The following is a 55,731-nucleotide window of genomic DNA, read 5'->3' as shown; positions in this document are numbered from 1 at the left end:
TTGTGAGAAGTGAGGAAAATTGAAACAAACGAGGTATGTTAAAGAAAAAAAGAAAAAAAATATTGCCTAATTGTAAGAGCAGTTTGATGAGTATTCCTAATTAATAGGGGTGTGCCAAACTGTGGCAAGCACATACATACGCGATATTTATAGCTAACATGTCTACTGTCAAACCAATGTGCCTATATATACTATATGAAATGTGATATTTGTAGCTAACATAGGTGTGATGGGTCGTTTTAAATAACCATGGTGCGAATGTCCTTAACCGAAGAAATAATGTCAATCGAATATATCACAACAGGATTGACAATGATAACATGAGATATAACGTAGTAGCAAAACTGATCAAGAGAGTAAATGTGTGAAAGGAACTGTCAAATAATAAAACAGTAAGAGGTGTAAGTACAAAATATGAATTATTGTATACATATAATACTACTAAATATCTTAGGTTTACTAAGTTAAGCAATTTGTTTTGTTATAGAATTAGCTAGTATGTACATACAGGCTTTGTATGTACTTATGGTGAGATCGCGTTTTTACTGTTAAAGTCAAGAAGTTAAACTGATTATTACGTTATGTGTGTCTTGTTCACAATACATAACTAATTTATTCGCGTCTTTTGTTGTGTTTTACGCTTTCTTAATGATAATTTAATAGTCTAAACTAACTTGTTAAAGGAGCTTGAAAATATGATTGTATGATAAACAAGGAGTAAGTTGAGAAAGATTGTAATTGATATTGAAGATTGGGATTTGAATAAAGAACAAGAGAAGAACCGTAAGAGTTCGTGGACACAAATTGTGTTCGGGAACACAGTCCACGAACTTGAAGAGAAAACAGTTGAGAGTTTGTGGACACAAACTTGAAGAAGAGAAAAAGTTTCTAAAAAATGAGTAGCTTCTTTTACCCATAATTTTTTTTGTATGCTCGAACTCCTCCACGACACCAACAACTGCAGCACAAGTTCAAGGTCACGCAGTACCTAGAAGCCCAGATTATGAAGCACAAGTTCATGGACATGAACTATGCTCGTGGCCACAAAATGCGCAATGGGAGCATTTTTGTTCGGAAATTTGACGTATTGTAAATAAAAGGTTAGGTTTTTCTCATTTATTCTTGCTTTATTCAGATGTGGAAGGCTCTTTTTGCTATGTTGAGAAAAGACAAGTGGAAGATAATAGAGTTCACAATTTATTTTCATTATTTAAAATAATTATGTTTGTTTCCTCTTTAATTTTTCGTTCTTTTTCTCTGATTACGAATAGCTAAACTTAGATTCTAGGGTTGCAAACCAACCCTAGTGTGTGATACCTAATCGGTAATTAAATTAAATACTTGATTATGATTGGGATGATAGTTATTTGGCCAGCTACCTACTTAATTTGTAAATTTGTGGTTGTAAAAATGGATTCAGAGAGTGGAACTAAGGTTGAGTTGATTAGCTAACAAGAAATTAGGCAAGTATAAGAGATCGATATTATTTAATTAACGGGTTTGAGCTAGAGATCAATTACCCAACTTAGGTCAATTATCAATTGCCCTAATTTCAACTATTTCATCTAATGTGATTTTGAGTTAGACCACTCAATATTGAGAAACATTGAGTGCGTTTTAGATATTGATGGCCATAACTAGACAATCCCCTGTCAAACCCAATTTAATTTACACAATCAGAATTACACCTAGGTGAGGAAGCACTCCTAGACCTCAACATAAATTAGTCATCGTAGTCAATTACCTGCTTTTCGAATTGCGTAGTTTGATTGTTGCCGTCAATTTTTCATCAAAAATACAAAATATCTTTCAATTCGGGTAATAGTTAAGTTAGGCGACCAATTAAACATATTTGCAAAAAACACCCAAAATTTTCAGTGGAATTCAACCCAAATTTTGTTAGGTTCTATATGTGACCACGACCGTTTGCACTACTGTTAAGATGTGATTTGAGCGTTATCACGTAATAATGGTAAATGATAAACCCATCTCTTAATTTCATCAACGACTTAATTTAGAGGTGACATAAATTAGATTGGCATGAATAGGAGAGTACTGAATTCATACGTAAGTATTTACATCAACAAATGAGTTAAAATAGCAAATAGTATTTCAAACATTATAATCCACAAAACAAAATTTAAAGTAGGAAGCTACAATCTAAATCATACACTTAATAAGGGTAAAAATTTATCGGCACCGGGTGTTTACATCATACATTTCATATGCACGAATATATGATAACATTGCTTAATTTAGTAAATGTATATATTTACTACATTAAAAAACTTAACTACAGTAAATTACACTAGTTTAATGTAAATACTGAATATATTTACCATCAATAAGGGATAAAACTGCATTTCTTTTTCTAATATGTATTTATTTTTAAACTAACATTTTTAATATGTATTTATTGTATCATTCAGCATATTATGCAAGATTCAAACACCTAAAAATATTATTTAGTAAGTTGTTTATTATATTCATAATTGTTATAGAAGGTAACAGAATAAAAGACACTTAATTTGATTCTCTGAACACGATTATAAAAACATGATGAAAAGCAATAGAAGAAGGATAATTGTGATATTCTTTACATAAATAAATCTGTCACAAAAATTATCTATACAATCAAATATATATTGTAAGGTTTGCATACACCCCATCATCTCCGAACCCCGTTTGTGGAACCACATTGTTGTTGTTATATGACAAATTGTAATACATAATTAGTTTTGTTCGACTATGTTTATGTTAAATACCCCGACCAAATAATACTATATATTTTATAAAGTTCAATTAATGTCAAAACTAAATCGACAAAAGTTCACATCGTTTTACTGCGGAAAGACCGATTGATTCGATCTAATGGTAAAAGCCACACATGAAATATCACCCTTTTTTTTGTGATTTTTCTACCTAAACTATCAAATGTTGATGTTTTTTACGTGAACTATCACCAATAATTTATCAAAACACACCTTGACTAATCTTTAATGATGCGTGGTGTACACTCTCTTTTTTGTTTTAAAATGGTGCCAAGAGACACTCCAGGTGGATAATTATATAATTAATTGAAAAACAAGATAATGATACAAAACAAACCTCAAGTACCACTTTTTTGCGAATTTTTTACCTGAAGTATCAGATTTTTGCATTTTCGATCTAAACTATCGTCAACTATTTATCAAAAACATACTTTGAAATTAATTAGTCAGTTGCCATGTGGACGAAATTTTATGGGCAAATTAAACTGTCATGCGCCCTTTGGCAATTATATTTAAGAGTACCATACTTCATTTGAATTTTGAATTGAATAGAAAATTGAAATTATATTTTCATAGAGCACAACCTGTGTTACCCCTAATAGAACATAGAACGACAATAAAACAATAAAAGAAAAGAAAGAAGAATATTATAGACACTTGCTCTAGTTAGCTTCGAAGTGTATTTTGATAAATAATTAGTGATAGTTCAATTCTGAAAGGCAAACGCCTCATAATTTAGATATAAAACTCAATAAAAAATAATAATATATCAGGTGTGTGTTTGATAATAGTCATCTCTTTACTTATTTTTCTTCGTCGACACCTCATTATCTTTTTCCCTTCTTTTTTTGTTGGTATAATAAAATGCAAAAAGAGCACAAGTAAGATATAAATGCAGGCGAATAAATTCATAACATGTGTATACAAGTACGGGTCCGGAACCAAAATGCCCCAAAAAAAAACATTTTGAACCAAAATACCCCAATAAAAAAAAATGTTACAAAAGTACCTGCGCTATAGCACTTCACGGAGACGGAGCCGTTAAGTACTATAGCGCAGTATTTTACTGCGCTATACAACTGTTTGCGCTATAGGACTCCGCCATTTTCCAAAACATTACATTTTCACTCCTTTTTACGTAGTTTATTTTTTTTACGTAGTTTAGCCGTATATTAATCATGCTTTGAGATTCCGGAACTTCAATATTTTATATAGAACTCTAGTTATATTTGTACAATTAATAAAATAGGCTCAACACATCAAGAATACGCAATACTTTGGATTGTCGTTTTAGTGGTTGAAAAGTGCTCGAAGTCCTTTTTTGTTTGAAGACTTGCAGTCATTAGCTTTAAGTTATTTATCTTTTAGGGTTTCATCTTATTTTTAAATTAATGCTTAACTTTATTTCGAATGTGTCACGTTTTTTTTTATTATCAATTTAGGATGTGAAACTATAAACAATAATAAAGACTAAGATAATATTTATAAATATGCAAAAAATAGATAATATTTACGATAAATTGTACAACACTAATGTATATACACTATCAAGGATGGGTCCCACATGTAGTATGCCGGAGACTATCCCTAGGCCTAAGGCTCATACCATCCCCACCGCCCTCGCCATCGTCTCCATCGCCCATTTTCCTCTTAATAACCGGGCGCTCCAAGTCATGATCATCTCCTCTTCCCCTAGCCCTTGCGCCCTTAACTAGAACGTGCTTCTTCTTGAGATCTAGTCCCGCTGGCACGCTCAGAACCTCAGGCTGAGCTGGGTCTGGAAACTCGACCTCTTCCTCGTCGGGAGTCGCCACCGCACGCGCCGAAGGATGAACCTGAAAAGTATATAAATATTAGTACCATTTCTTATTTATATTGAATACATTAACGTTATTTATTTAATCAAACCTGTGTGTCAACGGGCGCCTGAGTAGGCTCCTGAGATGGGTCTGTAGGCTCCTGAGATGGGTGTGGTGGTGAATATGAGGTAGTCTCCTGGACGAGATGTTGTTCGAAGTCCAAGTAAAGGTTATAAAAATTAAATAAATATTTACCTTATATTGAGTAAAATTAGTTTTAAGTAAAAAACTTACATGCGCCTCGGTAATCTCATAAGAAGACACCTCTGCCTCGATAGGCTGATGAGAATGCTCCTGAATGGGCAGCTCATGTGGACCCACTGGCGCCGAATCCTAAAATATGAAAAAAATGAAATAATAAGTAACATACATATTTAAAATAAGTGCTTTAAATGATCAAATATGTATATTAAATATTGACCTTATAATGAATAAAACTAATTTTAATTAAAAGCTTACATGTGGCTCGACAGTCACATGGGAAGACATCGCTGGCTCGACAGGCCCATGAGAAAATGCCTGAGCGGGTGGCTCTGGTGGACCCGCTGGCGCCGAATCCTAAAATATAAAATATTACTAAATAATGAGTAACATATATATAGTTACAATAAATAATTTTAAAAGAACAAATAAGTATTTTAAATACTAACCGAGATCAAAAACTTGTCGAAGTCAAGAATCCTAGCTCCCTTTAAATTCCTCACAGGCCGCTCATCAGCTAATGAAGCGCGTAACGCCGCCTAATCAACGTTATCACGCTCCTCCATGTATGCATTTTGGCTCGGCTGTGATGAAGACCCGGGTATCTCAGCAAGTAAAAGCGCAGGCATAAACGTAGGTGAGTCCCCAGGTGAGCTGCCACCGGCCTGGAACGACTGCGGATGGACTAGACCGTGAATGCCCTCTGGAATGGGATCGGCCTCATCTACCAGATGGTGTCCTCCGCCACCAGGTCCTCTAGCAGCAGCGCCGCGTCCTCTGGCAGCACGACCTCCTCATCTGGGAGCACCCGGTGCTGCCTGATACTCAGCCTCCGGAACAGGCTCCGCCATGCGCCTAATCTCGCCCGCCTGCCGGATACCATCCTCGGATATCTGTACCATCTTCGCGACAAGCCCCGCAAGCCCAGGGTAAGGCATATGATCTAACCCCAAGATGCGTAAACGCTGTACGGCCACCAGCTGCATTTGTGTTTAACAGGAAAAAAAAGTTTATTTTTAAAATGTAACAATTAATGCAATTAAATAAATCTAAATATGATAAACTTACCAATGCCTCGTACTGCCTCGTGAGTGCTGAGTATCCTACATCCTAGGGGGACGCAAAGCCGGGTTGCCGATCAATCGACGTGTGATCTGATGATACCAGCGCATGTAATCCTCAATGGGAGTCAAATGGCCGACCACCTCTAAAGTGCCCAACATGTTCTCCCAACGGTGGAGTTGGACATCCATGAAAGCCAGAAAATCATCATCAACGGTAGTCTGATCGTCCCGCTGGTAGTGTCGGAGCTCATGACGGACATCAGGGGGTATACTCTATGTATGCCCAAACTGTCGTAAGACACACTCGGGCATATGATCCTCTACGATGTCCAGGTGTATCAATGGACACCGCGACCTCCAAACCCCCTGACCTGCCCTATAGAAGGGCGGCAAACCATCTAATATAGCAGCGTACGACGTCCATATAAATAGTTGCATAACATATAAATACAAATCAGTGATCACCAAATAGAAAAGACGTTTAATTAAATTATTAATGTAAATTTAAATAGTTTTACCGCATCGTCCGTCATATGATCAAGCTGGTCCCGGAATGGAAGAATACTGTGATGCGTATCCACATCTCGGTCAAAACCCGCTGTCCACCTCCCCGCGTGAGACATGTCAATCTCGAGGTGATTCCTAGGTACGGGCTGAAAAGGTAGCATCCTCTCCCACGCCCATAACTGTAAGTGATAGTAGAAAATACGATTTTTTAGTCGTCCTTTCAAGAGGTTTATTGACATTAAAGGAACGCACACTTAAAATATTACCTGGAGAAGAGCAAAAAATCCACACACATCTCTGATAGCACCAATAGACGCTCGGTACAGGCATCTGTAAAGATAAAACAGCACCGCCCCAGCTGTAGTCTCCCAAGCGGTCCAGATGCTCCAAGAAAACCAAATAACGTAAACTGACAAAGGCACCCGATGAGTTCGGGACTAAGATGCCCCCGAATATAATAAGCAGGTACAAACGGGCATGACGATCAACATCGTCCTGCGGGGTGCCGTCCACAACCGGATCCAGACCCTCCAAATAAGTGCAGAGTGCACTAAGCTGAACCCGACTCTGTCCCGATATCTGGGCCGCGGCATCAGGCACGAAGTGGGTGAGCCTATTCAACTCTGTCACCCACGTCTGACCAGGAGGAGGCTCGTACCGAGTGTATAGTGGCTCTCCATCTACCCGTAATCCAAAGAGGACCTCCACATCCTGAAGTGTAATCGTGGCCTCACCAGTGCGAGGATGGAAGGTATGTGTCTCTGGCCTCCACCGCTCAATCATGGCCGTGATGAGCGCCCAATCATGCTGTACCCGACCAACGGACACACAACGGTAGATGCCGCCCCGAAACAATATCTTCAACACGCAAGGGTGTGAAGGGTGCTCGCGTAAAAGAGCCCATGCTCTCTGCAGCCTACGGGGACGGAGCCTAGTAGATATCCCTATAGTACCGGCCCATAATAACTCTGACTTATGATTGTCTTGCAAAGACAATACTGATCTATCAGCGGGCCCCGGGCGATCATCAGGCCCCGGGTGACATCGGGCGCCGGAGGAATATCAGGCCCAGGGGGAACATTCGGATCCATGAAAGAGTCCGGTCTGTACAAACTAAGTTAGTCATTATTCTTGAAATGAAAGATAAATTATATTAACTAATTAATAATTTGTAGGGAATATGTGAATTATGTAGTATTATATCTTGTGAATAATTAACATGGGATATGCAGTAAATTTAATATGTGATAGTAAGGACACATATGTGATGACAAAGATTTTTAAGTTAATTACTTTTGAATTATATGATGACAAAGACTTGTTAAGTTAATTAGTTTGGGAATCGAAATTCAGCAGTAATATTTGTTTGGAATTCTATTTTGAATATGTGATATATTTTTAGTTGACCAAATAGCCAACACAACTACGATAAAATTAAACTAAAAGAGTATATTCGTCGACCACATATTTTTCTACAAACTTTACATTTTTTTCGTTAGCTTATGTATTTTTGAAAAGAAGAACTTTAACTATTCTTTTTAAGATAATCTTTTTTTATTTAACATATATATTCACGCTTTTAAAATTATATAGATTAACATTTCATAATCATTTACAACTTGTTTGGATGATTGTTACCTATTGTATTATATTATGTTGTTAGTTTAAATAAAATGCTTGCTTTGATTGCTACTTTAATTTTATTGTTATGTAACGACGAAAGGTCCTATTTTATGTAACCACTGATTTGGTCCTATACGATACAACACAATACGATAAATGTCAAAACAATACATAACAATCATCCAAACAAAGTGTTAACAACATAATAATTCATCACCAATCAACTTCTTTCAATTCATAAATAATATTTAACAAATAATCAATTAACAAAATAATAATTCATTAACAAATTAACAACTCATAAACATATAACAAATTAACAATTCATAAACATTTAACAAATTAACAATTCATAAACATTTAACAAATTAACAATTACACAAAAAAAAATAAAAAAATCGGAACAGTGGCAAAAGCCACTGCCCAGTCCGAACAAGGCAAAAAAAAAACATTTTTTTTTTTTTTAATTTTGGAAAATGGCAAGGATTAAATGTTAAGCATGCTTAGAATATAATGTATATAACAAAATAATAACAAAAGTTCATAAGAGAAAATCTTAATCGAAGATTTTTTGTAGAGTTATTTTAATTGAGTTGTACGCCGCTCTTTCCCAAAATTCAAACTTAGAATCTTGCTCCTTGACTTGAATATACCGAGAATCTAAACTTTCCGGACGAAATTTAATAGAAAACGGCATTTTTTGGATGTGGGGACCACCTTGGTATCGCCTCCAATGACGTTTTTCAATTTTTTTTTGCCACTGGAGGGACCAGTGGTGGAACGCGACGGGATTTTAGTTGGGTGATATAGCGCAGTAAAATAATGCGCTGTAGGTGAGAGAAAAAGTCCTATAGCGCAGTATTTTATTGCGTTATAGGTGAGAGAAATATTTGTATATCGCAGTAAAATACTGCGCTATAGCACTTAATGGCTCCATCTCCGTGAAGTGCTATAGCGCAGTATTTTACTGCGCTAAAGGTACTTTTATAATTTTTTTTTGTTAAAGTATTTTGGTTCAAAATGATTTTTTTGGAGCATTTTGGTTGCCGACTCATACAAGTACTTACTACAAAAAGTGAAACCCCAGTTCTTCTTTCTGATAATATATATAGAACACATCACTCTCTCTCCCTGACTTTCGCCGGAAACCTAGGTTTATCACAACCCTATCTCCGACGAGGTAAAAAAATGCTGAATCTCTCTATTCTTTTTTACTTTTTCGTTTACTTTTACCCTTTTTTTTTTCTCGAATTTCATACTTTTAGTTTAACTGAATGGCCATGGTAAATGACGAATAAATTTGAAGACTTGTATTAAAAGCTTCAGTTTTGTGCAGATTGTAACTAGCAAATGTATAGGTATGGAATTCCAGGATACTGATGATTAATATAGATGCTTTATAACTATATATACCATTAAATAGCTTCTAACAAGTTCGTCTTTTGAAGCTTCAGCTGAAATTTTCTTGATTTCATATACTTTCAGTTTAACTGATTGGCTAAGCTAAATGTCGAAAAATAGGGGGCCTGCTAAAATTGAAGACTTGTATTAAAGCTTCAAATTTTGTGCTGATTGTAACTAGCAAATTGAATTCCATGATATTGATTAATATAGATGCTTTATAATTATAGACTATGAAATAACTTTTAACAAGTTTTTTTTAGCAAGAAAATTTAAAAACTTTATCAAAAATGACTTTAACAAGTTTGTCTTTTTAAGCTTTAGATGAAATTGTTTTCTTGGTTTTGGGTGTTTGCAAGCCTGATGTTTAGCTTTCTATTACATAAGGAGTAGTACATATGAAATGCGTCGGTTCTTTGTTGATGTAATTAAAAAAAGAAGCAGATGAAGGTATTGACTAATCGTCCCAATATGAACAATAGCTTAGGTTTTTAAGGGTTTAGGTGAGACAACAACAACAACGACAACATACCTAGTATAATCCCAACAGGTGGGGTCTGGGGAGAGTAGAGTGTCGGCAGACCTTATCCCTACCTTGTGAGGGGTAGAGAAGGTATAAAAATATACTGCTTATGTTGGTGGAGACTGGAGAGTAGTTTGAATGCCAAATGCTCAGACTGAACTATGTGATATTGCTCGCCCTTAGGGTTCGCACTTGGCAAATTCATTTTCCTTGATTCAGGTATTGCTCTATGATAGACGCGTCTCACTGATCATATAATAGAATAGCGTGTACAATGGTCGGAAATCACTATCAATGTGGCTCTATGGAGTTTGATTGGTTATATTTGCATTCATGGGTTCAGGCCTTATTGGTATGGTCTGCGTACACTCTGCCCTCCCCAAACCCCACTTGTGGGATTACACTGGGTATGTTTTTGTTGTTGTAGGCCTTATCGGCATGGGTATAGTTGGCAATGTTCCCAATTACCTTACCATTTCCAAAAAAAAAAATAAAAAAAAATCCAAACCTTGCTTATACATCCTTTACAGTCTTATGCTCTCCTGAAATTAGTGTCTGTTACAAAAAAAAGTTGCAGATATGTCAACGAAGTTAACACCTGCCAAGCGACCACATGATCGGAGTCCTGCAGAAACAAATGGCCGATGGAAGTGGCAGAGATCATCATCTTTTAGTTCCCAGAGATTACCTGCGGAAGTTCGTATGTTATGCCCTGCTTCAAAAATAGATTTGCTTATCGGAAAGGATAGTAGCACCATTTCTCAGATACGAGAGGATAGTGGTGCAGAGGTTCGAGTTGAGGATAGTGTTGTTGGTTGTGATGAGAGGGTGATAGTTATTGTAGGTTCAGGAAAAGAAGATGAAGTGGTAACCAAACAGCTCCAGGCTGACGTTGAGGGGAGTGAAACTAAGGAAAAAGACAGTTGCAATGATGAAAATGGTGATAAGGGTGAGAATAAGGTGTCTCTTCTGGCAGAAAATTCCAAAACTGAGAAGGAAAATGAATCTATTCAGAAAGCTCTATTCGTGATATTTGATAGGATGGTTGAAGGAGGAGTAGGAATGGATGGAGGAGATGAAGAAGGTAATGATTCTTCTTCATTGATTATAAGATTGCTTATACACTCCAGTCAAGTAGGCTGTATGCAAGGAAAAGGTGGTAGTGTGATAAAACAGATGTCTTCCGAAAGTGGGGCACAGATACGGATTCTTCCCAGGGACAAGCGACCTTCATGTGCATCTTCATCTGATGAATTAGTTCAGGTATATGCGTTGATATTTATTCATTTATTCTGCACAAGTTTTAGTCAAATGATTCTCTCAGCTTAGTCATTAACTGTCATCAATGTGATCATCTACTTTGGTGTCGGAGAATGGCCCCCTATCTATATAATTCAGTTTGAGAAAGTTGCGTGTACTCTTCATACTTGTTGAGTTCACGGTGAATACTGCTTCATCACCATCTCATTTCCTGCCTCACGTTTCACAGAGTTGATCATTGTGAATATTGTCTGCTGCTTTATGCAGTACTCTGTTAGTCAAATCTTGTGATATTATTAACCACAACCCTGGAGACATTCCTAATTGTTATGTTGCAGATTTCTGGGGAGCGTGATGCAGTTAAAAAAGCTCTTGAAATCATTGCTCGACAATTACTTGAGGGTTCCTCCGGGGATCAGGATTTTCTCTCTGCTGATGCTGGTGGTCCATCTACTCAGTCTCCTGGGCGTCCTCTGTCTAACCGGGAATTGTGGCCACCGTCAGCACGTCCTTACCACGGGCAGGGGCTACCTTCCTCTGTTGGATTTCGTGATGGGGAAGTTGGTATACCTGGCCGAATGAACCCTATTCCCGATGCCTTGACTTTCAGATTGCTTTGCCCGGACGAAAAAGTTGGAGGTATAATTGGAAAGGGAGGAAGTATAATCAAAGCACTTCAGCATGAGACTGGGTGTCAAATCAAAGTTCTGGAAGGTGCAGGGGATGCTGAAGATCGAGTTATAGTCATCTCTGGTCCAGCGGTACGGTTTGAATCTCTGTTCTATTTGCTTTATTTGTCCTGGATTACCCTTAGTCGACAGCTCGGGTTTTTTTGTTTTTTTTTGGGTTTTTTTTTGGGGGGGGGGGGGGGGTCGTTCTTTTTGATAAAGTTGATATTCTTTCTTCTTTCCTCTTCTAAATCATGTTTCTTTGTTGTTATATAACCTAACTATTGTAAGAATAAAAGGCTAAGGTTGTTCTATTTATGCAGCACCCAGATGATAGAGTATCTTTGGCGCAAGATGCTGTCCTTCGCATCCAATCCCGAATTTTTAGGGCTGCACCTGAGAACCAGGACAATGTTATGGTTGCAAAACTTTTGGTGTTCTCCAATCAAATTGGGTGTCTCTTGGGTAAAGGTGGTGGTATAATAGCTGAAATGAGGAAGTCAACTGGAGCCTATATTCGTATTGTGGGCAAGGATCAAACCCCAAAGTGTGCGGCGGAAAATGAAGAAGTAGTTCAGGTGTTTTTTGCTTTTTATGATTTGATTGATGTTACTAAGAAAAATATAAAAATATCGGCAGTTTTTCTTCTGCATAGTTAGAGGGTTTGTTGCTAGCTTGATATTTATTAATTATTTATTCTCTTTTTTTTTTGGTTTAGTGTGATGTCTATGGTTGTTTGGTTTAGGACAGGCCTAATTCCTAGTTCTCGACTTGCTTTTTGCTCTTCTTTTTGGTTGCTCAGATAAATGGAGACGCTGAAAAAGTTCATGAAGCCCTTCTGCAGATTACCAGCAGATTGCAGAACCATTACTTTCGTGATGCATTTCCTTCAAACCCTGGCTTTCTGGACCAAGTACCTCCATTCCCTTCACACATGGGAGGGAGAGAATTTTCACCTCCAGGCATGTTCCCCAACATTCGTCCACCATTTCACAAGTTTGACGCTCTACCTCCACATGGTGGTTTCCATCCACACGATGACCGTCCTCCCTTTATGCAAAATTTCCACAGGCCAGGCATTCCACCTCATATTTCTGATAGAATGCCATCTTCAGCACCATGGGGTCCTCAGGTAGCTTTTGGTTGCAGTTAGTTCTACCATTCTAGTTTCTTTTGACTTTAAAAAATGGGAGTCGGTTGATATTTATGTATAGGCTGCTCCATCTAATGTACTTGTAACCATGTGCTTGTTGCTTTCATAATGTAATTTGGAGTGAGCGTCAGAATTGTCCTCGAGCACGTCTTCTTTCTGCTGGAATAAAATGTTCTGATCCAAAAAAAAAAAAAAAGGGACAAGCATCAGAGAAATATTATTTTACTGAACTGGATTGCAGGGACTGGGTGAAGGTGGGGGACAGCATGGCTTCCCAGACTATGCAGGAGGTCCGCGAAGTATCGGCGGCTTTGGAGGGTCTGTACTTTCTGGATCATGACCAGACTCTTTCGTTCATCTTCCTTTCTTTTTCTTCTCGATGTTATAGAGCTCATTTGTAATCTGCTATTTCTATTATACACTGATGATATATGTATGTCTCTGTTACACATGAATTTCATCATAATAGAGGAAGTCATCCCGCTGTGATCACAAGCACTACTGTGGAAGTAGTTGTACCTCGATCTGTGGTTCCTGCAATCTATGGAGAAGGTGGGGGATGTCTTCGACAAATATGTGAGGTATGATCTATGTGATTGTCCCTAATTAGCATTATACTTTTTTTTTTGGGTGTGTGTGTGGGGGGGGGGGGGGGGGGGGGGGTAAAAAGGGTTAAAAAAAATACCCCTTATTTTCATTTAGTAGCTAAATTTATCCTCCGTTACAAGTTAGGGCTATTTATACCCTGCCGTTACGAAAGTAAACAAAAATACCCTATTTTTACTGGTTGTCCACCATGGCAAACTGAAAGAAACTTTTGGTTCAAATTATGCATGTGTCATTTTCTCATTGTATGTATACAAACTATACATAACTAATTATATTCTTAAAAATCCTTTTTCATTGCAGATTTTTATTCTTTTTCCTTTTCTCTTTCTTGGTGTTCCTCTTCACGTCTGCCAACTTTCTTCTACACTCCTTTCTTTTCTTTCTTATAAAGAAATTTGTGGGTAGGCTTGAAACTAAAACGGAATGAAGGAAAAGAATGAAGTAGTTTAAAAGTTTTTGGGTAGTCGGAAAGCTTGTGTTCGGCGGCACCATTTTTTCCGGCCCGATTTAAACTATAGCATAAACACCCCTGCTGTCCTTGGTAGTTTTCGAGTGATTTTGCATCTTTTTGTTGTTGTTCCAGTGTTTATCATTGTCGAGCACCATTTTTTCCTACGGGGTTTAAAATGTATTAACACTTCAATCTTCATCGAGAACTTAACTTTGCCGCAGTTGCCGATATAATATAAGCCCCAAAATTTAATTTCAAGAATCTCCAAACTCTTCCTCAGCTAGTATTTTTGTTGTTTTCTCCGATGGTTTGTTGATTATGGCAGGGGAATAAAATGGGGTTTTTCTGGTGGGATAGAGGGGTCGATTCTAGTGTTTATTAAAGATTGTAGTTATTGAGAGATCTTAAGTTGATTAGGGATTTTAAGTTGTAGACCCCACTTGTGGGATTACGCTGGGTATGTTGTTGTAGGGATTAATGAATGAAATGGAAAAACTTTGAATACTAAAAATCAAAAGAAAAAATAAGATTTTTTTAAAGATTCATTGGATTTCCCTTTCTAGATAATAAGATCTGGTGGTGAGGTGGCATTCCACATGGTGTCTACCTCACCCTAATAACAGGCCATGTGGGATTTTAAAAAGCTTGTGTGGACAACATTTAAAAATAGGGGCATTTTTGTTTACTTTAGTAATGGCAGGGGTATAGATAGCCCTAACTTGTAACAGAGGACAAACTTAGCTATTAAATGAAAGTAGAGGGATATTATTGACCCCTCCCCCCCCCCCCCCCCCCCCCCCCCCCCCCCCCCCCCCCCCCCCCCCCCCCCCCCCCCCCCCCCCCCCTCTTCCTATTGTCTTTTATTTCTGACTAGTCTTTACATAAGGCCATGCACAATAAAAAAGATATATGATCTCCCTCTTCATGTATGTAAAATGTATGTGTTTGACAGAATATTATTTCCCTCTCTCTGTACTTATTTCTACCTTCTTGGTTACTCTATGTTTTCTTTGTTCTTTATATTTTACTGTTCCGGATGTCTTGTTGTCTTTCTCTAAATATTCTGCTCCCATGTTTTTCAATATCAGAAAAAATGCGAGGCTTATTCAAAAGTTCTTTTTACCATTTTCTGTCTTTTGAAAAAAGTATATCAATATACTAGCGTGGTTTGTTCAAAACATTGTTTGGTTATACATTGGACTGTTTTTTTTTATTAGTTTCAAGTGAAAAATCTATTCCGCTCACACAACTTCAACTTCAAAAACTCTTGTTCCAATTTTCAACCAAATCTATGTCCAAACGGCTACTTATTGTTATTATGCCAATTGCCAAGTACAGATTTGTTTGCGTTGTATGAAAGTATATCATTTTTGACTCTTTGTTTGCGTTGTATGAAAATATATCATTTTTGACTAAATTTTCTAGATCTCTGATGCGAAAGTCACCATAAATGATCCTAAGCCTGGAGCAACAGAGACCGTGATCATTATATCTGGGACGCCTGAGCAGACGAACGCTGCTCAGAGTCTTATCCAAGCCTTCGTAATGGTCGAAACTGAAGCTGCTTGATTAGGGGCAGTGAGGTAAATATCTCAATATTGTCAACTTTAAACTGAATGACCTTTGTTTTTACGAGCTGTCTGAATGGAGAGCAGTTAGTTGAACTCCATTTTTCATATTTTTGTCAATGTGAATTCGAAGAACACTGTTAGCTTATTCCAGAAGACTTATTGTCACGGTATTCTGAGCAGTGCTGAAGCTGGAGTTTGTGTTGACGGCAACTGGAAGATATGGTTTAGCAGTTCGCAAAGCAGCAAACTCTTGACAAGGAAAAACGGAAAGAATGCATGTTAGAGTATCATTAGTAGTGAGGTTGGCTTAACAGACTGATTCTGTGGTGGTGAAGTTTTCACAGAACGTATACTTGAGAAGATCATAATTCTAGGAAGGAGAAGGGATGGGTTTTTCCGGAACATATATGTTTGCAGACATTTACAAATTGCCCTGTCTTTTTGTCCTACAAATATGATGGAACCATTCCTTGTCTCAATTTGATATCTAGGGGATTATTCCTTCAGAGAGTGTAGCTTGAAGTCTTCATTTTTTGTTTTTATCTCTATGCATTAAAGGGAACTGAAAGCAGTCTAATGAGAATCAATAGATAATAGGATTTTTTTTAGAAACCTCTCTTTAGCTTTTGCTTCGTAATATTTACCCCTTGTGGTTTGCATTATTAAGCTTATCTCCCTTACTTTGATTTGCTTTTCACCTCTAACCTCAACTCTTTGATTTGCTTTTCACCTCTAACCTCAACTCATCTGTTGATTCTTCAACATGTTGGTTCCGACCTCCACTTAGTTTTCACCTGAGCTGCATCCTAGTCATGTATAGATCACCCAGGTTCGAGTGCATAAGCAGTGAAATTTGTCCTATGAAGACTTGCTTTCGCTTCCCTTAATCCATAACGGTTCTATTTACTTATCATTAATATACCATTTCAATTTGACTAATTTACGGTTACTAGTTTGATCGCCATATGACTGATGCTCTACTTCCGGATATTGCGTTCTGGCCAGATATTTAGTATTTTGGAGGTTTGGGATTAGTTCCAGTGAAGAGAGCTCTAGTATTGTGCAATACCACACTAGATACTTGCTACGTGTACACTGAAATATAAAAAGCTTGGGATTAGCTCCAGTGAAGAGACCTCTAGTATTGTCATTTTGTTAGGCGAGAAAACCTCGTAGGGGACATCGTCACAAGTTTGTGAAATTAAATGATTGATTTTCAAATATATTTAGCAAATCACTTGCCGGTTCCTGAATTAGTTACATGGGAGACAACCGTGGTATAAACTATGCGTATGCATCTAACTTGAGAAAGAGTGTTAAGATTGGAAGGTAAATCACTTAAGATGATTAAGAAACTAGTGAATTTATCCGCGCTTCGCGCGGTCATAAAAGAAACGAATACTTTACTAAATAAAATATAGACAAAATAGGTATTTATATTTTACATCTATATCTATATTATTTGTATAAATTGGCTGACAAATATATAAATCACTTTCAATAATTCATAGTCCAAGCAATATTATATATTAGAAGATTTCCATAAAAGTGTACAGATGGCCCGACTTTAATAAATGGACTATATTTATAAAGTTGATATGAATTTGTCAATTAATTATCTTCTTGATTTCTTAAAATGTTGAAGTTTGAAGGTCAGATACGAACCGTTGCGTCTATTCTAATTGCTGGTGAGGTTTTGAATAGGCTTCTTATTTTTGTAATAGGATATTTAAGTAAATGAAGGGTGTTTTTGTAATTTAACTTTTAAATTCAGAAGTTCATGCTTTTAATATAATGTAGATGTGCGTATCTATGTCAGGGTTTTTAACACTTTTCGCGAGTTTCTCAATCCTTACATAAAAAATGTAAAATAAGAAAGAAAAAATACACCCACTTGGCCGTTTCTATCTAAATACTCACACGTACTGTTGATTCCATAGAGGAAACAATTTGGTAGCAGACTTTCAGCTAAGTCATAAGTTATTATTCTGAACCAAAAGAAATTATAGACTTACAACAATCAGAAATTCATATAAAAATAAAAATAAAGAGGAATCATAGAGAGATCATACGAAAAAATAAATAAATAAGGAAATAATATAATATACACATCATTCTTACGCCCTTAATCATTAAAAATAGAAGGAAAAACAAAATCAATGCATAATTTTCTGAGCTCTTATCGAATCCACTATCACAAGCCGATCACCATTTAAGAGTCTTCTTCTTCTTCTTCTTCAAGCCAAACTAAAGCATGAATATACTACTGTAGTGAATATAACAATATTACTACTTCAAATATGAAATGAAAGGATAACGCTGGGGAGTAATCATTTCTTTTTGCAATAAAGTCTTATAATGCCTCTATTTATGGTACTACAATATGGAATACCAAATAACGCCATGAACATGACTATTAATTATTTAGATGTTATTGTAATAATAAGTTGTGGGAGTAATGAAAACAAAGAATATGAATGAATGGTTAATTGACGTATTGCATAGAAATAAAATTTAGAAAAAGTAGGGAATAAAGAAGATAAATAGGATCCTTAGCCAAAGAGATGTGCCACGTCATTGTTCTTTTACTTAACTTTTTTTTTCTCCCTTTGATGCCTTTTAATTTGTATTTTGTTTCTAAATGTGAATTATTGGCATTTATTTTTCATATGACCAATATTTTCTCATTTCTTTTGAATAAAATTCTAAGAAATTTAATATGGAAAGAAATTAAAGAAACAAAAAGAAAAAAAAATGAAAAATATAACCAAATATGACTTAAAAAAACTCATATACACGCTCACTTTGAAGACAGATAATTGCCTCCGGCGACTTGTTAAACACAATCCACATCTTTTTTCTCAATTTCGCCAAACTTTCAAAAGGACGAACATAAGTCGCTATATTTGCATTCGCTAACCATTTTTGCTCCCAAATGCATTGATCGGTAGTAAGTGAGAAACAATGCCCAAACTTTGCATCACTAACCCACCGAACATGAGAAAATAAGTAACAACTTCATTTATTTTTCAGAAATACATTTTCCAGAAAAACATTTTTCATTATATCGAACATAACTTCAGTGAAAATTTGCACCTGACTTTTTCTCCATTACTTATCTTTTGTGCTCTCACAGAGATGCACCAATATGCAAATAAAACGTAAAGATCACATAATGCAGGCACATGCAATAATTGCAAAATTTATTGGTGTCTTTGTAGAATTTTAACGTTACCAAATATTCATAGGTATTGAATTATAACTTTAATACAATATTACTTTTCATTAACTCTTGCTTTCTAATATTATAGTTAAAGTCTGCTAGTGGGAGAGAGGAAAAGATGAAAAAATTATTATATGCATTAACTATCACGTTGAAATCTGAGGATTAAAGGAGTTTTAGTCTCCTCAAATCCCACATTAAAGAAAATGATATAATGGTTAATTGACATAATTAAGAGAGTTAAAGGAGCAACTCTTTAGCTATTTAAAATACCAAATAAATGGGAAACAAATGAAAGAAAAGGCAAAAAAATGAGAAAAAAGATAAATAGGAATGAAGGTCGTAGAGAGATGTCACATCACCTTGTTTATGCCTAGCTTTATATTATATATAAATTATTTAAACTGATCATATCCGGTAATTAGGAAACTATCAGATTCTCCTTTCATTTTTAGGACATGTATCGTTTACTATACTCCCTCCGTTTCAATTTATGTGAACCTTTTCGGAGTATGAGGGTCAAACTTTATAACTTTGACTTTAAATTTTGACATATATTTTTCAAGTTTGTAAAAATAAAATTTATATATTTAGAAACTACATTAAAAGTACTATAAGTCATGATAATTTATAATTCAAATAATTTAGAAAAAATGCAAGAAAAACGTGGTCAAAGAACCACCTCGTAGACTCCCCAAATAGTAAAAGGTTCACATAAATTGAAACAGAGGGAGTATTAAACACCCATTATATTGATGGAAAATCGATCAGGATTTCTCACAATTCTTTCTTCCTCTCTTTTTTTCTTACTTTGATAAAATAAAACAGCAACAAGAAGTAGATCTTAATTTGGTGATGGTTCAGCAACCAAGAGATAGAACAAACTCATCACTCCAGTATGCCTTCGAAAACTACTATAATTTGTTAGTAAAGTTACAGTCTCCCCTTTCATTATCTTAATCGAGCCAGGTTTAGGATAACATGTAGACATCCCCACGACGTAACCGGCTTCATTTCCTGGTCCCTTTCCTTTGCCATAGATCGGGTGAGATGAGCATATGACGCGTCCATCCTAGCCCAAGAAAAAATCATAATTAAAATAATAAACACCACACTGTTTGCTAAAAGGTAGAGAAAGAAAATGTAATAAGTAGCTCATAGTACCTCTCCATGTAGGGTTGAACCAGCCCCTCCAGTATGTTGATGAGCAACTCCATAGATGACATCTCCACTAGTAGGAAATGGTACACTTACTTTTTTTGTATCAGTACAACCAAAGTTTGCACCATTAGCAGAACATGACTCCACTGAATATTCAATCTGAAATCAGGAAATTGCCTGAATTGTTAGCCACACAAAACTAGGTAGCACAGGGCTAAAATTGAATTGATCAATGAATGAAAAAATATCATCCGTCTGCGTGATTGTCCTGAGTACAAGATGATGTGCATAGTACATGACAATAGATGATTATTGAATGAGTCAGAGAGACAAAGAGCTGAATCTCAGTGGATCGTGGCAGCAAGACCATTCTGCCACTTAAAATTGATCTTTAAGGAAGTTAAATAAAGAAAATAACACAACATAGGAAACTGATCACACCTGGCACTGATGTTTTGCCTTTGCTGTTGGATTTTCTGGCTTTTTCCATGTATCTGTGACATCAATTATATAAATTTTAACAGGCACAATGGAGGCATCCCACTCAACATACTTCACCTTATACTTCAGGTAAAGGCCTTTCTTCGATCCTTTGAACCCGTGTTTCACCCTGCATCTTGTTTTATCGTAACAACATCTCAGGCCACCGATATAATCTGGCTCTATAGCTTGACCATCCTCATCCTTTGTGACATTATAAAGATCACACTTGCACTCGTTGCATCCCAATCTATCTTCAACTCCTCGTGTATCAATGGCATGTAAATTGAGCACCCATCTCTCTTCGTATCCTTCAGGTACATCCTTCGGATTACCAATTTCTATTCCATAAGGGTCCGGAACATATGTGGCTGTTTTTCGGGTCTCAGATCCGAGCCCAAAATGCTGATTAAGAACCCCGTCGCATATCCCTGAGTTGCCCCCAACGATTATATCCGAGGTGTTCAATTCGTTGCTTTTTCGTTGGTAATATCTTACAACAACCCAATGGTGAAGGTATGTTTCATATAATGGTACAGGGTGCCCTGCCTTATCAACTACTTCAGCTTGAAAATCTTTTATAGCAACATGTCCTTTAGGGAAATCAATGTTGTAGTAATATTTGTTAGCAACTGATCCAGGTTTCAGCACAAATTTTGGTGATCGAAAGACAGCAGTTTTCACTTTTCTTGGTTGAATTTGTGAATTTGCATCAATTGCTACTGGCAATAAGAGTACTGCTAGTGCAAGCAAATAGCAATTTGAATAGCCTGACATCTGGTAAACATAGATCAGCAATTTGGAAAAAGATAAAAGTTAATTACATAGTGTAATTTAGCCAATTTACAGCAGATCGTCCAATTTTTTTATATCAGGTTAACAAGTCAAGCTTGATTAGTGTGAAAAATTGTGCATAAAACTTGAACTCTTAAAGATATAACACACTGTTTAACTTGATATAACTAATTAAATTATTCAATGATTACACTGAATCAGCAGATAAACTAAATTTTTGATAACAATAAAATCATCCAACTTAATACAATGTTTCCAAATTTATGTTGGAAAATCAACTCTCTAAAGCCGGACAGATTATGTGGGCATGTCATGTTACACAAATAAACTTTTGGATTTCCTGTCATCCAACTTCAGAATTTTTACATAATCTTCAGTTGTTTCTTAAATAAACTCAGTTCTAGTTAATTATATTTATTTGATGAATATTTTTTTAACCAGATGATATTTCTATTTTTCACCAGATAAAATTTATATCATTTACCCAACAAAGCTTAACAATATTTTTACAATAGATAAAATTTCGCCAAATAAAAAGTACACTATTTTGAGGAACAGAGGGGATGTAATCAAAAGAAGTCTTTTATTCAATGTTATTGATTTGTCCCGAAGTTTATTTAAGAAACGAATGAAGACTTTGAAAAAATTGTAAGGGGGTAATTATTTGAGAAATTCGAAAGTTTAGTGGTGACGTGGTATGCCACGTTATGTTTCAGGGACCAAAAATTTGATTTTTTGAGAAAATTAAATTAAATTGGATGAGCTTTTATTAATACAAAAAATTCGAACATGACTTTAATTTGACATTTCCGCAATAACTTAGATGACTATTAATCAACTCAAGGATAGCATATAGCACTCAATGCGCACAAACTGTCAACGCACCACCGTTGTCAAAAAGAAAAATCCAAATTTTGGAATATCTTACTACTATTTCTTTCATTTATAGGACTAATGACTGGATTTAGAGCTAATATTGCCATACAAATTAAGAATATTAGCACGTAAATAAATTAGCATAAGAAATCCATGAGGAGACAGAGTTACCTGATATGGCTATTGGGGCAAATTTTCCACTGTGAAAGAGTAGAAACTCAGAATGACAAAAACAATAACTGGGTTTATATATATAGGAGAAACAGTTTGACCATCACAATTGTTTTTTGACAATAACAAGGTTAGTAATCTGGTTCTGAATCGGGTCTACTAGATTATTTATGGACAAGTTCAGACTCTCAAGATTGGCTGCTACTTAAATTTATTTGGGTCAAAGTTCGATACAGTTGGTCAGAGTTTTGACTTATTGTATTGATCATATATATACTTGCTTTCACACTGTCTATAGAAGATTTCCAATAAACGATACTTCCCATTAAAAAAATAGCGTACACTTACCAAATTAAGAAAAAAATAATTTTATTTTTTCAGGTTTGCCCTTATTAAGTATTAAGTGATCAAATTCCAATACTTATTTAATTAGGAGTAATTTAGTCAAACTATTTATTTTTGTCTAGTAATTAATATTTTCTTAAAGGGTTTGCATTATTAAGCTTATCTCCCTTACTTTGATTTGCATTTCACCTCTAACCACAACGCATCTGTTGATTCTTGAACATGTTGGTTCCGGCCTCCACTTAGTTTTACCAAGCTTCATCCTAGTCATGAATATGAATAGATCACCTAGATTCAGGTCCATAAGTAGTGACATTTGGCCTAGGAAGACTTGCTTTCGCTTCCGTTAATCCTTAACAATTCTATTTACTTATCATTAATATAACATGTCAATTTGACTAATTTACGCTTACTAGTTTGATCACCATATGACTGATGCTCTACTTTCCGGATATTGCGTCACTACAAAAAAAAGGGTAATTTGTGAAGGTTGAACATTGTAATTCGCAGGGATTCTAGCCTCCGCTAATTGCTTGAGGAGGCTAAAATCTTTGCGAATTGCAACTTTCAACCTTCACAAATTATCATTTTTTTTGTAGTGCGTTCTGGGCTGAGGATATTTAGTATTTTGGAGGTTTGGGATTAGCTCCAGTGAAAAGAGCTTAGTAATGCGCAATACCACACAAAATACTTGCTACGTGTACACTGAAATATAAAAGGCTTGGATTCATTTCTTTTTAAGAGTGCTTTAATTGAGTTATACTGAATTTTGCAATCTTGAGGGAAAAAATTAAAAGAACACGCATCACAGCAGGCGCTGACTTCTTCGCAGTATTTGTTCCGCGAGAGCAGTGTTTTGGATTAGGGGTGGGCATAGTATGGGCAATCCAAAATTTAAACAGAAATTTGATACATTTTTTTGGGTGGATTGTCTTTCTTTTGGGGTGGTCTTTAATTTGGTAGCTCAATTTGGCGGTCCTTTCATTTTTGCCCTTTGCTTAATACCCTGAGGTTCTGGACTCGAATCCTGGCTCAGTAAAAAAAAAAAAAGGAAGGGATTTCGCAAGGAATTTTCAGTCTTAAGGTAGAGTTTTGAAGGAAAAATTCTATCTCAAAATTTTGCCTTGCGAATCCAAATCTATGTCTTATGATTTTTTTTTTAAATTTTTGACTGAGCGGGGCTTCGAACCCGAAACCAAGAGGTTCTAATGAAGGACAAAAATTAAAGACCACCAATTTAATGGCAAAAATTAAAGACCACTCCAAAATAAGGGCATTCCTGCGAATTGCCCAATCTGATATATGTGCTCAATACGAATCTATCAATCAATCAACATTATTATACAAGCATGAATATAAATGTTGAATGACCAAAATATCTTTTAAATATTGAACGATTTTTATGCCCTTTAAGATGAATTATCTTTTCAAAATAAAATTCTATATTGGACAAAATTGTAATTTAAAATTTCCCCTAATATCAGCTTCCATGAATTCTAATCACAATCAAATTTCAACTTTGCACGTCCTACCTATTTCTTTAATATCTATGACTCCGAAGTATGCTACTTAATTATTACAGTCCTAATTGGAGTTCAGGAAATTAAATTTATAAGGCTTTTAATTTTTCTTTTTTTCTTAACTACAAGTTTCGAATTGCCTATCCTATTTTCTCTCCTTTAAATTTTATTCAGAAATTAGTTAGAATTCTAATTAAGTTGGTTATTCCTATTCTCTTTTTTCTTTTCATAATCAAACTGGCCCATTCACGTTATAACTTATGTATGAAGGAAGTCAACACAAATTCAAATTCCTTTTAAGGGATAAATCTACTAATTAAATTTATCGGATATTGGTAAAAAAAAAATGAAATAGTTTTTACTTCTGAATTTTCAATTTAAAGTTTATTATCTTAGTATATATTTCATAGTAATTGAAACAAGATATTTTCGTGCAAAGTACGAACATACAGTCAAATATTGAACGATTTTTACACCCTTTAAAGATAGAATTTAATATTTAAGATTTTAAAATCAACTAAAATTGTCATAAAAGACTTACAATATACCTATAACAAGGATTCTGATAGACATAATATATATAATAACAATAACTAACACTGAAACAACAACAAGGAAAAGTAGGGATTAGCCTAACTCTGTTCATGTGGTTTTTGTCTTATCCTTTTTATTTTTTCAATTGAATGCATGTAATTACAGATTAAATCTAGGTGAGTACTGACTACGCAATGCAGAATTCTAGAGTCAATTTTTTATCAAAAGGCAACACACATACGGATTGATTAGTATGAGAAAAGTGTTGCTTTTTTATCTACGAAGATGTTAGTTCGTGTTTAATTTCTTTTGGTCATACTTCTATATGTTATGGTCGTGGAATTGAAAAGGATTTGGGGAATTAGGGTTCGATTTTGATCTGAATTGGGAAATTAGGCGATTTGGGGGTAAATAGACAAAGATACGTGGCAACATAGACGAACGGTACAGATCAGTCCACAACTTATTACACCTACGGTGGATATTAGATCTCAACTTATTTCCTTCAACGGCCCAGATTTAATTAGAATTAATTGGGTCAAAGTTGTTAAATAAGTCAAAATACAGCTGGCGGAGGCAGTTATTGGATCTGGTAATTTTCCCTCCCATTTCACTTCTTCTTATTCACTCATCTCTCTCTCTCTCTCTCTCTCTCTCTCTCTCTCTCTCTCTCTCTTCCTTCCTTCTCTAAATCTCCATTACAGGTTAACATTGGAGCTCAAGATCAATTGAATTCCATAATATTGTAGCAGTTACTTCTAGAATTCGTTCAATTCATTTATCCACTGTTCACTGTGTAATCATTTGAGAATTCAAAAAAATTCCCAATTCTGCCTCAATTGTTCAATCTCGTTACAATTTATAATTCTACAGTTTAAGTACATAACAAATTGGTATCAGAGCATGTCCTGGTCACTATAAATACCTATTACAGAAACTCGATAAAAAACAATGGAGGATAGTATCAAGAAACTCGAAACCCAGATGGTGAACCATGTTGCAGAGGCAAATAAGAGATCTGAAGCCACGGAGAACAAAATTGATGATCTGGGGAAAAATTCGATATGTTGATGGATGGACTAACTCCAGCTAAAAAATGAAATACTGGGTAATATTCCAATGGAGAATGCAGCTCCAAACACTCAAGGGATCTTGGGAAGTGGACCAGTAGATCTAATGAAAGTTAATAGCCATAGAAGTAGCAGCAGACCAAAGGCGAATGACAATCCTGAATTCACCCTTGGTCGCACACAAGGCCATGGGTTCAGTGCTAGGGTTGAATTCCTTTACTTTGAAGGAGTTGATCCATGCGTATGGTTGAGGAAGTGCGACAGGTATTTCCAATATCATAACATCACTGATCCACAACAAAAATTGGAGTCTGCAGTCCTTCACCTCAATGGTAAGGCTGAGTCTTGGTTCTTCTCCTATCATGTTAGCAAAGGAAAGGTTAGATGGTCTGACTTTGTGGAAGAAATTTGTAAAAGGTTTGAGGGATCAGACAACAGAAAATTGAACCTAATAAGGGAATTTAAGAAATTAGAACAAAAAGGCACTGTAAATGAATACCTAGAAAAATTTGAGGAATTGAAAGCATAGGTGTTAATCAGGAACCCCACAATCCCTGAAGAGTTTTTCTTAGAGTTCTTCATTGAAAGGCTAAAGGATGACATAAGGCACACAGTGAAGTTGTTGGACCCTTACTCATTCCAAAAGGCTGTGGAAAAGGCAAGACACCAAGAAATTTTTTTGGAGTCTCAAGAGAAGAAATGGAAAACACAATGGAGTAGGGGTGTGACGAGACCAATGTGCATAGATATTTTCTGCTCGTACTCTGTCAAATTATAGTAAAGTTTAAGATATCGTCCCACAGAGATTGGAACCACTTAGGCTACAGATTTGTATTATTTTTGTTACTATTTGAGAGGATCAAACTGATGAAAAGAGAGTTGTTCAAAAGTATTGAAAATTATAATAATAAAATAAGAAATATATTTGGATTTTTCTAATAAACGATAAGAGGTTGGGATATTTTGAATCGGCAAAATAAAATTATTATAATAAAATCAAAATTTTATTACTTATTTCTCAGCTTAAAGAATGATTGTTTATTTCTAATACAATCACTCCACATAACAACAATATGTTAATAGCACCACTTTCGCTTATACTATTGATTTATTGACAATTAATTAGTGACATTAAACAATAATTAATTAATAACACCTCTTTCGATTAGTGTAGTTAACCAATTAAAGTAATGGCTTCAAACAAAAATTATCTTAGTTGAGTGCACCAAGTGAACAAAAGCCTCTTTCGATTAGCTTTTGCTAAATCAATAAACTTATTTGAGTCAATCCCTCCGTGAGAATTAGGACTGAAAGAAATAAGATAAAGATCACTTAAATCAATAGCTTATTTGAGTTAATTCCTCCGCGAGAATTAGGACTAAAAGAAATTAGATAAAGATCATTTAAATCAATAAACTTGTTTAAGTCGTTCTCTTCTCCCGAATAAGAAATAAAATAACAAGATAAAGATTTTTGTAAAGAGATATAATTATATCCAATAATAGATAAATTAATATCAAATAACTTGGTGTATAAAGATGATAAAGAGAAAATCCCAACATAAGAAGATAATAAAATAAAGATATTTATTAGAATAGCTTCATCAAGCTTCATCTAGTATCCTAACCAAGGAAACTTACTCTATTATGGAGTAGAAAACTAAATACAAATAAAGACTAAGAGAATATTTTTTTTTTACTACAAGAAAGAGCCAAGAGAGACACCAAGACTAGTTCTTGTGTCCTCTTCACTATTGGATGCAAATAATATAAAATATGGGTTTTTTTTTTCTACAAAACATATGCCTATTTATAGAAAAATTCCTAGAATTCTTGGAGAGACATTGCAAGAGAAATTCAATATAATAATATTTTCATGATGAGAAATTGGCATGGCAAATTATCATGCAATCTTGAGAAATTGGCATGGCAATTTATCATGAAATTTTGGTGAGAATTTGTCATAACTTTGTTTATCTTGACTTTGTGTAGTCTATGGTGAATTTGTCACGGATGCATCCTCCTTTCTTGGCTTTTAGTTCTTGTTTCTTCTCTTTTTTCATGTATTCTTTTCCTGCCAGATTTGTTAGAAAAGTGCGAGAATATGATATAAATTATTCATGTTTTATTTTTAAAATATTATATTTTTATATTGAAATTACATGAATAATTTATACCCATCAGGGTGCTATTCTCAATAACTCTTCACAAAGGGGCAATACTGGTGTAACAAATAATAGAGGTGCAGGGAATTACAATGAGAGTAGCCAAAGAGACAAGCTGTTTGAAAGTAGAAGGACACAAGGGTTATGCTATAAATGTGGGGACAAATATCACCAGGGTCATGTGTGTAAGCCTAAACAACTGAATGCCATGGATGCTTACCTTGAGGCAACTGACATTGATCAAGGTGAGATTGTAGAAGGGGTAAAAGGGCAGATGGAATTGCAGGAGGAGAAAATAATTGAAGGTACCATCAGTTTGAATGCCTTGTCAGGCACTGAAGTCCGTAATACTATATCATTAAGAGGGGAGGCTAAAAAGAACAAGTTAACACTCCTAGTATATTCAGGAAGCACACATAGCTTCTTGGATATAGAGACTGCTAAAAGGATTGGGTGTATAATAAGGGAAGCTTCAACTATGAGAGTAACTGTAGCAAATGGGAACCACTTGATGAGCAGACACTGTTGCTCAAATTTTAAGTGGAAAATCCAAGGGTTGGAGTTTGAAGACACTTTCAGACTCCTAAGGTTATGAGGCAATGATGTGGTTCTTGGTGGAGATTGGATGAGGGCCCACAACCCTGTCTTGTTGGATTTTGAGGAGTATAAAATACAGGTTTCTCACAAAGGCAAGAGGGTAGAGCTCAAAGGAATTTACAATCAATCAGAACTCAGACTGATGTCTGCCAGTGGAGTGAAGCAACTATTCAGGAAAGGGCAGTCTATTTGGGCTCACTTGTTTATAATATAAGCAACAAAAAGTACAAATGGAGAGGTTATACCTGAGGAAATCAACATGGTGCTTAAACAATTCCCAGATGTGTTTGTGGAACCAACAACACTTTCACCCAGGAGACATCATGATCATTACATTCCCCTAAAACCAAACTCTATCCTGTCAGCATTAGACCCTACAGGTATAATTTTTTTCAAAAGAATAAGATTGAGAAACAAATAAAAGAGATGATGTAAAATGGCATAATTCAGCCACGCCATTCTCCTTTTTCTTCCCCAGCCCTTCTAGTCAAGAAAAAGGATAGGAGTTGGAGATTTTGCATAGATTGTAGGGAGTTAAACAAAATGCCAGTCAAAGATAAATTCCGTATCCCATTGGTGGATGACTTGTTGGATGAACTTAATGGGTCTGTTATATTTTCTAAAATAAACCTAAGGGCAGGCTATCACCAAATTAGAATGTTTGAGGGTGATATACATAAGATAACTTTTAGAACTCATTTGGGTCACTATGAGTTCAAGGTTATGCCATTTGGGCTAACTAATGCTCCTGCCACATTTCAAAGTCTTATGAACCATGTTTTTAGGGAGTTATTGAGGAAATGTGTATTGGTGTTTTTTGAGGATATCCTAGTCTACAGTGCAACTGTTGAGGAACACTTATCACACCTTAGCATGGTACTGGGTATTCTAAGGAGGGAACAATTATTTGCCAAACTATCCAAATGTGCTTTTGGGCAGCATAAAGTGGAGTATCTAGATCATATTATCAATGGTGAGGGAGTTTCTACTGACCCAGCCAAAATTGATTTAATGTCTAACTGGCCAATCCCCAAGTCCTTGAAGGCATTGAGAGGGTTTTTAGGTCTTACAGGGTACTATAGGAGGTTTGTTAGATCCTATGGTATTATTAGTAAACTTTTAACCAACCTACTCAAGAAGAATGCATTCCATTGGATTGAGGAAGCTGCAGTAGCTTTTGAGCAGTTAAAGAAAGCCATAACCTCAACACCAGTGCTAGCTTTGGCATATTTCAACAAAAAGTTTGTCATAGAGACTGATGCTTGTTTAAGTGGTATGGGGGTTATACTAATGCAAGAAGGCAGACCCCTGACTTATTTTAGTAAGGCTCTGGCACCTAAACACTTGGGGTTGTCTACTTATGAAAATGAGTATATGGCAGTCCTATCTGTTGTAGAGAGATGGAGACACTATTTTCAAGGGGGTCCCTTTATTATAAGAACAAATCACCATAGCTTAAAATACCTACTGGAACAAAGAGTCAATACTGCATTGCAGCAGAAGGGGTTGACTAAGCTACTGGGGTTGGACTATGAAGTCCAGTACAAAAAGGGTGTAGAAAACAGGGTTGCTGATGCATTGTCAAAAAGACAAGAAGAAGATTCATCTCTACATGCCATCACTGGGGTGGAGCTTACTTGGATGTTAGAAGTATCTCAAAGCTCTGAACATAATCCTATAGCTTTACAACTACTCACTGAGCTAATTACTGATCCTAATGGCAAACCAGACTACTCACTACACCAAGGGGTTATGAGGTTCAAGGGCAAAATCTATGTGGGTAAGACCACTGACCTCAGGTTCAGAATTTTCTCAGCATTTCATTCTTCTCCGCTGGGGGGCCATTCAGGTCAACAGGGTACTTATCGAAGGTTGTATATGTTGTTCTATTGGCCTAATTTGAAAGGTGACATATGTGCTTGGGTTGATGCTTGTGACATATGCCAAAGGGTTAAAAATGAACATGTACACTTTCCAGGACTTCTACAACCCTTACCAATACCAGAGTTGCCATGGCAAGATATTGCAATGGATATTGTGGAAGGACTGATTTACTAAATATGGCCTCTTCTTATCCTTAAAGCACCCTTATTCAGCCAAGAAGGTGGCTGACTTATTCCTACAGGATATTTATAAGTTACATGGCCTTCCCATGACCATAATAACTGATAGAGACTCTATCTTCACTAGTCACTTCTGGCAACACTTATTCATGTCCTTGGGTACTATACTATGTCTACTGCCTGTCATCCCCAATCTGATGGTCAGACTGAGAGGTTAAACCGTTGTTTGGAGGCATACTTGAAAGCTATGGTGTTCAACAATCCCAAGCACTGGCTCAAATGGTTACCCTTGGCTGAATGGTAGTATAACACCAACCATCACACAACACTTAAAACTAACCCCATTTGAAGCCTTATATGGCTTTGCACCACCCCAAATACCCATGGGTTCAATACCTCACCCCACCCAAAGCCCAGCTGCTGTTTGTTTAGTTCAACGCCAAAATCTCCTACATCAGCTAAGGGAAAATCTACAACAAGCTCACACGCGTATGAAGTTCTTTGCAGACAAGCATAGAACAGATAGAGTGTTACTAGTGGGAGATTTTGTGTACCTAAAGCTGCAACCTTATTGTCAAGCTACTGTCTCTATTCGCAAAAAATTGAAGTTAAGTGCTAAGTTCTACGGGCCCTACCAGATAATGGAGAAAATTGAAGATGTTGCTTACAGTTTAGATTTGCCACCCACATCGCGGATCCACCCTGTTTTTCACGTCTCGCAACTGAAGAAACGCATCGAGCCCAACATCACCCCTCAGTTACAACTTCCATCCTGTGGTGAGGACGGTCGTATTCTGATGCAACCCTTGGCTACCCTCCGTCGTCGCATGGTGAAGGTGAATAATGCAGCTACTGTAAAGGTTTTGGTTCATTGGTCGAACCTTTCAGCTGAGGAAGCCACGAGAGAAGATTGGGGCTACATTAAGGGTCAATTTCCAGAGTTCGTTGCTCAACTCCGACCTTGAGGTCAAGGTCGATTTGACGAGGAGGGTATTGTTATGGTCGTGGAATTGAAAAGGATTTTGGGAATTAGGGTTCGATTTTGATCTGAGTTGGGAACTTAGGCGATTTGGGGGTAAATAGACAAAGATACGTGACAGCATAAATGAACGGTACAGATCAGTCCACAACTTATTACACCTATGGTGGAGATTAGATCTAAGCTTATATCCTTCAACGACCCAGATTTAATTAGAATTAGTTGGGTCAAAGTTGTTAAATAAGTCAAAATACAGCTGAAGGAGGCAATTATTGGATCTGGTAATTTTCCCTCCCATTTCACTTCTTCTTCTTCACTCATCTCTCTCTCTCTCTCTCTCTCTCTCTCTCTCTCTCTCTCTCTCTCTCTCTCTCTTCTCTAACTCTTCCTTCGTTCTCTAAATCTCCATTACAAGTTAACGTTGGAGCTCAAGATCAATTGAATTCAATAAAATTGTAGTAGTTACTTCTAGAATTCTTTCAATTCATTTATCCACTGTTCACTGTGTAATCATTTGAGAATTTAATAAAATTCCCAATTCTGCCTCAATTGTTCAATCTCGTTACAATTTATAATTCTACAGTTTAAGTACATAACACTATATGCTTAAATTGTTGCAAATATATTGGCATTTTTTTTTTCATAGAGAGAGTATTATTTGTTTTTCTTCTTTGCTTCTAATGATTTTGTGTTTAGTGGTTTTATAAACTATAGAGGTTAATAATATATTAATATGTGTAATAGTTGTTGATGTTGTAATTAGTCACTTTTAGTGTAAATTTTTATGTATGTGCTTGATTTTTTTAATAGAAAATATTATTTTATCTTAATATTGTGATCAACTTAATTTTTCTTTTTAAAAAATAACTAAATATTCTTAAAATTGATCGATATTTTTATAATGTAATTTTGTTTAGTAACTATTTTCAACACTTTTGTATCTGTAAATGACAATAAATAAATATTTGGTCATCAATATTTAATATTGGATTATCTTAGTCGTAACATATTTTTATACGGGAAAAAGAAGAAGAAAAAATAACGAGAACATCAATTTCAAAGAAGTATTAAGTAGATACAACTCTATACTATAGTAATAATTTAGTAACTCGTGAAATAAATATATATAATTACAAATAATATTAGCTACGATATTTTTTACTATGTGACTGAGATTGTCGAGGAATAACGTGCAACTGCATGTTTATAGGGACTAGTATTTATTTTAAAAGCATGAATATAAATGTTGGTTGACTAAAATATCCTTTAAATATTGAACGACTTTTAAATATTCTTAGAGCCTGTTTGGAAAGCCACCTGATAATTGGAATTGGTGTAATTACTACCCTAATAATTACACAACCTAGTAATTACACAGTATTGTAATTACAATGACCTGTTTATTTGTCATAATGTAATTACAGTGTAATTATAAGCGTGCTGTTTGGTTGCACAAGTGTAATTACACAGTTAGTTTAATTTAGAAATAACATTTGATTATAAAAAATTTAAAACTAATATTTAAAAAAGATGTGCCTTTATAAATGATATTAAATTAGTTATTTAATAATACATTATTTCTCGAAAATGTGTTAATTAATAATCATATATTTGTAACTAATATTGTAAAAAATAATTGATATATAATTTCAAATTAATAATATTTTAATTTTAATTGATTATAAAACTTAAAACATACTTTTTTTGTGAGAACATTATGGGATTGAATGTTTGACAAAAAAAGAATATTTATAAATTTAATGTCATGAAGATAGAGTTTTAAAAAAATACTACCTCTGAAATTTGATTCCCAATCTAATTAATTTTAAAAAATCTTTGCTATCATATTTAAATAAGGAAATATCCGTACTTTTTTCATTAGCCTAATAGTAGCGTTCCTTTTCCGAATTCAACTGCTAAATTATGATATTAATTATTTATTCATATGATACGAGATATCATTCCATTTTGACAAGCAACGCTAAAAGGTATGTACCAACATAGATAACTAATTTACAAAGGAAAAAACAGAATAAGAAAAAAAAAAAACGAAGTAAAAATCACGTGTTGGCCAATTAATTTTATGAGTATGAATGGTAACACGTGAAGACAAATTGTAGGCTAACCTAACATTATTAACATATTTAACAATCAAGACGTTTACTAATATAATATTGTTAACATACGCAACGATCAGACGTTTTATCTCCTTTTATTAAATCATAACCGGTAGCAAAATTTAGATTAAGTAGATGTAAATACAGTTAGAGAATGCATCTAATCCACCAAAAAAATGACATCGGGCAAGAGTAATAGAATAAATATTTTAGGATCAAATAAATGACAGAAAGTTTATTTTCTTTAGATATAACCTTTACAATAGTTGACGGGGAATAATGTGCGCGACACGTTAATAGAGACTAGTTAGTCTAAAACTCCACTAAGTTAGCACTTTATGACCCTACCCATTATAATATTAAGTTCAACATAGAATTTATACTAAATTAAATATAATAACTTCACTACTTTAAGAATAAGACAACTTCTAATGGAACAAAGAGAATAATATAGAACTGAAGTATGTGACTTGATACCTTTTATTCTGTGGTAACAACTCTTTGTTGAAATTATACTAAGACCTATAACTTGGTAACTGGGCAATCAATTTCGTTCCTGATAAGCCTGCCTTAAAGGCTCAAAAGTCAAAATCGGAAAATCGAAATATCCAAACCGAACTTCAAAAATTCAATCCGATCTGAGTTTATTTGGATTGTAATTTCTTCAATCCGAAATCGAAAATTCAAACCAAATTTGAATATCCAACGCCCAGTGGAGTATATTGAGATTATTGTAAAGTAGTCTGGAAAATCATTTTCTTGGGAACATTTAGATCTTTGGCAAGTGGTGCTTGTTTTAAAGCTTTTGCAGGTGCAGTTTTTTCTTTTCTTCTTCTTTTTCTGATGGACCTTTTTATGGAAAGAAATTATTGGAGAAAAAAAAAATGAAGAAATAAGAAGAAGAAGCTGAAGGGCAGACAACGATCATAAGAAGAACAAGAACTAAGGATTCTTTTCCAGGCTGTAAAAAGTAAAGAAAACTGAAGACTAATGCTGCAAAAGAACCCAGACCCTTCATATTTTTAGTGACACGTGGCTAATATCAAATATGGCCTTGAGCTTAACTGGACCAAAACTCACTTAAGTTGATCTTATCCCTTCAATTAGCAAGAAACAAAAACTAGTTGCTAGATCCATCACAAAAGAAGTATAACCAACTATTGGTAGTATCAACTTGAGAACTCATATGGGTTGAGTAGTTATCGAAAGAACTTAAGTCCGTATAGATAGCCAAATAGAACTTAGGTGTGACAATCAATTTGCACTTCACAGCGTTCCAACTTGGTGTTCCATGAGAGGATTAGGCATATCAAAATTGGTTGTCATTTTGTTAGAAGATCGTCACAAGTTCGTGAAATTAAATGATTGATTTTCAAATGTATTTAGCAAATCACTTGCCGGTTCCTGAATTAGTTACATGGGTGACAAGCAGGGTATAAACGAAGTGTATGCATCAACTTGAGAAAGAGTGTTAAGATTGGAACGTAAATCATGTAAGATGATTAGGAAATTATTTAGAGTGATCATATTCTGTAACTAGGAAACTATCGATTCTTCTTTCACTTTTAGGACATGTATCGTTTACTATATTAAACACCCATTGTATTGAAGGAAAATCAATCAAGATTTCACACAATTCTTTCTTTCTCCTTTAATAGTTCACTGTATTACTACAACAGTAAACAAACAGATAACACCTCATATCACTATAGAGTCATATCCTTCCTCTCTCTTTTTCTTACTTTGAATAAATAAAATAGCAACAAGAAGTAGATCTTACTTCGGTGATGGTTCAGCAACCAAGAGATAGAACAAACTCATCACTCCAGTACGCCTTTGAAAACTGCTATAATTTGTTACTAAGGTTACAATCTCCCCTTTCATTATCTCAATTCCTGGTGCCCTTCCTTGCCCATAGATCGGGTGAGATGAGCATATGACGCGTCCATCCTAGCCCAAGAAAAAAAATATAATTAAAAAAATCAACACCACACTGTTAAGGTAGAGAAAAATCACAGGGAGAAAATGTAATAAGTAACTCATAGTACCTCTCCATGAAGGGTTGAACCAGCTCCTCCAGTATGTTGATGAGCAACTCCATAGATGACATCTCCACTGATAGGAAATGGTATACTTACTTTTTTTGTATCAGTACAACTGAAATTTGCACCATCAGCAGAACATGACTCCCCCGAATATTCAATCTAAAATCAGGAAATACCCTGAATTGTTAGCCAGACAAAACTAGGTAGCAAAGAGCTATAATCGAATTGATCAATGAATGAAAAAAATATTATCCGTCTGCATGATTGTCTTATGTTCAAGATATGCGCATAGTACATGACAATAGATGATTATTGAATGAGTCAGAGTAACAAAGAGCTGAATCAAAGTGTATTGTAGCAGCAAGACCATTCTACCACTTAAAATTAATCTTTAAGGAAGTTAAATAAAGAAAATAACACAACATAGGAAACTAATCACACCTGGCACTGGTGTTGTGCCTTTGCTGTTGGATTTTCTGGCTTTTTCCATGTATCTGCATGTGACATCAAGCATATAAATTTTGACAGGCACAATGGAGGCATCCCACTCAACATACTTCACAGTATACTTCAGGTAACGACATTTCTTCTTCGATCCTTTGAACCTGTGTTCCACCCTGCATCTTGTTTTATCGTAACAACATCTCAGGCCACCGATATAATCTGGCTCAATAGCTTGACCATGCTCATCCTTTGTGACATTATAAAGATCACACTTGCACTCGCTGCATCTCAATGTATCTTCAACTCCTCGTGTATCAATGGCATGTAAATTGAGCACCCATCTCTCTTCGTATCCTTCAGGTACATCCTTCGGATTACCAATTTCTATTCCATAAGGGTCTGGAACATATGTGGTTGTTTTTCGGGTCTCAGATCCGAGCCCAAAGTGCTGATTAAGAACCCCGTCGCATATCCCTGAGTTGCCCCCAACGATTATATCTGAGGTGTTCAATTCGTTGCTTTTTCGTTGGTAATATCTTACAACAACCCAATGGTGAAGATATGTTTCATATAATGGTACAGGCTGCCCTGCCTTGTCAACTACTTCAGCATGAAAATCTTTTATAGCAACATGTCCTTTAGGGAAATCAATGTTGTAGTAATATTTGTTAGCAACTGATCCAGGTTTCAGCACAAATTTTGGTGATCGAAAGACAGCAGTTTCCACATTTGCATCAATTGCTACTAGCAATAAGAGTATTGCTAGTGCAAGCAAATAACAATTTGAATAGCCTAACATCTGGTAAACATAGATCAGCAATTTGGAAAAAGATAATAGTTAATTACAATGTGTAATTTAGCCAATTTACAACAGATCATCCAATTTTTTTTTAATATCAGGTTAACAAGTCAAGCTTAATTAGTGCAAAAAATTGTGCATAAAACTCGAACTCTTAAAGATATAACACACTGTTTAACCTAATTTAACTGATTAAATTATTCAATCATTACACTGAATCTGCAGATAAATAAATTGATGAAACGTCTTGACTAGTAAAGTCAAAAAGAAAAAAAAAATTGAGTCTGAATAAAGGTAAGAATATCAAGCAATTAGGGAGAGTAACCTATGGAAATAAATAGGTCCGTATTATATACCTATATTGGGCTTTGGAGTTTGGATTAGTAATCAAGGGTTCATATACAAAAAAATTGTTAGGGGGGTTTGATGGACACAGTTATGCAAGTTAGTTATTTAAACAATCATTCAATTTATGTTTCCAAATTTATGTTGGAAAATCAACTCTCTAATGCCGGACAGATGATGTAGCATGTCATGTCATGTCACACAAATAAAATTTTGGATTTCTTAAATAGTTATCCAACTTTAGAATTTTTACATAATCTTCATCTGTTTGTTAAATAAACTCAGCTCTAGTTAATGATATTTATTTGATTAATATTTTTTAAACCAGATAATATTTCTATTTTTCACCAGGTAAAAATTTCTTTCATTTACCCAACAAAGCTTAACAATATTTATACGATAAATAAAATTTTCGCCGAATAAAAGATACACTATTTTGAGGAACAGAGGGGTGAAAAAAATGATGTAATCAGAAGAAGTCTTTTGTTCAATGTTATCGATTTGTCACGGAGTTTATTTAATAGCCTGTTTGACCAAATTTATTTTCACCCAAAAATAATTTTTTTTTTCAATAAATGCTTATTTTAAAAAAAGTGAGGTGTTTGGCCAAGCTTTTGGAAGAAAATAAGTGTTTCTGGGGAGTAGCAGAAACAATTTTTCAGAAGCTAAAAAAACAGTTTTTGTCCAAAAACACTTTTTTGAAAAACACTTTTGAGAAAAATACACTTAGAAGCACTCTTTAAAAACTTGGTTAAACACTGATTGCTACTCAAAAGTACTTTCAAAATTAATTGACCAAACACATATTGCTTTTCATCAAAAATACTTTTTTGAAAAGTGCTTTTGAAAATAAGCTAATTTTAGAAGTTTCGCCAAACAGGCTATAAGAAACAAAAGAAGACTTTGCAAAAATTGTAAGTTGGATAATCATTTAAGAAATTCGAAAGTTTAGTGGGTGATGTTGTATGCCACGTTATGTTTCAGACACCAGAAAGTTTTTTTTGGAGAATCTATAGACAAAGTGATGTGACACGTCTCTATGGCCTTCATTGTTATTTATCTTTTTTGTGAGATTTTTTCCCTTTTTTCAACAATTTCTCTCTTCAAAAATTATTTTAAACAAAGACTTATGAATTGAAAATTAATTGTAATCACACGGAGGCTTCTTAAACCATCTTTATTACTATTATCACGTAGTCTCTTCAACTTTCTAAATCAGTTACAAGCCTATGAGTAACAACCAGTGTTTTAAAAGGCGTTTTCGGGGCGAGCCTCGGGGCGGGGCGTACCAAAAATGCCCCGGGACGATGGTTTGAGGCGAAAGTCTCAAAAGGCGTACGCCCAGCAATTTGAGGCGTACGTCTGGGCGTTTGGGGCGAGTTTTTTTTGTTGGGGCGTAAGCCCAGAAAACTTCTTCAAATTAAAACAAAAATTGTTAAATAAGTCCTCAATATAATGCCCAAATTTTCAAAAGTCAACTAGTAATTACTCAAATATTTTAAAAAGGAACCGAAAGATTAAATTTAAAAGTCACGATTTTTTTTTATTGCTAGAATGCCTAATATATGTTCTTTTCCAATTATTTATCTTGCCTTCTACTATCTCAAAAAAGTAACGAGCAGTCACTTGTGCTTGTAAGTAGCGTATAATAGATTGTTCTGATTAGTTTTTTTGTAAAGATGGAGCATATATTTATAATTTTCTTCAAATGTTTACGCTATTTTACCTATTTAAAAGTATTTATTATAATTATATCCTTTTATGAAATACTAAAAATTAAAGTCCCATGAGGCTTACGCCCCGTGCCTCGGGGCTTACGCCTCGCTGAGGTAGACGTAAAACGCCTCGGCTTACGCCCCCGCCTTTTAAAACACTGGTAACAGCTGTAATTATAGTATACCAATAAAAGCTAATCCGGAGAATAAAGACTAAATGCTTGTCCTTATTTTCCATTTAAAAATTATATAATTACAACTTTCCTGAAATCTCCCAATATAGACTACCTTTTCAATTACATTATGGAGTAGTTAATTCAAAAAACAGTTTCTTTTTATTTGTAACCCAAGAGCCTTACAATTAATCCAAAACTCTTTATTTAAAAGTAATCCAAAAGTCAATATTAAAAATCTTCCCTCCCTGATGAAGTGGTATAAATAGTGAAAGAACTAGGGAAATAAAGCTGCACTTGACCTTGGTTTCCCCTCGCTCTCTCACTTTCCCTATTTTCATAGTACTCTATTTCTGATAAAATTAAGCATTCCCCAAGGAATTGCCTGTATATCCTTTCCGTTTCTAGCTTCTACAGCTGATCATAATGTATTAGTCTTTGACTTACTCACTTCGAAATCGTTCCCAAATCAACGCGAACTGTACTTCCTGGCGATTCATCCTTGAAAGTGTTATCATCAAAATCAGTGCTGTCATTATTCTTGAAAGAACCGGAATTGAGAGATTTTGACGAGAAATAAAACCAGAAGTAACACTTGATTCTGCTATATATATTTGTTCAAGCTTAGGTAGAAATTTCATCTGTGTGTTGAATGTATGATTATGTTTAAATGCAATTGTTACAAATCAAATTATTATGTTGTATATTTGTTGGGGTTGTTATAGAAGATTACATGTAATTCAATATCCACTGTTATTGTATAATTTTATCAGTTGAATGTGGTTCTAATTTGATGAACATTTTATCCTTTTGTTAAGTAACGCTCCTTTTTCTGGCTTCTTATTTTAGAATCTCTTAAATTATCTTATATGTTTTATTAGCTGAAATGGACAAAAAATATTTTAAGTTGTATAACCGATAACGTCCTTACTTATTATTTGGTTGCTTAGTTTGAATACGAGAAAGTAAAAAGTGCTAAATATCTTGCACAGTTTATTTGTTTTGATTTTTTTTCTTTTAAATTTTTGTTATAGTTCTTTTTTCTTTGCCTCCATAAAGCACGGATTTTGACATGGGTGTCTAATTTTAATTTTGTGAACAGAAAGCCCCGTACTTTTCTCAGCCAAGTTTGTTTGCATTATTTCTGATTCCTCTAATAGAATATTCACCTTGAAACATCGGGATTCATATAAAGTCCGCAAATTCCTTAGCTACACGATACTACACGCTGAGTTATAAGGTTATTTGATTGAACTTTCAAGAACCAGGAATTTTCTTTTAAAGATTTTTTTTTTTTTTAGGCTTTTTGTTGTGGTGCTATCACAGTTTTTTTAAATTTTTTTATTGACTTCATTTTCCTAAAACACGTGTGATGGTTTGATTAGACTTTATGGTTTTTGGAAACTTAAGTTTTATAGTGTAGCAAAAGTTTACTATTTTTGTTTATGACCACGCAAAGCGGAGCCTCGCACTTTTCTAACCCAAAAAAAAAATCTGGAACCAAACTAACCCACTAAAAAAAAAAAAAAAATCAAACTAGGCTTCACGCACAGAATCTGTGCGTGAAAGGACCAAATTGTAACTTTTTAAGTTTGGTCCTTTCACGCACAGATTATGTGCGTGAAAGGGGTATTTTGTTTTCTTTTTTCTTTTTTTAAGCTATCAAAAATCACGTTTTTTTTCATACTTTGGCCAAAGATTAGTCATGTTCAAAATACCGAAATATCAATATTTTATATAGAACTTAATATATTTTTTTTGCGTACAATAACGTCGGCTCATTACATCAAGTATACCTAAACGTTTGGATCGTTGTTTTAGGGGTTGTAGAGTGCCCGTAGTAAGTTTTGTTTGCTTGAAAACTCGTCATCTTTAGATCTAAGTGTCATATTTTATAGGATTTTGATTTAAGTGTTTTGAAATAAAAATATTATATTAAAAAATAATTCATCCAATACGAGAGGTTCAACCAAGGTATAATATATCTCATTCAATGCTCCCACCAAGGTTTGATCCCATGTTGTTGGCATAAAAAAGAAGTGAGTAAAAAAGAGAGGCTAAACCACCAGGCCAAATTGGTGAATATTATAAAGTAGACACTTTTTATTTTTTATATTGTTCACTAATGCTATTTAACTCGTTTTCATAAATTGAATTTCGAACCTCGAAATTGACATTCAAAACATCATTACCATGGGATTAGCATCTTGAAATAGATTTTTATCATTAGATTTTTACTAGAGAAGAATGAAATTTTTGCACAAATTTGGGGGAAAATTCAAATTGAATGGGATAACGGGCGTTTTTTGAAAAATCGGCTCGGCCAAACCGCCTTGCGGCAGTTTGTCCGTGTAGATCTCGAAAAAATACCCTGAATAAAAAAAATCGCGTAAATCGGACATCCTAGCTCAAAGTTATGACCATTTAAAGTTTCAACAATTTACAACTAGTTTTCCACCTATGCTCCGGTCCTTATTTTTTATTTACGTGAGTGAAGAGGCATATGTATACTTGATGTAATGAGCCGATATTATTGTATGCTAAAAAAAATATTAAGTTCTATATAAAATATTTATATTCCAACGTTTTGAAACGTGACTAATCTTCGGTCAAAGTATGAAAAACACTTAAAGATAACAAGTTTCCAAACTTACTTCGAGACACTTTACAACCCCTAAAACGACGATCCAAACATATATGTATACTTGATGTAATGGGCCGACATTATTTTACACTAAAAAAAATATGAAGTTCTATATAAAATATTTATATTCCGGTGTTTTGAAACGTGACTAATCTTCGGTCAAAGTACTGAAAAAAGCTCAATTTTAAGTTTGATTTCCAAAGATGACAAGTTTCCAAGCAAACAAAACTTACTTCGGGGCACTCTACAACCCCTAAAACGACGATCCAAATGTTTAGGTATACTTGATGTAATGAGCCAATGTTATTGTACGCAAAAAAATATATTAAGTTCTTTATAAAATATTAATATTTCGGGGTTTTGAAACATAACTAATCTTTGCCCAAAGTATGAAAAAAAACGTGATTTTTAATAGCTTAAAAAAAGAAAATAAAATAAAATACCCCTTTCACGCACAGAATTTGTGCGTGAAGCCTAGTTTGGTTTTTTTTTTTTTTTTAATGGGTTAGTTTGGTTTCAATTTTTTTTTTTGGGTTAGAAAAGTGCGGGGCTCCGCGAAGCGCGGATAAGTTAACTAGTATTAAAATTAAATTTGATGATTTTTTATTGATATAAAAAAATCGAACATGAGTTTAATGCGTTATTTCCACAATAACTTAGATGCTATTAATACCCTCGATCTCGAAGATAGCATATACTCAATGCGCCACAAACTAGTCCACAGACCAACGTTACCAAAAAGAAAAATCCAAATTTGGGTATATAATACTACTATTTCTTCATTTATAGGACTAATGACTGGATTTAGAGCTAATATTGGCATGCAAATTAAGAATCTTAGCACGTAAATAAATTAGAATAAGAAACCCATGAGGAGACAGAGTTATCTGATATCGCTTATGGGGGAAATATTCACTCTTTTTCCACTGTGAAGGAGTAGTAACTCAGAATGAGAAAAATTAATAACTAGGTTTTTATATATATAGGAGAAATAATTTGACCATCATAATTACTTTTTTGATAATAACAAGGTTAGTAATCTTGCTTTGAATCGGGTCTACTAAATTATTTATGGACAAGTTCAAACTCCCAAGATTGGTTGCTGCTTAAATTTATTTGGGTCACAGTTCGATACAATTGGTCAGAGTTTTGACTTATTGTATTGATCATACTTTCTTTTACACTGTCTCTAGAAGATTTCCAATAAACAATACCCTGGTTCATAAAAAATGTCCACTTAGCTTTTATTTATTGGTTAAAAAAGAGCGCTCACTTACCAAATTAAAAAAGAATCAATTTTATTTTTTCAAGTTTACCCATATTAAGTGTTAAGTGACCAAATCCCAATAGCTATTTAATTAGGAGTAATTTATAGCATGTTTGACCAAACTTCTAAAATCAGCTTATTTTAAAAAATACTTTTTAAAAAAAAAATACTTTTGGGGAAAAGCAGTTTGTGTTTGACCAATTAATTAAAAAAAACACTTTTAAGCGGCAATTAGTGTTTGTAAGCTTTTAAAAAATACTTCTGTTTGTATTTTTTTTCAAAAGTACAACAATAAAAAAGTGTTTTATATATATACCTTTTAACTTTTCTTACAAGGTATAAATGATTAAGTGGACATTATATATATATATATTGTTTTAAAAATATGAATATTAATGTTGATTGACTAAAATAACCTTAAAATATTGATCGTCTTTAATACCCTTTATAAGCTAATTTGTTCCTTCAAATATATTACTTCCGTTGGATAGAATTGTACTACTTTTCTAGTAAGTGGTTCAAATCAACTACAATTTGACCTATATAATTCCATGTTGTACAAAATTTGTGGTTTACCACGTCTAGGATAAAGTTGAAAAATCAAGGTCACTATAAAGTGGAAATCCGAGTGTTAAAACAATGATACTTTAAATTTAGTAAAATAGCACCACTTTTAACATCATCCGTCAGAGCTATGGGTATACAGTGACATTAAGCATTCTGTATACTATGCTTTGTATTTTACAATGCTTTTTATAATATGAATATGATTTTATTTTCATTTTACAAATACCTCAAAGTTAATATTATATCCGATCCTTGTTTTATTCTGATTCAGGTAGACTAGATAACTCATATTAATATTTATAAATAGTAACTTTTCCACGTTTTAATTTCTATTTTATAATTAAAATAAACATATTTAGAATATATATGCAATAAAAAATCTTGTATAATTATAAATACAACATTATTTCTGAGGTATTACGTTCGAATTTTAACGGACTTCTAATACAACTATTTTTTTTTTTAAAGTCAACTAATAAGTATAGTTTTTAAAAATTTATAATGGAATTCAAAGCTCTAATACCATAAAATCCTCACCTATACACAATAGCACTAAACAATAAAGTTTTTTTTTTATATATATTATGTTTATTTTTAACAAAGTTTGAGTATATATTTTATTACTAATATTCGTACCTGCGCGAAGCGCTGAAAATATTGAAAAATATATTTATGACAAATTGTAATCTGGCTTGTTTAGATCATATAATACTTCAAGAAAATTCAATTCTCGATTTATTTTTTAATGCAACGAACTTAATAACAAAATCTTTAAATAATAATATTTTTATTTAATTTCGATCAAAATTATATCATCATTTTTATGGATAAAAATCATTCTTCCCTCTAATTTAGGTTTAACAGTCAAACACCTTCAACCGAAGTTGGACACCCCCCCCCCCCCCCCCCCTTCCCACCACAAATCTCAATTAAACTTTTACCTTCTTACCCTCTAAATTATTAACTTGTTCTTGTTTAGTTTTAAAATATTATGATTTATTTTCTCGTTTAACAACCATCACGTTCAACCTCCCCCCCCCCCCCCCCCCCCCACACACACACAGAGAACACCTTTTTTTTTTTTTCCATAAGGAACAACTGTCCCAAATATAGTATCTGAAAGTACCGAACATATATTATGGACTTAAATTATTTATAGAATAAACTAAGTAAAAAATATGAAAAATAATTTTTCAACTTACGTATTTTTGATAATTGAGCAGAATATCATTTTAATTAGAAAATTTGTTCATATAAGTATTTTGATAATAGTAACCAAAACTTAAAATTCCATTTACTTAATTGAGAATGAAAGGGAACAAAAACCTTTTAAGCATATATTAATGCTTGTAATATAAAAGAATAATTATGAAAAAATATACTCCATCTGTTTCAATTTATGTGAACCTATTTTCTTTTTAGTCCGTGCCAAAATGAATGACCTCTTTCCTAATTTGGAAACAAATTCACTTTATGAAGTGATTTACAGCCACACAAATATTTAAGATTTATTTTGAACCACAAGTTTCAAAAGTCTTCACTCTTTCTTAAATGTTGTGCCCAATCAAATGGGTTCACATAAATTGAAATGGAGGGAATATATTTTATAACAATTCTGTAATGATTTTATATTATACTTTAAATGAATTTCAAAAAATGATATAGTTTGAAAATATATTATTCATGGTATCCAAACCTCTAGCGATTTTCTATCACAATTATTATTTTTAATTATTTACCCATTTTAATATGTATGAATACTCTGTAAAAAATTATATAAATATCAATATTCAAGTCATTACAAATTATTACTTCTGTCTCATTTCTTCTTTATACTAAAATGAATCATTTGTCGTTTAATTAAATGAAAAACCAACTACGCTCAATTAAAATGTTTATATTTCAAATCAAATTTAATATATTAATACATTATAAAAAATTAACTACACCCCACGTCATCGCATTGCAGTCCATAAATATAACCAAAACTTAACATGTGATTATGGAAATTAATTTATTACGTGACTTAATATCATTTTATGTGTTTGAAACCTTATTAGGTCTCTTTTTATAACTTGGCTTAATATCATTTTATGTGATTGAAACATTATTAGATCTTCTTATAATTAATCAATATAACTGCCACATATTCCCTGACATAGCAATGCAACAAAAAGATTTAAATTTCATTGAATAAGAAAAAATATTCTTAAGCAATTGACAAATGAATGAACTTGCAGTGAGAAAAGTATGAACAGATATATATTATCATGTATTCATTATCAAATCTTAATTTCTTTCCTTATATTTACACTGCGCTTAACTTCTATTCGTATAATGTTTAATATTCAATACTTGTTTTTCCATTTTTTGCCTATATATCTTTCAGAGAAAATATATGTTCCATTTTCATAATAGTATCATCATTTCTTGCTCAAAACTTTAAATTTATCTTTTTTTTTTTTTCAAACTCTTTTTCGTTGCCTCCTTATTTTTAGCATTGAGTGTATGAAGAACACTGAAGATGATAACACGTCGATACTTGAACCTCAAGAATCTACCTTAGTAGTTAGTGAATATCAAAAACGTTTTTAAAATTATATGTATCCAATAGTTCCTTGGAGATAACGATGAAAAAAGAGAAGTTGAAAACTAATTTTATTTTACCTTTTATTCAATGTTTTGGAATTGATTTAATTGGCTTGGTTAGTTTACTGTGAAGAGTATCAATAAGGCTTGCTTGCATTTAAATTAATGCGTAAAAGAAAATTTTGAGATAAATAAATAGCAAAAACAAATATACCACATCCAAGTCATAAGAAAAGAGTTCACCAAAATAAACTAAAACAAAGAAGATAATTGGGTAAGATAATAAATACACACACGTTAATAAAGAAAGTAGTTGACGGCATATGCTCCCAAGATAACTTTAATTGTTATCTTTTAAAGTTGTGACAGCTTTTAGAGGATTTATTTGTATTGTTATATAATAACTTTTGCAAGTTGTGAATGCTTAGGAAAATCTATCAAATATTGTAAGCCAAGAACGATCAAGTCTCATTTTAGACCTGAAAGTAACCAAAAACTAAATCCCTTTTTTGCTAACTTAATAACCCATTTTTAAAGAATTTTACACTGTACACCCTCCCATCAAAATAATAGCCAAAAAATGTATACTTTTGTATAATAATTATAAAGTATGACTATAATAGACAAAAATATACATACTTTTTACATAATGAAAGTATATTTTTTATATATTAGCTAGCGACTATACTTATTTTTTGCCAAGCTGTTAAATGTGTGAACAAATCTTTTTTATATGTATCGTTTAATGAGGTCATATGGATTTGAATTTTTTATTGGTAACTAAAACTTTTTTTTTTCTTGCATAATATCTCAAAGGTGCACAATCTGATAACGAAATTAAAGTAATATCTAAATAAAGACAGTCCCAATAAATTTATAAACGAACTGAACAAAGATGAAGAAGACAAAATTAAAAGAAGTAAAAGCGGGGGGGGGGGGGGGGGGGGGGGGGGGGACACGGCTGGACGACATATATGATCAGAAATTAAATTCCTTAAAATGATAGTATTATTAATAAGAAAAAAATATCAAAAGCTAAATGTAATGAACCTAACATGAAAATTCACAGAAAATGTGAATGTTTCTACTTAATTCTATTTTACGGTCTCTAAAGATTTAAGAACTCTAGTCCTTGATTTCTCCTTTTCTCGTTAAAAATCATTGAAAACTTTACAAAGATATAAATAATTAATTCCTTCATGGTAATTTAATTTTTCCTAAAAGGATAAACAAACTCCAATTTTGTAATCCAACATTTTAAAAATGTGTGATGTTTGCATGTCTGCAAGAAGGTCCATGGTTGTTATTTGTATTATTAAGAACGCTGATTGAAAAATGAAGAGAAGGACATCTTTAATTCAAATACAACTCAATCAACGTGAGTAATAAGTAAATAACTATTAAAGCATTGGAACCGAACAAATTATATAATTTTACCAATTGTATGCATTACCGCCTAAATTTCTTGATTCAAAAGTCACAATTCATAAGCTTCATAAATCTGCAATAGGATGAAGATATAATAGTCAGTACTGATAGTCTCATGAACTATAAGCAGAACAAATTACAACTGAAAGGCAATGGAATTATTGATCAATTGTCAAATTATAAGTCATAGCATATACACATATTTATAACTTATTGTAGAACTGCAGACCAAGCAAACAACTAATTGCTACAATTTCTCGAGCAAGTAAAATGTACAATTTACCAATAACCTACAAATAAAACACAATAATAAAAAAATTGACATTTTAACAATTCAAAAGAACACCAATAGAGGGACGACTTTTGCATTCATAAGCCAAAGTAATTCAAATGGTGAAACTAAATTTCTCATTTTCAGAACTTTCTTCATAAAATTTCTAATTGAGAAATGTATTCCTATCTTCAAATATATAGTCCTTAAGCAAAGCAAAGAAGAATTAATCTCTCCATTAATAGCATTTTTACCATTCCCTTGCCCTCTTTGTATAGCACTCACTTGGGTGTTGTTTTCAATTCAATTTTTGTAACCACACGGTTAAAACTTGATGATTGGATAAGATTTGAATAGCTTTATTTTTTAATTCCAAAGTTTTAACCAACAGGAACTTGCGGATAATATCTCCATATTTATCTTATGATTAGTTAATAGTAGTATATGCGGATAATATCTCCATCCTTATCTTTACAATTAAATTTTATTAATTATTTTCCCTATTTCTTCCGTCAATCAACAAAACAAAAATAATAAAAATGCAAATGTCCTGTGCTGGCGTTTGTTTCAATTTCTATTAATAACAAACTCATTAAGTTTTAACTTTATATATATATATATATATAATTTCTAGTTTTAATATATAACAATTTCTAGTTTTATCCTAAGATTAAAGTAAAATTTATCTTTTAAGTTTAATTTCAATTTCTTAATATCTCAAGTGTCTTGAAATATTACCTATAATATAGAAGATAACCTCTTAAATAACCTATAATATCATTTTTGAGAGAGCCATTAGTAATAATTATCAATTTATTTTATTACTAAGCCAAAAGATAATGACTTCTGCTAAAAGAATCCCTCTTCGCTTTTTTTTTTTTGGTAACTAACTTATTTTATTAATCACCAAGTGTGTCAATTACAGCTCCATAGCATAGCCAAACACAGCTATCTATCTGGTTTACTACTGTCTACCTACACAACACATATAAAGCCTAATGTTGGGTCTATTACTCCCTCAGAATGTGTAGCTCTGCATAAGAGATTGGAGGCTTGGAGTAGCTCGTACATTGCATATGTAGGCTATTTCGCGGGCAACCCTCTCCACTTCACGGCTTCGCTGTTCAAAAATCCTCGCATTCCTTTCGGTCCATATTGAGTTCGTCACTTCAGCACATACCATACGAAATAATCTAGCTTGCTGTGACTTACCTTTCCCTCGGTTGATCAGCCATTCCAGGTGCTGCAGCCATGTTTGCGCACTGGTCAGTGGTTGTTGTAACCACATCAGCACTCTGCTCCAGAGTTGCTGTGCATATGCGCACTTGAACTTGCAGGTGTTCTCTGTCTTCATTGTACGTTTTACATAGCCCACACACTGGGTCAAAGCTCAGTCCCCAGCTGAGCAGTCTATCTATTGTCAACAATTTTCCATGAAGGCAGAGCCACAAAATAAACACAGATTTGGGTCGGGCGACATTATGGAACATTAAGCATTTCCAATTCACTCGCTCATGGTTGTTCAGTAGCTGTAGATAAAAGCTTCTGGTCATGCTTTTGGTAGGCAGCGTCCCAATGGTCATTTGCTCGAGCTTTCCCCAAGTGCCAATAAGTTGTCGCACCATCCAACTTGCTTGACGAGGTATGGGAAGGGTGGCTAAGTGCTGATCTTTGATGTAGAATGTATGGACCCATTTTATCCAGAGTCGATCTTGCTTCCTCGCTAGGTCCCAACATAGTTTAGCTATAGCCGCTTGGTTCCACACCTGAAGGTTTATGAGATTGAGACCCCCCGAAGCCTTAGGGCAGCAGACTCTATCCCATGCAACAAGTGCTTTTTTTGTGATTGTATTGACCCCGGACCAAACATAGCTCCTACAATATGCTTCGATGGCTTTGATCACCTTAGCAGGCAAGATGAAGAGTTGTGCCCAATATGATTGTATGCCAAATAATACACTTTGTACTAGTTGAACCCGCCCTGCATATGATAGTTTCTTAGCAGTCCATGAGGATATTCTTTTAACAATTTTCTCAATCAGTGGCTGTCATTGTATTAGAGTAAGCTTCTTTGTAGATAGCGGTATACCAAGATACTTGAAGGGTAGGTCTCCACATGAATATCCCAGGTGGTGTAGGATTCTGTCCCGCTCATTTTGTTCAACCCCACCGAAATAAACAGAACTCTTGTTCAAATTTGCCTGTAGTCCTGATACCCGAGAGAACAGCGAGAAAGAATTATGTAGTGCAGTCACGAAGGCAAGGTCCCCTTTGGAGAAAAGCAATAAATCATCCGCAAAACTGAGATGAGTTATCCCTAATTTTGAGCATCGTGGATGGTATTTAAAGGACCTGTCTGCCCGCAAATTGTTCAGGCTTCTACTTAAATATTCCATGACAATGGCAAATAAGAACGGGGAGATCGGATCGCCTTGTCGCAGCCCCTTTGCTGCATCAAATGGTTCAGTTGGAGACCCATTTACCAGGATAGTATAGCTGACAGTAGTAACACATTGCATTATCCAGCCCTTGAATTTTGCAGGGAATCCCAACTCCTCCAAAATCTGTTCTAGGTATGCCCACTCAACTGAGTCATATGCTTTTTGTAAATCGATCTTGATCATGCATCTAGCAGAAATATGTTTCCTAGAGTAGGCTTTCACTAATTCGTGAGCCAGTAGGATGTTATCAGAAATCCTCCTACCTGGTATAAAACCCGACTGAGCCTCACAAATTAGAAAAGGCATAATCTTCTGCATTCTTGATGTCACTATCTTAGCGATGATTTTGTACAAAATGGTACAGCATGCAATAGGCCGAAAGTCCTTGACCGTCTCAGGGCTCGGGATTTTAGGCACCAACGTGATAGTAGTACAGTTTATGGCTTTGTACAATAACCCAGAGCTAAAGAATTCCTTGACTGCTGCACATATATCTTCTTTAATAATTACCCATGCTTTCTTGAAAAAGTAGGCCGAATACCCATCTATGCCCGGGGATTTCTCATCATCAATAGATTTAAGCCCCTCCCAAATTTCTTGATCTTGGATTTCTGCGCATAACTCCAGCTGTTGTTGTCTTGTTAGGATCGGTCCCAGCTTCATAATTCGCTTATCTACAGCTGGGAGGCATGCCTGAGTTGACCCCATCAAGTTTCTATAGAAATTAGTGCTTTGGGACCAAAACAGTTACGAGGTGAAGTTCATAGAAGAAGGGGCTCAATACATTCATGCATATGTGAAAGGTAGACTTGATGGGTTTGACGCGTATGTCACTGCAATTTACGGGTACAACAGTTTGGAACAAAGGAAAATGCTATGGCAAAATCTGATTCGAATAGGCCAGGGGGTTACAAAACCATGGTTGATGTGGGGCGACTTTAATGCAATATTATCTCCCCTTGATAGACTTATGGGCAACCCTGTTACTGCTGCCGAAACACAGGACTTCTCGGACTGTATCCAGGACCTACATATGAATGAACTAACATGGAAGGGTGAGTTTTATACTTGGTCAAACAAGCAATCTGGTACGGACAGAATCTGGAGCAGGATTGACCGAGCTTTTGGAAATGCGAATTGGCTGATGCAATGGGGACATGTCCAGACGGAGTATGATTTACCCTCTTCGCTTTCGTATAGGAGCAGGAGTAGTTGGTGTTTGTTCAAAATTCAATAGTTTGCTTCTTATCGTTCAAAAAATTTATACTCCAATTCAAATTCAGAAAATTTTATCTTGCAATTTAACTTCAAAATATTTATCTTCCAAATCAAATTCAATGTTATTACATAGACAAATAAAATTTGTCTTAAAATTTCTAAGTGTCTTGTTATTAGCTTGCCACTTGGCTTAACCACATTGCTTGTACCTCTCTTATTATATATACTAGTATTGGTACCTGCGCGATGCGCGGACAATGTTGAAATATTATGCTAAATCATTTTAGATTGTGATATGCTTTGTATGAGCATGTTAGATCATATTGGCTTAAAAAAAAATCAAGTATTGTTTATCAATAAAATCCATAACCCCCGCCCCCTCGCCCCCCCCCCCCCCCCCCACAAAACCCCTAAACCCATGTAATCAAATCTATATGAAAATAAAGACAACGAATCATATAATAATCAAATAACTTTTATGTTTCATATTTTTCCTTATTACATTATTCACTATTTAAAATTATTAGATTTTTAATATGAATTTTTATTAGCTTATATCATTTGACTAATTGTAATTATCGATTGCTCTTCTTATCAATATATATACTGTTTAATGATGAATTTTATTTATTGTTCCCATAAATATGATCTCTAACCACCACCACCACCCCCCCCCCCCCCCCCCCCCCAAAAAAAAATCCCCCCATGTTTTTTTTTCCTCTGTATTTTTATTACTTTTCTCCATTTAAGAATTTTACCTATACTTGAATATCATATATAAACTAAATTATGACCTTGAATTCATCTAAAATATAAATATATAAGTTATTTTATTATTTTATCATAAAGTCTGCTGAATTTTTTTTTTTTTTGGTGTTACACACCATAAGCAGTTGATTTTTCTGCTCTTTTATTTCAAGGTATAAAAAAACTGAGTTTAAATTTAAACTATTGAATTTCTTATTTTAATGTGTTAATTAAAATTAATTATTGAATATTTTAACTCTTGACTTTATTTATTGAGATTTTAGTTAGGTAATATATACAATTTAAGACTTTCTCGTCATAATTAACAATATTGGACATTTACTTTTTTAGGTTGTGATATAACATTCATTATTGTGGCTTATTCACAAATACTCTAAAAACTATATTTCTTAGTCTTTTTTTATTATTTATTTTAATGATACTACGGAACTACTCAAGCATAAAGGCAGAAATACCGTTTGTTAGTGTATAAGATAAAGCACACTCAAAATCAGTAGAAAACTTTCTAACATGAATATGGTTTTGCAATTAAAATCAAGAAAGGATAAATTAATTAGTTAAAATATCTAGATGCCTGCAAATCTATTTCCTAATCATCCTAAAAGAGAGTAGATAGGAGAATGTGATACAGTAATGTTAGAGAAAGGCATCTTTTTGCTTAAGAGCAATATTAATAGAAAAAAATGTGACATAATGATATTTATACATACACAAATACGTTCACAGTCCTTCTTTGCATGAAAGATCGGGTAAAACTCCTTAATAAATGTTGGTTCTCCATCATACTTGTTCATTTTTAAAATATTCATTTCGCGTTTTTGAGATATTTGTATAGATCAGATCTGTGAAAACTTAAGATTCCTTAGTTACATCTGTGACAAAAGATAAATGTAATATTAATTGTAAATTACAACAAAATAATAAAATAACAACAACAACAATAATGATAAGTTAAATTACGCATGAATAACATACCTTGGGAATTATCCGGAGAAATCCGATGCTCATTACGTATAATCTTTTTATCCATTATGGAATTCCTCTATTAAAAAAAAATTATATATTAAGATATAAGTATATGAAAAACTATAATAATCAGTTTATTTACTTGACCTGTGTAAAACTTGATCATCTTACAACTTGATATCCATTATGTTTTAATTAAATGTCACACAACACTTTATTTAATGTTAATTTTATTCCTTTACACCACTAAATTCTAAAATATTAGGCTTTTGTTTAAGTCCTTTACTTTTCATCTTCTCTGTTATAACCAATTTTGTTTCAAAACTAACAGTTTAAATGATTTTACTGAAAGTATTCAAATACTTGCAAATCTCATTCCTAATCCTCCTAAAAGAGAGTAGATAAAAGAATGTGATGTGGTCATGCTGCATAAAGTAGTCTTCCTGCCTAAGAGAAATATTAAGAAAAAGCTTGCAAATTTTTACACTGAAGTCCAGGTCCTTCCACAGTTTTACACAGTGCTAGCATGGCAATTTGAATATAAGAATAAGGGAGGGCATAAATATGACTCTAAATAGTCTAAACACGGGAATGAAAATTTATTGCCACTATGCTGCATTAACTGTGTACGGCAAAATAATATACGTGCGTAAAGAAAGAAATAATTAATACCTTTGTGAATGAAACAATCACAAAAAATTCTTTTGAGATAAATTTGAGAATGATTAACAATTAAAAAAAAAAAAAAGATAGTTTACATTGATGTTTGTGTCACTTAAGAGTTAAGAGGTACATATTACTATATAATATAAGAGGGAATGTGAGGACTTTTGTAGTCCTCACAAGAGTTTCCCAAATTTTTAAAAACTTTTTAATTAATTACTTTTATGTCCTAATTTTATTTATTTAAGTAATTTTTTTTATTTTTTATTTTTAAGGTCTACTTTTCAAAAGCTATCGAACCTGGGGACTTTTGTAGTCCTCACAATAATTTCTAATTCTTTAAAAAAAAAATTAATTAATTACTTTTAGGTCTTAATCTTATTTATTTAAGTCAATTTTTTTATTTTTTATTTTTAAGGTCTACTTTTCAAAAGCTATCGAACCTTCTACCTCATTTTTCATGTTCTTTGATTTTCTGGTTCGTGCTCGATATCCGCATTTAAGCCCAATTAATCTAGATAATTAGCATTGTATCACGCCTATTCGGAGGGAACGCTTCCTCCAAAGATTTTTTCCATATCCATGTTCGAACCCCTAATCCCTAATTAAGAGAGGAGCAGCTCCATCCGCTGCACAAGTTAAATTATGTATTTGTCTTAAAAATTCATTAACTATGTATAGATTATTTATTTAGAACTAAATAACTTCAGAAAATTAGGATACATAAGTTATAAATGTCAAATTCTGGCTCCGCATTTGATTTGAAGTAAATAATTTTATCAAAATGGAAGTTAAAATATTAAAGCAGTGGAATGAAAATTTTGCTTTTATATAATTATCCACTTGTGGGACTACAATGAGTATATGATTGTTGTTGTTGTTGTTGTAGTACACTTGTACTAACACAGATTATATTTTTTTAGTTAAAATATCTACTTTTATATCTTGAGTTTGGGCCCGGGCTTAGCACGGGCCTCACATAACTAGTATATATATAAGAGGTTACGAATTTGATCTTCATGCCAACTCAAATTTGTTAAAATTCAAATTTCAATATCATGTGTTTGTTAGAAAAGATAAGATTCTAAAATACCCTTCTCTTATAATCTATGCATATGATTTTGAAAAAGATATCTGAAATTGATAATATCAATTAATTTTTTTAAAATAATAAAATGGATGTAACAGAAGAAGATAAAGTTGGTTATTATTTGCTACCCTTATTTATTTATTTTTCCACATTTTCCCCATACGTTTTTTTTCTCTTTTTTTTTTTGTTTACAAAATAAATTAATTTGTTATAATATTTAAAACTGCTATTTCAATTTTAGTCTACTCATACAAATAAAAGTGAAAGAATTCCTGTGAAGAGGCTTTATTAAACTTTGAAACATAAGCAATCTGTATTTTTTATGATTACGTATTTTGTAAGTTGTTTTTGAACATAGGTAATATCTTTTAATTCTCTAAATGAACTGTATTTTTTGAAATGTCTCCATGCTCCAAAATTTAAAGTAAACGCAGTCATTTTTGTTAGAATAGATATACTCAAACGATAAAAAAATTACCGCATATATTCAAACACAATTAACTAAAATTCAACTATATGGATTTTACAATATCCATTAGGAT

General features: G+C 33.8%; 2 protein-coding genes across 3 annotated transcripts; one reads left to right on the top strand and one right to left on the bottom strand.

Annotated features, from left to right (window-relative positions):
* The first annotated feature begins 9,023 nt into the window (after nt 1-9,023).
* On the top strand, nt 9,024-16,273 carry LOC132627698 (KH domain-containing protein HEN4-like). 2 transcript variants are annotated; one of them, XM_060343235.1, is made up of 9 exons: nt 9,024-9,205; nt 10,527-11,212; nt 11,548-11,970; nt 12,201-12,455; nt 12,680-13,009; nt 13,272-13,348; nt 13,500-13,611; nt 15,516-15,673; nt 15,842-16,273. In XM_060343235.1, exons 1-8 carry the CDS (start codon nt 9,046-9,048, stop codon nt 15,657-15,659), a joined length of 2,187 nt encoding a protein of 728 aa, XP_060199218.1. In that variant the 5' UTR covers nt 9,024-9,045; the 3' UTR covers nt 15,660-15,673; nt 15,842-16,273. The 2 variants fall into 2 exon arrangements, with proteins under 2 accessions (XP_060199218.1, XP_060199217.1); XM_060343234.1 differs by having other exon boundaries at nt 10,521-11,212.
* A 3,308-nt stretch (nt 16,274-19,581) lies between these two features.
* Nucleotides 19,582-22,543, bottom strand: LOC132627697 (uncharacterized). The gene is made up of 4 exons (XM_060343233.1): nt 22,368-22,543; nt 20,487-21,302; nt 20,049-20,204; nt 19,582-19,956 (listed from the first exon to the last, which is right to left on the bottom strand). The coding sequence occupies exons 2-4, from the start codon at nt 21,300-21,302 to the stop codon at nt 19,729-19,731; spliced, it is 1,200 nt and encodes a 399-aa protein (XP_060199216.1). The 5' UTR covers nt 22,368-22,543; the 3' UTR covers nt 19,582-19,728.
* Between the last annotated feature and the right edge of the window lie 33,188 nt (nt 22,544-55,731).

Source organism: Lycium barbarum, chromosome 2 (assembly GCF_019175385.1).
Source record: "Lycium barbarum isolate Lr01 chromosome 2, ASM1917538v2, whole genome shotgun sequence".
NCBI lineage: Eukaryota > Viridiplantae > Streptophyta > Magnoliopsida > Solanales > Solanaceae > Lycium > Lycium barbarum.
This window is presented reverse-complemented; position numbering and strand designations above follow the sequence as displayed.

Excerpts from the sequence above, each read along its gene's own strand:
- LOC132627698 (XM_060343234.1), top strand. The coding sequence starts at position 9,046 with ATGATTTTTTTGGAGCATTTTGGTTGCCGACTCATACAAGTACTTACT. Across the intron at positions 11,213-11,547 it reads CATCTGATGAATTAGTTCAG|ATTTCTGGGGAGCGTGATGC; the intron begins GTATATGCGTTG and ends GTTATGTTGCAG. Across the intron at positions 13,612-15,515 it reads GTCTTCGACAAATATGTGAG|ATCTCTGATGCGAAAGTCAC; the intron begins GTATGATCTATG and ends TAAATTTTCTAG.
- LOC132627697 (XM_060343233.1), bottom strand. The coding sequence starts at position 21,302 with ATGTCAGGCTATTCAAATTGCTATTTGCTTGCACTAGCAGTACTCTTA. Across the intron at positions 20,205-20,486 it reads AGGCAAAACATCAGTGCCAG|ATTGAATATTCAGTGGAGTC; the intron begins GTGTGATCAGTT and ends TCCTGATTTCAG. Across the intron at positions 19,957-20,048 it reads GTTCAACCCTACATGGAGAG|GATGGACGCGTCATATGCTC; the intron begins GTACTATGAGCT and ends TTCTTGGGCTAG.